The sequence below is a fragment of the Amia ocellicauda genome, chromosome 6, assembly GCF_036373705.1.
Source record: "Amia ocellicauda isolate fAmiCal2 chromosome 6, fAmiCal2.hap1, whole genome shotgun sequence".
Classification (NCBI taxonomy): Eukaryota; Metazoa; Chordata; class Actinopteri; order Amiiformes; family Amiidae; genus Amia; species Amia ocellicauda.
Genome location: NC_089855.1, coordinates 19,406,914 through 19,474,889, shown reverse-complemented (window position 1 = coordinate 19,474,889; position 67,976 = coordinate 19,406,914). Strand labels below are relative to the sequence as shown.

The following is a 67,976-nucleotide window of genomic DNA, read 5'->3' as shown; positions in this document are numbered from 1 at the left end:
TTGAGCGTGGCATGGTTGTTGGTGCCAGACGGGCCGGTCTGAGTATTTCATAATCTGCTCAGTTACTGGGATTTTCACGCACAACCATTTCTAGGGTTTACAAAGAATGGTGTGAAAAGGGAAAAACATCCAGTATGCGGCAGTCCTGTGGGCGAAAATGCCTTGTTGATGCTAGAGGTCAGAGGAGAATGGGCCGACTGATTCAAGCTGATAGAAGAGCAACTTTGACTGAAATAACCACTCGTTACAACCGAGGTATGCAGAAAAGCATTTGTGAAGCCGCAACACGTACAACCTTGAGGCGGATGGGCTACAACAGCAGAAGACCCCACCGGGTACCACTCATCTCCACTACAAATAGGAAAAAGAGGCTACAATTTGCACAAGCTCACCAAAATTGGACAGTTGAAGACTGGAAAAATGTTGCCTGGTCTGATGAGTCTCGATTTCTGTTGAGACATTCAGATGGTAGAGTCAGAATTTGGCGTAAACAGAATGAGAACATGGATCCATCATGCCTTGTTACCACTGTGCAGGCTGGTGGTGGTGGTGTAATGGTGTGGGGGATGTTTTCTTGGCACACTTTAGGCCCCTTAGTGCCAATTGGGTATCGTTTAAAGGCCACGGCCTACCTGAGCATTGTTTCTGACCATGTCCATCCCTTTATGACCACCATGTACCCATCCTCTGATGGCTACTTCCAGCAGGATAATGCACCATGTCACAAAGGTCGAATCATTTCAAATTGGTTTCTTGAACATGACAATGAGTTCACTGTACTAAACTGGCCCCCACAGTCACCAGATCTCAACCCAATAGAGCATCTTTGGGATGTGGTGGAACGGGAGCTTTGTGCCCTGGATGTGCATCCCACAAATCTCCATCAACTGCAAGATGCTATCCTATCAATATGGGCCAACATTTCTAAAGAATGCTTTCAGCACCTTGTTGAATCAATGCCACGTAGAATTAAGGCAGTTCTCAAGGCGGAAGGGGGTCAAACACAGTATTAGTATGGTGTTCCTAATAATCCTTTAGGTGAGTGTATATACATCACGGGGTGCAGGAGCTGGCTCATGCACCACACGTGGAACACAGGAGCAGTTTACACCTGTCGAATAGCGCAGCAACTACAGCTCTACCGTGTGAATAAATGAACTATGTACACAGCGGGGCACTGGAGAACTCAAGTGCCCTCCGCTGGAGGACAACAGCAGCGGTCCCCTGCTCTATGGTATAATACAGCAAGAGCGGGCCACAGACCTGCTGACCAATACACAGAGCGGGGTACAGGCCAAACGCATGCACCACCGCAACACAATTATAATGAATGAACTATATACAGGGCGGCCTCGTAAGGCAACATGCCTGTAGGCCGCACTACAAGCCCCAGCAACACATCGACAGGGCTGTCTATACATCCAGGAGCAGCTCGCGGGGGTGCTCGACTGGAAGGCATAGTCCGGTGGAAGGGAAAGACACGGTTCACTAGCTCCCTCAGGATGCACTTACAGGGGCAGACTGGGAGAGGAAAGGCAGGAGCCAGAGCCTGCAGGCTACTGGGGCTCGACTGCAGCCAACACCGGGTTCCCAATGGAAGGGATCGGTCCCGTCACATCCCACCTGTAGAACCGGTCAAATGTAACCGGCGAGGCCCAAGCTGCAGCCGCATAAATGTCTGCCAAGGGGGCACCTTGAAAAAGGGCCCACGATGTGGTAACACCTCGAGTCGAGTGGGCCACCAGGTGATCAGGCACCGGGGTCCTGGTAGACTTGTAGGCCATGGTAATGGTGTCCACAATCCAATGTGAGAGGCGCTGCTTTCAAAGCGCCTGGCCCTGTGTCCACGCTCCATAAGACACAAACAGTTGGTCTGAGCGCAAGATGTCCTTAGTGCATTCCAAATAGCACCTGAGGGCCCACACAGGGCAGAGCAGGTGAAGCCGACTCTCTTGCTCCGAAGCGAAGGGAGGAGGATGAAAAGCCATCAACTCAATAGGCCTGTTGACATGAAATGGAAACAGCACTTTCGGGAGGAATGCAGGGTTAGGCCGTAGCATGACCCTGGAGCCATCTCCCGCAAAACGGACACACGATGGATGTACGGACAGGGCGTGTAACTCGCTCACACGTTTTGCAGAGGTGATTGCCAGCAAAAACGCAGTCTTAAGTGACACCAGCTTCAACTCAGCTGAGTTCAGTGGCTCAAATGGGGCTTGGGAAAGTGCGTCCAGCACTACATCAAGGCACCATGCGGGCAGTGAAAGGGTTTGAGGAGGCTGTAGCCGTCGAGCTCCCTTTAGAAACTGCACAGCCAGAAAATGAGACCCAGGAGGCTCGCCATCAATCCAGACATGACGTGGAGATGGCCGCCAGATACACTTTGAGCGTGGACGGGGACTTGCCCTGGTCCAACAGCTCTTGTAGTAATTGCAATATTACCCCAAAGGGGCAATTAATTGGGTCTTGACCGCCGTCTTGGCACCAGGTGCTAAACGCCTGCCAGCGGTAGGAATACTGCGACCTCGTAGAGGGAGCTCTAGCCGACTGAAAAGTGGCAACTACCGCAATCAACTCCAGGCAATCAATCACTCCCGGTCAGGGGCCAGGCCCAGAGCTGGAGGAGGCCCGGATTGGGGTGCCAAAGCGTGCCCTGCACCTGGGACAACAAGGCTGCCAAGGCTCTCCGTGGAGGAGGGCGATCAGGTCCACAAACCAGAATCTGCGAGGCCACCGTGGGGCTATCAGCAGCACTGTTGCTCGTTCTCTCCTGACCTTCTTCAGGACCACCGGTAGAAGGGAGAATGGTGGGAACGCGTAAAGGAGACCTAGGGTTCCTGAGTGGTCTTGGACGGAGAACCATAGTGGGCAAAGAGGCAAAGAGATCCACGTCTGCCCTGCCGAACCGGCTCCACAGTTGTTGTACCACAAGCGGGTGGAGGCGCCATTCCGAGGCCGGGGGGGCCTCCCCGAGGGAGGAGGTCTGCCGCCGTGTTGGACAGGCCTGGGAGGTGAACTGGTCTGACGGAGCGGAACCGTGGCTGCGCCCACAGAAGCAGATGGCGTGCTAGACAGCACAGTCTGCACGACCAGAGACCTCCTTGCCTGTTGATATAGGCGACCACCGCTGTGTTGTCCATCCGGATCAGCACATGTCTGTTCCGCAGGACTGGCAGGAAATGAGACAGTCCAAGGAGTACTGCTTGTAACTCCAGGATTTGATATGGAGGGCCCGTGCGGGCTCCGTCCACCTGCCTCGGACTCCACGTCCATCGCAGACTGCTCCCCAACCCTGCTTGGAGGCGTCTGTCATCATGACTGCTTGGTGGTAAACTGGCCCCAGGTGCACACCGAGGGTCAAATTGTGGGGGCTCCGCCACCAACGGAGTGCCTTCCAGCATGCCGGAGTGACTGTGACTCGGCGTGCTCGATCGCGGCGAGGGTGCATCCTGAGAGACCTGAACCACCACTGCAACGGCCTCAACTGGAGGAGGCCGAGGGGGAGGGTCTGTGATGCAGCCGCTAGGAGGCCCAGCAGCCTCTGGCAAAGGGACACCCTGACACAAGATTTCAGTCAGAAGAGGGAGAGACACGTGTGTATTGAGGCAACTCTCTCTGGCGCCAGCGTGGCGAGCATGGCAACGGAATCGAGGCGCAGTCCGAGGAACTGTGCCTGCTGAGTTGACGTCCGGCGGCTCTTCTCTCGATGGACCCAAAGGCCCAATTCAGAGAGGTGGCCTAAAATCAGGTCCGTGTGTATCCGAAACTGATCCCTCAAATGAGAACAAACCAGCCAGTCGTCTAAATTATTGAGGAAGCGGACCCCCTAGCAACGCAAGGGGGCTAGCACGACGTCCATGCACTTGGAAAAAGTGTGTGGCACTAGCGACAGGCCGAAGGGGAGAACAGCAAACTCGAACGCTCGGCCCTTGAAGGCGAAGCGGAGAAACTTTGCCATGTTGCTCCGAGGGCTCCGCCAGCTGGGCCACATATAAGGCCAGCAGGCTTTCCGTATTTTGGAGGCGGGACGTTTGGGCTCCAGCCTCATACGCCCTTCGGAGCAGCGTCTCTGTGACTCGACACTGCCTGTTGGGGCAGCATGGGTCGCGTGGCTCCTCAGCCCGCTCCTGCCGTGCCCTGGGTCCTGGCATAAGCCTCCCCTCTTCTGGCTAAGGCGGGGGCTGTTGCTGGATGGTCCCAGGTAGCCCTCACCTCATCAAGGAGGTCAGGCAACAACAGGAGGGCCCGTGTGGCCTGCTGCACGCGCTGACCCCTCTCAAACCTGGGGCGCGACGGGGCAGGCTCAGAGGGCCAGGGGAGCTGAAGAGACTCCACACCCCTCTGGATGACTGCCCAGAACTCCCTGTCCTGTCCTGTGGAGGCAGGAGGGGCGTCCATAACGGAGGAGGCGGGGTGGGAGCGACAAGCTCCTCTTCCATGAGGACCCAGAGACAGACGGTCCTCCTCCCAGGTAGCAGGCACCGCAGGCACAGGGGGCACGGCTGTCTCCGATCCTGCAGTCCTGGAGGAGGAGGCGGTGGGGCTCGGGGAGAGGTGGAGTCCGGGGTCCGCGGGGCCGAGGGTAGTAGACCACCAGCCATAGCGGGATCTAAAACCAAGGCACGCATGCACGGACCGGGAGGGCTAGCAGTGCTCGTTCTCGGCGAACCGAGAGAGCAAGATCTCCTACAGCCGCAGCCGCGGGCTGTAGTGCGGGCGCAATCCGGCGTAGGAGCACCTCACTCGGGCGAGATCTCTTACGACACACCGGGCAGCCGGGCCGCAGATTTTACTGCCGCTGCTAGCGCTCCTGTTGTGGAGGAAAAAGCCCTGTGGACAAAAAAAACAACACAGCAAGCAGTCGGAATATATATAGCACTATATAAACACTATTATTTTTAAAAGGCTCTTCTTGTGACCTCCGATGCGCAGACGGGACAGAATCGGGATTAGCTATCAATAATAACTAAACACACACAAGACAGAGACGATGTGTAGCGAAAACGGTGGTGAACAACACTTTGAAGTGAGCCAGCCAGCCGAAATACGCAGTTTGAATGTTTATTACAAACACAGACGCAGAGAGCTTACGTTCCAGAGTCCAGCGAAGAGGCAAAAGAGGACGAACCTGCGTATGCAACCCCGGTTATCTGAAAAAGGAAGCACTGCCCAAGGGTTGCAAGGTTGCACGGGAGTCCTGACTCCCGGCAAAAGAGAACGAACCTGCGCTGACGTCACGTTTTATAGAACAGGAAGTGGGAAGGGACCTGTTCTGAGTGATGAGCGCAGGGGCCAATGGCAGCTTTGATAGAGTGATGTTTCGATCGGGTTCCCACGGAAGTGCGCAGAAACCCCTCCCCCTTGGGCAGTGCTTCCCACTTGAAAGATAACTGTGGTTAGTTCTCCAAGATGTTTGGGCCAACCTGCCTGCCAAGTTCCTTCAAAAACTGTGTGCAAGTGTACCTAGAAGAATTGATGCTGTTTTGAATGCAAAGGGTGGTCACACCAAATATGGATGTGATGTAGATTTTTCTTCTGTTCACTCACTTTGTATTTAGTTAATTGATAAATATAATCTATTAGCATGTCTATTTTTGAAAGCATTCTTACTTTACAGCATTTTTTCACAGCTGCCTAAAACTTTTGCACAGTACTGTGTGCATATATATGACAGTGTAGACGCGACACCACTGATCTTGATCAAATGTACCGATGCATTTCATCCGGATCAGAAATGGCACTGTAAAAGCACTCGTTACAATATTAATTGATATGGGTTTTGTTTTTTTTGTTTGTTTGTTTTAATTGGTTAGTTACTTCACAAGCACAACAGCTTTTACAGTGAGGGAAAAAAGTATTTGATCCCCTGCTGATTTTGTACGTTTGCCCACTGACAAAGAAATGATCAGTCTGTAATTTTAATGGTAGGTGTATTTTAACAGTGAGAGACAAACAACAACAAAATCCAGAAAAACGCATTTCAAAAAAGTTATAAATTGATTTGCATGTTAATGAGGGAAATAAGTATTTGATCCCCTATCAATCAGCAAGATTTCTGGCTCCCAGGTGTCTTTTATACAGGTAATGAGCTGAGATTAGGAGCACTCTCTTAAAGGGAGTGGTAACACACTATGCCGTGAAGGACTGAAATACTGCAGTGCCTGCAAGGTCCCCCTGCTCAAGAAAGCACATGTACAGGCCTGTCTGAAGTTTGCCAATGAACATCTGAATGATTCAGAGGAGAACTGGATGAAAGTGTTGTGGTCAGATGAGACCAAATTCGAGCTCTTTGGCATCAACTCAACTCGCTGTGTTTGGAGGAGGAGGAATGCTGCCTATGACCCCAAGAACACCATCCCCACCATCAAACATGGAGGTGGAAACATTATGCTTTGGGGGTGTTTTTCTGCTAAGGGGACAGGACAACTGCACCGCATCAAAGGGACGATGGACGGGGCCATGTACCGTCAAATCTTGGGTGAGAACCTCCTTCCCTCAGCCAGGGCATTGAAAATGGGTCGTGGATGGGTATTCCAGCATGACAATGACCCAAAACACACAGCCAAGGCAACAAAGGAGTGGCTCAAGAAGAAGCACATTAAGGTCCTGGAGTGGCCTAGCCAGTTTCCAGACCTTAATCCCATAGAAAATCTGTGGAGGGAGCTGAAGGTTCGAGTTGCCAAACGTCAGCCTTGAAACCTTAATGACTTGGAGAGGATCTGCAAAGAGGAGTGGGACAAAATCCCTCCTGAGATGTGTGCAAACCTGGTGGCCAACTACAAGAAACGTCTGACCTCTGTGATTGCCAACAAGGGTTTTGCCACCAAGTACTAAGTCGAAGGGGTCAAATACTTATTTCCCTCATTAACATGCAAATCAATGTATAACTTTTTTTAAATGTGTTTTTCTAGATTTTGTTGTTGTTATTCTGTCTCTCACTGTTAAAATACACCTACCATTAAAATTATAGACTGATCATTGCTTTGTCAGTGGGCAAATGTACAAAATCAGCAGGGGATCAAATACTTTTTTCCCCCACTGTATCTACTTGTTATCTTCCTTAACTTATTTATATTCAAATGGACCACTGAGACACACACTCTCAGAGAAGGGGTAATAAACATAAGATAAAATTCATCACTAAAACACCACCAGCAACATAATCCTTTTGTGACATAAACCATAAACAAGAATGCTTGCCATATTATTAGAAAAGAGTATCAGATAAATGCATCAAATATGAAATAATACTTTACCAAGAGTTCTGTGTTCTCCTTTCTGAGGTAGGATGCTTTGTAATACTCTGCAAATGTTTTATATTTAAAGTTGGAAGTAAATTATTAAAATAACTTCCAATAATATTAGTCTACTAACTAGCAGTAAAGGAGATGCTTAATCATTTTGTATTTTATTTCCCAGGCAGGATTTGTTTTATTATTTTTGTGACACAGTTATACAATGTAGGAAAGTATTTGAATCACCATTATAAAAAAGGAAATTCTAAGCAAGTGATCAAAAATGTGTTAGCCGAGTTTAAAAAATAATGTATAATGTACAGTGAGGGAAAAAAGTATTTCATCCCCTGCTGATTTTGTACATTTGCCCACTGACAAAGAAATGATCAGTCTATAATTTTAATGGTAGGTGTATTTTAACAGTGAGAGACAGAATGACAGCAAAAAAATCCAGAAAAACGCATTTCAAAAAAGTTATACATTGATTTGCATGTTAATGCGGGAAAAAAGTATTTGATCCCCTATCAATCAGCAAGATTTCTGGCTCCCAGGTGTCTTTTATACAGGTAACGAGCTGAGATTAGGAGCACTCTCTTAAAGGGAGTGCTCCTAATCTCAGCCCGTTACCTGTATAAAAGACACCTGTCCACAGAAGCAATCAAACAATCAGATTCCAAACTCTCCACCATGGCCAAGACCAAAGAGCTGTCCAAGGATGTCAGGGACAAGATTGTATACCTACACAAGGCTGGAATGGGCTACAAGACCATCGCCAAGCAGCTTGGTGAGAAGGTGACAACAGTTGGTGCGATTATTCGCAAATGGAAGAAACACAAAATAACTGTCAGTCTCCCTCGGTCTGGGTTTCCATGCAAGATCTCACCTTGTGGAGTTTCAATGATCATGAGAACGGTGAGGAATCAGCCCAGAACTACACGGGAGGATGTTGTTAATGATCTCAAGGCAGCTGGGACCATAGTCACCAAGAAAACAATTGGTAACACACTACGCCATGAAGGACTGAAATCCTGCAGCGCCCGCAAGGCCCCTCTGTTCAAGAAAGCACATGTACAGGCCCATCTGAAGTTTGCCAACATCTGAATGATTCGGAGGAAAACTGGGTGAAAGTGTTGTGGTCAGATGAGACCAAAATCGAGCTCTTTGGCATCAACTCAACTTGCCGTGTTTGGAGAAGGAGGAATGACCCCAAGAACACCATCCCCACCGTCAAACATGGAGGTGGAAACATTATGCTTTGGGGGACAAGACAACTGCACCACATCAAAGGGACGATGGACGGGGCCATGTACCGTCAAATCTTGGGTGAGAACCTCCTTCCCTCAGCCAGGGCATTGAAAATGGGTCGTGGATGGGTATTCCAGCATGACAATGACCCAAAACATACAGCCAAGGCAACAAAGGAGTGGCTCAAGAAGAAGCACATTAAGGTCCTGGAGTGGCCTAGCCAGTCTCCAGACCTTAATCCCATAGAAAATCTGTGGAGGGAGCTGAAGGTACGAGTTGCCAAACGTCGGCCTCGAAACCTTAATGACTTGGAGAGGATCTGCAAAGAGGAGTGGGACAAAATCCCTCCTGAGATGTGTGCAAACCTGGTGGCCAACTACAAGAAACGTCTGACCTCTGTGATTGCCAACAAGGGTTTTGCCACCAAGTACTAAGTCGAAGGGGTAAAATACTTATTTCCCTCATTAACATGCAAATCAATGTATAACTTTTTTGAAATGCATTTTTCTGGATTTTTTTGTTGTTATTCGGTCTCTCACTGTTAAAATACACCTACCATTAAAATTATAGACTGATCATTTCTTTGTCAGTGGGCAAACGTACAAAATCAGCAGGGGATCAAATACTTTTTTCCCCCACTGTATATAATCTTAATTTAGTGTACAAAGTCAGTTAAAATGAGTGATTAATATATAATTCCAGAAGCAAAGTGTATGTACAGAATGTTGTACAAACATTCAACAACACTATACGATGCACTATATGGTCAACTTGCAGTTTCTCAATGATGTCAACATTAAGTTAGACTGAAAGATAAAAATATGAAACCTCTTTTTAATGTCAAGTTGGAACACTATGTGCTCCAATGACAGCTTATATGGAAGTGGACCACAACATAGCACGTTTTTAAGATGGTATATAGATGATCAATAGGAGATGGAGAAGACTCTATGACATTACCACTGAACCTCATTGAACTCAAAGGCCCCTCCCCCTTGGTGTAGTTTTCTCAACTTGAAAGATAAACATATTTATACAAAACACAAGACATCATTGTCTGAATGGCCTTAGTTCAATAATTGGGGTCACCTTTTGTTTCACAGTATACTCACTGCTGTTGAATCCCGGATATGGAACTGACGAATTCTGGATTTCCATTCCTCTCAACTCATTTCACTAGTTTTCTAGTACTAAATGCATCCCACGTATTAAGGTCTTCGCCACTTTGGCGTGAAGTGTACGCAAGGTTTCGTTAAAACATTTTTTTTTGCACTCGTATTATACAAGACTGTAAGTCGCAAGTTGGTTTCCTACCAATGATCTGATCTCAAAGTTTCAGAGGTAAAATATATGAGTGAGGCAAAGAGGAGGAAGCTTACAGGCTACTTCAAAAGGTAGGCTAGGTCTGTGTTAGTCACTACTGAGTCACTACTTAACATGTACAGTAGGCTACCTGTTTGTTGCTACAGGGTGAGATTTGTGAAGCAAAAGCCTATGCTTTCGAAACGTTTTTATTCGTGAAAATTAATCACGAAATCTGGAACTTGTTCAAAGAACACTTTTCATTTGTTCTCAGGTTCGCCAGCTTACTAGCATGTTCTACGGCCTACACACCTGCTGTTCGAGTCCATTTCATATCATATGGTGTAGGGGTAGACTGTTTGGTGTGTTGCGGACCGGGTACCGTGGGCCGCTCTGTGCTAGAAAGTCCAGGACCACTTTTTAGTCCCAGTTCGCCCCTGTTTGGTGTATTCAAATGATTAAATCAATTCCAATTTTCTAGTACTAAATGCATCCCACGTATTAAGAGTAACAAACACTGTGCTGATATTAGAAATATTGGTTAGGAAAGGCATACATTTGTTTTTTTATTTAACGTTTGCTGCTTCTATTAACTTCTCAGTTAAACATTGAAGCAATAATTAATTAAATAAAACAAATTTTGAATGTTCAATATTATCAGCTCGTGTTGGGATGAAACTGGATAGTGTTTTTTTTCCTTTTAATTTACCAACATATCTAATGTAGCCATAACAAAACATTTTAGTTTACAGTAAACAACAAAGTTTAGAACGGAAGACACATATTTGTAGTATTTAGGTTAACAGAACAGAAAAAAAACCATTGCATTTACTTTAATTTCTATTTTGAATATCGAGCATTTATGTATGTACATTTTTAAAATTAAGTTAATGTTTCAGAAACATGTATTATTTGAATCAGTCAGATGGTCAAGCAGCTTTTCATATACAACAGGCCATACTAAACCCTATATGGACAGTCCGAGTAGACCGCAGGTTAACAGCATGCAGAAGGAACAGACAAATTATCCTTACTGGTACCCAGATATATTAATTTGTCACTAGGCCTTTCTTAAGCCAAACACATTTTTAGCCATGTGAATTCATTTTACCGAAGACCTATATCAGACCTGTAGCATCAGTATGACATTTCTGAAACATTCCTGGCATCAAGCATGAATCCTTAATAAAGTCATACATAAACCATAGTTGCATCAATATGTCTGTGTTTTCTTTCACTCCTGACCAGAGGAATTGGAATAGAAAACAGGCATCACAAAAGGTAAAGGTACACCACCGGCTCTGTCATTATTGATGGATATCCAATTAGTCAAGCCATTCTCCATCCACCATGACTTTCTCTAAGCCAAACCTTGGACTGACACTGACACACATATGACACACTCAGGGGTTAAATTGGGCCAGGGCCATCCAGGGCTGAGCCCTGGCACATAGGCTTACGACTTTCCTCATACATTTTCAACAATATAGGCTACATTTTTTTTACAACTTTCTCGTTCTTACTAATTCAAGCAATGATTCAAACTCATTGCTTTTGTAGCACATAATAAATGAGGTCTGCCCCTAAAGTTTACAAGATTACGTCAGAGCTTCAAAAAATCTTTGATAGCGTCATTCACAGGGCAATCGGAGTGATGGTTTATGCTCCCGCCACTTTGGCGTGAAGTGTACGCAAGGTTTCGTTAAATTATTATTTTTTTGCACTCGTATTATACAAGACTGTAAATCGCAAGTTGGTTTCCAACCAATGATCTTATCTCAAAGTTTCAGAGGTAAAATATATGAGTGAGGCAAAGAGGAGGAAGCTTACAGGCTACAAAGTCAGTTAAAATGAGTGATTAATATATAATTCCAGAAGCAAAGTGTATGTACAGAATGTTGTACAAACATTCAACAACACCATATGATGCACTATATGGTCAACTTGCAGTTTCTCAATGATGTCAACATTAAGTTAGACTGAAAGGTAAAAATATAAAACCTCTTTTTAATGTCATGTTAGAACACTATGTGCTCCAATGACAGCTTATATGGAAGTGGACCACAACATAGCACGTTTTTAAGATGGTATATAGATGATCAATAGGAGATGGAGAAGACTCTATGACATTACCACTGAACCTCATTGAACTCAAAGGCCCCTCCCCCTTGGTGTAGTTTTCTCAACTTGAAAGATAAACATATTTATACAAAACACAAGACATCATTGTCTGAATGGCCTTAGTTCAATAATTGGGGTCACCTTTTGTTTCACAGTATACTCACTGCTGTTGAATCCCGGATATGGAACTGACGAATTCTGGATTTCCATTCCTCTCAACTCATTTCACTAGTTTTCTAGTACTAAATGCATCCCACGTATTAAGGTCTTCGCCACTTTGGCGTGAAGTGTACGCAAGGTTTCGTTAAAACATTTTTTTTTGCACTCGTATTATACAAGACTGTAAGTCGCAAGTTGGTTTCCTACCAATGATCTGATCTCAAAGTTTCAGAGGTAAAATATATGAGTGAGGCAAAGAGGAGGAAGCTTACAGGCTACTTCAAAAGGTAGGCTAGGTCTGTGTTAGTCACTACTGAGTCACTACTTAACATGTACAGTAGGCTACCTGTTTGTTGCCACAGGGTGAGATTTGTGAAGCAAAAGCCTATGCTTTCGAAACGTTTTTATTCGTGAAAATTAATCACGAAATCTGGAACTTGTTCAAAGAACACTTTTCATTTGTTCTCAGGTTCGCCAGCTTACTAGCATGTTCTGCGGCCTACACGCCTGCTGTTCGAGTCCATTTCATATCATATGGTGTAGGGGTAGACTGTTTGGTGTGTTGTGGACCGGGTACCGTGGGCCACTCTGTGCTAGAAAGTCCAGGACCACTTTTTAGTCCCAGTCTGCCCCTGTATGGTGTATTCAAACGATTTAATTAATTCCAGTTTAATTTTCCTAATAAAAAGACTGTTCTACTCTTAGTATTTTGTATTTATATTCTCTCCTTTAGTGGTTACATCATTCCTATATTTGATACTGACACAAAGGAGAGGGCACAGAAATATTTTATTGTCATCAGATGTAGCTTTGCAAACTGCCAGCATCTAGAATGATTTTGATCAGCATTTTAGTGTTCAGAGCAGAGGGCTCTCTCAACTTATATTTTACATATTTGTCAATTGATAAGATTTTGTAGGCTTTGCATACACATGTGCACCCCTTGAAAGCCTGAAACCACAGAGCCCCCCCACATAACAAATCCCAATTTAACCCCTGGTAATGGGACTGGTGGTAGCAAGACCAAACACTTAAATTGCTATTTTGCACCAAGCACAAGTGGAAAATACGTTTTCTATCACTGCTTCTTTTGTAGAGGGTTTAGATTAACCCGTTCACGCAGGGCGGCCGACCTGTTTGTGTGTTTATATGTTCATATCGAGCTGTTGTGTCCTCGTAGTTTCTCCCTGACGATTGATCTATTGCTATTTGGGGTAGTGCAATCTTAAGGATCATTGTTTTTAATGTGTTTTTTAAATAAACTTCTAATAGATGCTTTTAGCACAGACTATTGTAAGCCTTATTTGATTCCTAAGGATCATCCTGTTTAGTGGTGGGGGCTGGTATTGTAGCTTTCTATTTATTATTGTTATTAATTAGCTGTATTTATATCGACTATTCATTGTTCATAGGGTTTTTCATGGTTATTCTAAGTTTATAGTTCTACTGTGTGATATTGGTGTGGTATGTGTTTATTTTGTGTTTTGGAGACCACCGCTACACCCCCAGTCCTTCACCTTTTACATGGTTGTGATTTTTAACAATAAAGAAGGTTTATGTATTTGTTTATTTTGGGTTTTATTTTGGTGAGAACACCAACCTGATCAAAAGTGTGTGTCACATAGATAACCTATTTTCTGTAGCCCTGAGGTGTTACACTTACACATCATACAGGCTGTAAAATGGTCTCATTCACACAGCCAGTGGGACAGAGGAAGGGACACACATCAGTGGGAACACAGTCCATCTGTAACTGTCCCCATGGCCACTATTTACTGGGGGCGTCCAAGAGCTCTTGCGCCACGGACAAGGGAGCAGAGGACACTATTTAGGCTGTCTGTGTGTGTAAAGCAAGTGAAGGTATAATGTAAGATGACAAGTTGCCTCTTCACTCTCCTTTCTGTCAAAACAATGTACCATAAATTCAAAGTGTATCTAAAACCATGAGAGGAGTGAACATACAATGCTCAAAAAAATTAAGCCAACACTTAAATCACATATCGGATCTCGATGAACAAAATATATTAAAGATCAAAATCTTGTACTGTACATTGTGTAATTCATTGAGAACAAAATGACGTAACAACGATCAATGGAAACCAAAATCACCAACCGATTGAGGGCTGGATTCAGACTCGCACCGAAAATCAAAGTAAACAATTGAAATCACAGGCTGTTCCAACTTGTGTGAATTACAATCACGGCAACTCATAATGTGACTCAGTAGTGTGTATAGCCCCCACATGCCTGTATGCACTCCCGACAATGTCTGGGCATGCTCCTGATGAGATGACGGATGGTGTCCTGGGGGATCTCCTCCCAGACCTGGATCAGGGCATTAGTGAGCTCCTGGACAGTCTGTGGCGCTACTTGGCGGCGTTGGATGCTCCAATACATAAAGGTTCTCAATTGGATTCAGGTGTGGGGAATGTGAGGGCCAGTCAATGGCATCAATGCCTTCGTCATCCAGGAACTGCCTACACACTCTGGCCAAATGAGGCCGGGCATTGTGCTGCACCAGGAGGAACCCAGGGCCCACTGCACCAGCATAAGGTCTGACGATGGGTCTGAGGATTTCATCCCGTTACCTAACAGCAGTCAGGGTACCGTTGGCTAGCACGTGGAGGTCTGTGCGACCCTCCAAGGATATGCCTCCCCAGACCATCACTGACCCACCACTAAACCAGTCATGCTGGATGATGTTGCAGGCAGCATAACATTCAACACGGCGTCTCCAGACTCTTTCACGACTGTCACATGTGCTCAGTGTGAACCTGCTCTCATCTGTGAAGAGAACGGGGCGCCAATGGCGGACCTGCCAATTCTGGTGCTCTCTGGCGAATGCCAATCGAGCTGCATGGTGCTGGGCTGTGAGCACAGGTCCCACTAGAGGATGTCGGGCCCTCATGCCACCCTCATAGAGTCTGTTTCTGACAGTTCGGTCAGAAACATGCACACTAGTAGCACGCTGGAGCTCATTTTGTAGGGCTCTGGCAGTGCTCCTCCTGTTCCTCCTCGCACAAAGGAGCAGATACCGGTCCTGCTGCTGGGTTGATGCCCTTATACAGCCCTGTCCAGCTCTCCTCGTGTAACAGCCCATCTCTTGGTATCTCCTCCACGCTCTTGAGACTGTACTGGGAGACACAGCAAACCTTCTTGCGACGGCAATAATACCAAAACCTAGCACTTAGGTTTGTACCAAAACTTAGCAAATTGAGGACCAAAAAATATTGGCTAAAATGGTTTAACAGAAGTAGAAGGAAATATTGTATAGCACATACAAAAGAGATAGAGACAAAACAAAATACAAAGAATATTTTGAACTGCAAAGAGATCTTAAGAAAGGGATCAGGAAAGCAAAGAGGGAAATAGAAAGAAACATGGCTCTTGGAGCTAAAACGAATACAAAGAGCTTTTGTTCAATACTACAACAGCAAGAGGTCAATAAAGGAGGAAGTGAAACAGATAAAGGGCAGAAATGGAAGTATCTTGGAAAACTAACAAGATGTGGCAAATGTTCTAAATGAGTATTTTACACAGGTTTTTACAAGAGAGAAAGCGGATAACATGCCACAGGTTAACAACCAGTACAGTCAACCCCTAAGAGAGATCAGGATAAATGAGGAGGAGGTATTAAACATGCCTTAGAATATTGATAGTTAGTTAAGTTTTATATTAAGTGCAGTAATTGTAACATGATCCCTGAGCAACTCCAATATTTGAAGGGGTCATGAATCAGTGGAAGTCACGTTCCGGCAGTTCTCCCTTTCTGCCCTTTTATAGTTTTTATAGTTTATAGCATGCACTTTCCTGAGCTGTACAAGTACATCAGTGATCAATAAAAGCTTAGTTTACCACAGTAGTTTTTGTCCTGTGATGCTTGATGTAAGATTAAATGGAGTATACTACAATGCCACAGGTTAACAACCAGTCCAGTCAAATCCTAAGAGATATCAGGGTAAATGAGGAGGAGGTACTAAAGGAGCTAGCAGAATTAAACAAACAAATCACCTGGGCCAGATAGTATATTTCCAACAGTACTTAAAGAAATGAGGGACATTATTTATAGGCCACTAACTAAACTATTCCAAATGACACTTAGAACAGGGAATGTGCCAACTGCCTGGAAGACAGCAAATGTCATACCAATCCACAAGAAAGGGGACAAAACTGAGCCAGGAAATTACAGACCAATCAGTCTCACCTGCATTACTTGTAAAATTTTGGAAAAAATGATTAGATGGAAAATAGAGTTGCATCTTAATGAAAACCATATTCTTGGAGATAGTCAACACGGGTTTAAATGAGGCAGATCATGTCTTACAAATGTATTGGAGTTTTTTGAACATTCAACTGCAGCTGTAGATCACATGAAAGCATATTATATGATATACAGCAGGAAACAGAGGGTGTTGATAAGAGGAGTTGCTTCTAACTGGAGTGAGGTTGTTAGTGGAGTTCCATCTCTCCTACTGAGAGACTGAGGGACCTGAACCTTTTCACCCTGGAACAGAGGACACTACGTGGGGACTTGATTCAAGTCTTCAAAATCAAGAAAGGCATCGACCACATCAAACCAGAGGAGCTTTTCCAGATCAGCAGGGACACACGCACCTGGGGACACAAATGGAAATTGGGCTTCAAGGCATTCAGGATGGAAAACAGGAGACACTTCTTCACACAGAGAGTATTCACAATCTGGAACAAACTCCCCAGCGATGTGGTTGAAGCTGAAAATTTGGGAACATTTAAAAATAGGCTGGATAGGATCCTTGGATCACTTGGTTAATAATGGACACCAAACGAGCACGATGGGTCGAATGGACTCCTCTCATTTGTAAACTTTCGTATATTCTTATGTTCTAAAATATTGGGGATCCTCTTGCTCCAAGGAACACTAAGAGGTGGTGTAGTTTAATTTTTGTCCTGTAAGGAAGTACTCTCACTGCCACATTATCAATATTGTAGGTACATTAATCCGGATGAATTAAGATGGCAGGCAGATGTTTATCAAAGCAAGTTAATGATTAATGTAATTTTTGCACAGTTCTTGTGCACTGCAGCTGCCTATGAGATTTGTTAAACAGTTTTACCGATTTGACTTTTGGTGGTTTGTTTTTAATTGCACCAATGAAGGCCTACCTACATTATTATGCACAGTATTATGTCACTGCATCGTACAGTTTAACTGATAATTGTAAATACAGTGTGATGAGCCAGTCGGCTCAGTCACTGATTTAATTGGCTCTTATTAACCTTAATTGGACTGAGCATTGTGACCAATCAGGGGATGTCATATCAGGAGCAGATGGAGATATAAGCAGTCCTCAGAAGATACACGGGAGAGACTTTTCTACTGCTAGCACTGTTTGGGGTTGGTCTGTGTGCAGAGAATATGGGGCTGCCTGTTCTAGACTAAACTCCGTGTGCCTTGTTTTGTGCCAAAATCCAGGGAGGGGGGAGCTGTCCAATTGAAGGGAAGTTCTCTGGCTCCATTTTAAATCTATATGTGTTTACATTGTTTGTGGGATTGTGTGTAACTAATTTAATGCTTTCTTTGTTTTAATATGGTTTTATGTTGGTCCTTGTCCATAATAAGAGCAGTTTTTAAGCAGTTTTAAATAACTTTTGAACTTTTGAATTAGACTTAAAAACATGCTGCTGTTAATCAATCTGTGTAATCGGGCCAAGTGATTGTTTGATTAAACAGTGCTGGATCCTATGGATGTTTTAGGAAAAATGGTGTCGAGCAAATCTCTTCTCCACATCCTCGATTGAACCACTGATTGATTGGAGCCCCACATTACAGCCACGATGACTTACTGGGGTAGACTTAAAAAACATGCTGGTGTTAATCAATCTGTGTAATAGGGTCAAGTGATTGATTGATTGAACAGTGCTGGATCCTATTAATGACATTATTCCAATTAACTGATATAAAACGGCAATTAACCTATTTTTGGTTTATTGTGAATCCTGGGTTTATATTGAAGAATTTGGATTGTTTTTTATGGTTGGAATTGCTGTGTTGGAATTGTGGTTATCTATATTAGTGTGTTTATTGTGTGGTTTATTTGATATTTATATTGTGGTTCTTTTTCACTTCCATTTGTGTGTATTTTAGTATTGTTATGAAGGTTATTTGCTGTTAGATCATAACAATTGTGTCAATGTATGAGGAATGATTTGGTTGAGAAATTAACTGAACTATTTAATGGATATGGACTATTTATGGATTGTCTAGTGAGACTGTGATTGTATTCTATTGCCTAAATTGCACATTGTGCACCCAGCTTTTATTTAATTGGTTATTAAGAAGACTTTTTGCATTTCCTCCTGGTATTTCACTATTCCCTTTTACATAACATCCCTGGAAGCTGGAGGTAATCTGACTGGACCATTCAAGTAAAACAAAGGTGGTGGCATCTACACACTACTCTGTCAAACCCATTTGGAACACAACCTTACTAGGACAGGGTTCGTTACAATATTCTCAGAGAAACATGGAGTTTTAATTACAATCTATAAATTGTTTTTATAAAGAGAACCTTAATTTGATGTGTTACAGAAACAAGACACTGTCACATTGAGTTCAGTGTGGTTGGGCTGTGAAAGTCCTAGCGGGACATTTTATTTAAAACTCTACAGATAACAAACTGAACATTCTTGTCTGCTCATGTTGTTAACGCAGTTCTTCTCCTAAAAAGTGGCTTTAATTCACTCTACAGGTCTGCAGTGAACACTAGTGTCCCCCCAAGAGGTAGTGGCCCCTATAGCAGACATATGACATGGTGGAGTCCAGCGACTTTGTCTTGGAAACCTGAAGGAAAATTATATTGATTGTATCTACTGCAGAACTGAACTTTTGTCGGGTATTATTTTGCGATGATTTGACGTCGGCCTCCCAAGTATGGATACTGGGCTAGAAAACCTTGGTGTCAGGGAGGGAATTTCTTTACATTATTTGCTTTTCAAAACCTAATTGATCAGTGACGCAACATTGACCTGTAAATCTTTACAGTGGACACCAGACAAATGATACTTGTCACGTAGTGACCGACTGTAAGTACAGTATGCATAGCACATCTTTTTACAACCATTAGCGCAAATTATTCATGACCTAAATGCCTTTTTTTCTATTCTGATTGGCCGTTGCGTGCGTGTGCGTGCGTGTGCGTGCGCGTGCGTGTGCGTGCGTGTTAGAAATACCCTTCCTGACTTTGCACTATTTACAAAGCCATTCTCCTTGTGTCCTGAATCAGGATATTCTGCACTGATGTCAGAGACCAGATGTCGAAGTTCATCCTCAGATCTGTCCATCATGTGTCAGTCTCCTCCGGATGCTCTGCACACTTACAGACGACACGCGTGATATCTCGGGAATGGTGAAGTCCTGTTCTAAGAGACTCCAGCTGTTCCTTGGAGATATTGAATGATGGCTGACTCCTCTCCTCATTGTCCTTAGTGTACAAGAATAATTGTGTACTCGGGCCCAATTTATAATCGTATGTAGGTTTAAAAATAAAGGCTTGTTTTGCCAACTCACGCTGACAACTTTTTATTTTTTTTGTAGACAGAGGAAGCCATGTGTGGCAGGGAGGGGGTTAACATAGGTGTTGCAAACCGACGCCTCGCTGGAGGTTTTTAGACCCTGACGCGTCACAACTGCTCCTTTTCACTTTCAATATCCTGAGAACGGTGGATGCTCCACTCTGGAGCCCCAGGGTTTTGCAGTTTGGTTTGAAACTGTTAAATATGATTATGGCTCATGTATTCCAATATAAAGCTACAATGTGATCGACTGAACCAAAACCTTTTACTATTTCCACGTCTTCATCCATCCTGGATCAGTGCTTAACTGGGTACAATTGGGTATTTAAAATTGGGGGACCAAACCCTATCCGCTATTCATGATAGAGTGATTCCTATTTAAACTGAAATATTATTAGATGCCTTGCTATAACACATAGACAACTAAGTATTTAAAACCTATATAATCACGTATGTGTTTGACTGTTCAGATGACAAAACTTAAAACGAATGACAGACTTGACAGAATGTAATATCGTGTTTATGGATAAGGAGGAAAGGAAAATGTACTTTGTAGGAACAACTTAATTGTAAAGAATGATTTATGACCAAAAATACTTCTCAGGGGAAAAGATACAGCGAGAGGAATGTATTAAGAACTGCACATGATTGTCTTGTATAATAGGCTTTAATTTAAGGGCTTGTAACATTCCAGCATTGAATACGTGTTTATATTGACTGAGATTGATCTGTTTCAATGATTTTAAAAACTGAATTTTAGCACAAAATAAAATGTCGCCGTGGATACAGGAGCCCTTACATGACACACTTAAAAATCCCAGCAGCGGTAAAGGACTAAAGGTCGTCTGTGGGTGGACTGTAGTAACTGTGGAGTTGAAGCCCTGAGTACGGGTGTCTACACATACACACACACACACACACACACACACACTCTACTCCTGCTACTTGTACTACTAATAGTATAGTAGAGAAGGATACCAGGTTGATAAAAGTATATTATTTTGCAGCCACACATGATGTGATGTGTTATTTGGAAAGAGTTGTAAGTGAATACACTGCATTGTGTAGCAGTCATTCTGTGGTGAGACAGTACAGCCACTTTTCACCTCTAGCATCTCACATACAGGGGCTCCTCACCACTCACAGGGGATACCTTCTTGAAGATCGAATGTGTTTCAAACACCATAATCCACTCTTATAATTCATTACAGCGATGAGGTCACAACAATAAATGTGAAGGAGACCTCAGCCCCCCACTCTCCCCACAGCAGCTCGGACAGAACTCAGGATGCTCAATTCAGACTGGGTTTAAAAAAGAAAGGCATTTATTCATTTTCCCCTTTTCAGCTCTCTCTCTGTGACTGTCTGTCTCTCTGTCTTTTTTTCTCTCTTGGGACGGTTTCTCTCTCTTACTCAGGGATGGTCTGTTCGTCTCTCTCTGTGGAATGGTCTGTCTGCCTCTCTCTCTCTCAGGGATGGTCTGTCTCTCTCTCCATGTGGGACGGTCTGTCTGCTTCTCTCTCTCAGGGATGGTCTGTCTCTGCCTCTCTCTCTCTGGGACAGTCAGTCTGTCTCTTTCTCTCTCTGGGACAGTCTGTGTCTCTCTCTCTGGGACGGTCTCTATTCTAATGTTTGATGTTCTGGTGTCCCTACCCAACACCACCTTACCACCAATCTTCCACATAATCAAAGTCGCTGAAGAGGTTCTTCTCCTCTTCAGTCAGTGCATTGCACTTGAGAGGCGGCGTGAGGATGGGGTCTGCTGATTGGCCCAGGACCTTGGGGTTCTTGAAGGGGGCCACAAGGGGAGGCGTCACCCTCCTCGCCTGCAACGCAGCCCAATCCAAACCCTGAAACGAGAGAGAGAGGAGAGGGAGGATGAGGAGGTGCCGCCTTCATGGGACAGAGCGGCCGTGAAGCGGTTGCCGGTGTCACGTACCTTGAAGAAGGAATGGCTCTTCAGCTGCTCCACGCCTCCCTCCCCGACCCCCAAGCGCCTCTCGGGGTTCTCCAGAAGCTGTGGATGATTCAAAACAACAAGGAGAGGCCAGTTATTTACGCCTTCATCATGGCTGGTCAGCAGGACAGCGGGGAACAAACAGAAGTCACACGGAAGAACAGCGCTGGCACAAACACCCCTGTGATGACGGACACAATGGAGTTAAGTGTTCAAAAGTACTGGAGCGAAATCCATGACAAGGCACACATGATGTGCCATCTGGAAGGAGCCATAGAACTTGACCAGGAATGGCTCGTCTTGCACCGTCTCCAGGACCCTCTTCTCACACCTGAGGCTGAGGAGAGATAACAGACAGACAGCGTGTGACTGTACGTTTAGAGAGAGCTGGGGTGCAAGAGATGCAGATGCGACAAAATGGTGGCTTCCTTGCAGAATGAGACGGTCCAAAACGTCAACGAAGACCTTGCTAACACGACGAGGCGTTACTATCGCCGCTCTGCTTACAAACCCAGAAACAAGTAAAGAATACCTGTGAATGTCTCCACGGGCCACGATCTCTGCTTTTTTCAAAGCCTTGATGGCCATCATGTGTCCCTTGTGCTGGTAATCGGCCAACACCACCTGTCAGAGCAAGACAGAGTCGAGATGAGCGACTTCCACCCTCAACTGGATAATCTACACTCACAGACAGCCTCTACAGATGTTTTAGGAAAAGTGGTGTCAAGCAAATCTCTCTTCTCCACATCCTCGATTGAACCACTGATCAATTGCAGCCCCACATTACAGCCACGATGACTCGGGTTACTGGGGTATACCTTGCCGAAGCCACCGCGCCCCAGAACGGCCACGCACTCGAAGTCTGTCAGTTGCTGCCCCCTGCACAAGAGAGAGAGGGGGACAAGAGTGAGTTAATCAAGAACTGTAAGCTCAGCCTTTGCATGGATACATGGCAAATATCCAGACAATCTTGTCGTATTATAAAGTGACACAATGGAGTTAAGTGTTCAAAAGTACTTCAGCTCTGTCGGTGGTGGACCTGTCACGGGTTCCAGATTGTCTACACGTTGGAGGTCTTTCATGGACTCACAAATGTCCACCTCTGCGCCCTGCAAATTGAGCACTTGCATGTTAAGAGCAACAACAACACAGGTGTGGCCCCACGACAGTTCTGTTCATCAGGGTTAGTACTGATGCATATTATTTTACAGTAAAATACATACATGTAGACATATGACAGTTATTGGCCAATCCTCTTAGCCAAATACACTGAGACGAATGAGCAAGTGTCAGCTTCCTGAAGGTCTAATCCTCTCTCAGTTTTCCTACATCTGCTGTCGCAAAACACACCTGCAGTGGAGAGCTGTGGCCGATCTCCTGGTAGCAGCTCCACTCCATGATGGAGTCGCTGTCTCCACTGGAGGAGTCGGTGAGGCTGGGGGTCTCGGACAGCCCCTCTTTAGCACTGTCCTCTATTTCAGCACCGTCCTCGGCCTGGGAGAGGCTCTTCTCCATGATGGAGTAGCTGTCTCCGCTGGAGGAGATGGTGTCTGGGGATCTCGGACAGACCCTCTTCAGCACCGTCCTCGGCCTGGGAGAGGCTCTTCTCCAGGAGGACTGGGGTGTCTCCACTGCAGGAGGCACTGAGGCTGGGGGGCTCGGACAGTCTGGGGGTCTCTGTGTTGGTCCTGGCTTCAGGCTGCTGGTTGCGTGATCTGTACCACCACCAGGCCACGAGCACCAGCGCTGCATGTAGCCCGAAGGGCAAGATTGAGCGAAATTTCATCTTCTCGAGTCTAGCAGCTACACCAATTGGGCAAAAGCAAAACGACATTAAAATAAAATATTCAAATCGTTTTTCCCTCAACAGGTTTCACAGAGGACACTTTGGTCAGAGTTTCAAATTCAGCTCTTACACCATTTAGACCAGTGACCCCAACCCTGGTCCGGGAGGAGCCCCTACCCTGCTAGATTCTGTTCCAGCCAGGCTCTCAATTACTTAATTGAACCTTAATTGATGTAACAATCTGCTTGGATTTGACTTTTTAATTGTGTGATAAAAGAGTTGGTTCTTATATATGTTATTTATACAGTCCTATACTTAACTTAAAACCCCTACTGTTTAAAATTATTAATAAGCTCTGGTTTAGGAAATGATTAGTTCAATTAAGGGTTCAATTAAGTAATTAAGAGCTAGGTTGGAACAAAACCCAGTAGGGTAGGGGCTCCTCCAGTACCAGGGTTGGGAACCCCTGATTTAGACACATTGATTTAGTTTTTGTACAGGATGGATGTGGGGGCTACTGGACAGGGGTGTGGATAAAAAATTAATTAAATAATTTAACACTTGACATGAAACAGATACCGCACTCTGACTGGCACTCAGAGACTTCCTGTTCCACCACTAAAACAATGCCATTGATATACAGAAAACAGGTATCAATAAAATGTATAACTTTAACCGCTCATTAGGATATTAACAGAGTACAAATGCCATACTGACTATATGTATAAAAGAGTAAAACACTTTATATGGTAGAAACAGTGTGCTCAATAGTGTGCTCAATACCTAGAACAACAAAAAGCCAATGAGCAAAACATCAAAAACACAATTGCAATCAACATCCCCTCATATACAGTGCCAACCACCTAAACACTCACATTCAATCATCCAAAACTGGCCAATAATAACACACTCCGACTCCGTCCTGCAGATATATTCAACCCCAATTCCGAAAAAGTTGGGACAGTATGAAAAATGCTAATAAAAACATAGAGGAGTGATTTGTAAATGTACTTTGACTTGTATTTAAACAAAAACGTATAAAGACAAGGTATTTCATGTTTTACTTAATCAACTGCATAGTTTTTTTAAGGTAAACGTTTATTTTGAAATTGATGCATGCAACATGTTCCAAAAAAGTTGGGACAGGCAATTTACGGCTAATAGCGATGTGACAAGTTGAAATAAGAAGGTGATGTGAAACAGGTGAGGCAATCGTGTAATCATAGTATATAAGAAGCCTCCAAAAAAAGGCCTAGTCCTTCAAGAGCAAGGATGGGTCGAGGCTCGCCAATCTGCCAACAGATGCGTCAGCGAATAATCCAACACTTTGAGAACAACATTCCCCAAAGACAAATCGGTAGGATTTTGGGCATTTCACCTTCTGCAGTGCACAATATTATTAAAAGATTCAGGAATCCGGTCAAATCTCGGTGCATAAAGGGCAAGGCCGAAAACCACTTCTGAATGTGCGTGATCTCCGATCCCTCAGACGTCACTGTCTTAAAAAACGTCATGAGTCTGTAATGGATATCCTGACATGGGCTCGGGAATACTTTGGTAAACCTTTGTCAGTCAACACCATTCGCCGCTGCATCCACAGATGCAAGTTAAGGCTTTACTATGCAAAGCAGAAGCCAGACATCAACACTGTCCAGAAGCACCGCCGACTTCTCTGGGCTCGGTCTCATCTGAGATGGACAGTAGCACAGTAGAATCGTGTTTTGTGGTCTGATGATTCAACATTTCAAATAGTTTTTGGACAAAACAGCCGTTGTGTTCTCCGGGCCAAAGAGGAAAAGGACCATCCAAGCTGTTATCAGCGTCAGATCCAAAAGCCAGCGTCTGTCATGGTAAGGGGGTGTGTTAGTGCCCATGGAATGGGTAACTTGCACATCTGTGAGGGCACCGTTAATGCAGAAAGATATGTACACATTTTGGAGCAACATATGCTGCCATCCAGACATCGTCTTTTCCAGGGACGTCCCTGCATTTTCCAGCAGGACATCGCCAAACCACATTCTGCCCGGATTACAAGCGCATGGTTACATAAGCAGAGAGTGCGGGTGCTAGCATGGCCTGCCTGCAGTCCTGACCTGTCTCCCATTGAGAATGTGTGGCACATTATGAAGCACAAAATAAGGCAACGAAGGCCCTGTACAGTTGTGCAGCTGAAGAAATGCATAATGGATGAATGGGGAGAAATTCCTCTTGCTAAACTTAACCAACTGGTGTCTTCAGTGCCCAAACGCTTAATAAGTGTTATTAAAAGAAAAGGTGATGTTACATAGTGGTAAACAGTCGACTGTCCCAACTTTTTTGGAGTGTGTTGCAGTCATCAGATTTGAAATGAGTGTATATTTTCAAAAATAAATTAAATTCACAAAGTAAAACATCAAATAATGTGTTAATTAGTACAGGGTGAATTGAATTTTCAAATGACTTTGTTTGTTTTTTTGCATTTATCTTACTGTCCCGTCTTTTTCGTAATTGGGGTGGTACAATAGACTAGTTGGTCTTGCACACAACTAAAGATATAAAAGGTAAAAACACAAATGCATAAAACACTGCTTTCACCTTTCCTACCTTGGTTTAAATGTGTAGATTAAGAATGTCTCCTGTTGTGTCTCTTCCATGCAGTTCTCTCTGTGCATCTGCTGATGTGAACGAAATCATACATGTTTAGGGCACCAATCTCAATGCATTCAAAGTTACTGTATCAAATCATGGGAAAATGTTTCACATGACAGATGCTGTAACAAAACTAAAGAAATATGCATGCGAGGACCCCGTGGTTGCTGAAATTTTATCCTGATCAAATGGCAGTGTAAATGCGACACCACTGATCCTGATCAAATGTACCGATTCATTTGATCCGGATCAGAAATGGCAGTGTAAAAGCGCCTATTGATATATTATAGTATTGCTGCATTTGTCATTACAAATGTATAATAGTATCATTTTGAGAATATTCAAATTTTTTGACTGTTAATGCTTGTTGTGAATTAAAATTCAGCAGTTCAACAGTTTTAAAAGCATGCCTGTTTGTTTCTATTCTGGCAGTTATATGGTATCTGTTTGTTGTGTTTGTTTGCTTACATTTTTTTCATTAATACAAATTCACTATGAATATTTTGATAACCTCAGAGGTGAAAATGATATATTCAACTTTGTTTAATTTGATTTGATTTGATTGAAAAGTAAATATACTGTGGATAAACAATGATAATAAAACGGTCATGAGCATCAAAGAAATTCAGATTTCACAAACCATTTAAGAAATTATTTCTAAATTGGGCAACAAATATGTTTAATTCTGATGTCTTCCGTTCCTCTGTAGAAGCTCTGACCTCACATGATTAATGTCTGTTGTAATTAGTCATATGTCCAGAAAATATGAGTACATTCAAAACAAAGAAGTGAGAGTGTTTACAGATAAATAAACCTGCCCTTGGTTTCTGCCTACAAAACAGTAGTGTAATGTATTTTCTTATCAGCAGAGATACATTTGGTATACAATTACTACATGAATATAATCATATAGTGTTTATTTAAGCCAATTTTTTCTTTCTTTCCTTCTTTGTTCTTTAACATATGAGAGTTCATGAAGGTTATAATGCAATGAAATAATGTATTTATTTATATAAAATAGTTATATAAATACCTGTATCTCCAGGCAAACTTAATCATATACATCATATCATTACATTAATTACTTGAGTATTTCAATGATTTCATGATCTTGTAACATTAACTGTATACAGGTTCACAAAGCCTGAAAATCAAGAGTCCAGTTCAGTTATTGATATTGGAATCTGAAAACCATACTCATGATCCTGTGAAGTTACATTTTATTAGAGTAGTTACAGACATGGGATCTCTGAATTAAGTCTAATGCTAATGGTAAAATACAATGTTTTAAAGAAAGTCTCAGTAGCTAACCACTTATGATAGATGGCAGGAATCAAGACAAAAACACTAGAATACTGAATTGGCAAACAGAGGACTGAATTATGAAAAATAATTTACTTTTGAATTCCCAAACCATTTGAAAAATATATTTAATAAGGAATTTTAATTTACACCGGATCACCAACAAAAACCAGTGTTGTAGTTTATATGGAGACCTGATAATCCACTGAAGACTCCTCCCTCGGTTCAAGGTCACAATGGCAAAAAGTTCATACGTCACACTCAAAGGAACCCAGTATATAAGTATTTAGACCTAAGCAGAGATAGCTAAGGGAGGTTGGATGTGGTTCCTGACATGTGTGGATTGAACACAACCAGGAGCAGAAAAGTATTTATATTGTAATTTTTTAAATATATATTTATTTATTTTTATCCTTGGAATTTGATAAAGAAGACTAGTACATAAACCTAACCATAATGGGATTTGGAGTAAGTATTTTTCAACTGCATTATTGTTGTTTTTTAAATTATTATTATTACTATTTAATTATTTGTACCACTGCCTAGCTGAGCATTAGTGGTGCCTAAAACATTAGTTATATTGATACCTGACACAAAATATGGATACCTGATACTTTGAGTAACACCTGCTAGAAAAACTGTGTGATATTTGATACCAGACACAATATTTGGGTGATAATCGATATTAAACTTGAGTGATACATTAAACCTGACAATAAATAGATGAATGATACGCATTGGGTGACATAAAATATGTGTGATAATCTGGAAACAAATGGCAACTGACAGCTGAACTCTAAACTTACTGGTTGAATGCAAAACAGTGATCCTTGACAATTGACACTGAGGAGTAACGATGTGCTAATAATGGACTGAATATGCAAAACATAAATGCGTTTCAATGAACTCGTGTGTACTGGACAATGTACATGTCTGAACTACACAGCTGGGAGGGAATATTGTTGATTGTTTTTGGTCGGTAATTACGTGCACATTTAAAAAAAAAAAAGAAGAAGAGTATCAAGATATGCCTTTTTACTGCACAGACACTAGTACTGAGTACAGTGTCACTGGAGGTCAGTGATGAAGTTATTTGCAGTGTACTGAATACTGTGATATGTCTGTGAAAGGCTGAGATATATGGTAATCATGGAGATTTTACTGGCAGAAATGCATTAATTTTAATGGACGTTTCTCCTGACTCTCAGAGTGTCCCACCAGAAATTGGTATTGTGGATGAAGTTGAAACACCTGGTCACAAATGTGGCTACCACAGGGTCATTACTAGAGGACACCACCACCATTATTGTCTTTGCAAGGAGCCAAGACTGTATGATCTCTCCAGAAAATGTTAGCAGACGGACATAGTTACAGGTTGTTTTCAGGGGCGGATCAAGCTACCCAAATTATAGAGGAATGGCAATGCACAGATTCCACTTTTATGGTTCTTGAAAATAGGATATCCTTCTGCTACTGCCAGAGATAATCAGAGATAATCAGAGATGGGCTCTTGAAAGTTATTTTGGGACTACAGAGGATAGGGATCATTTTAGGTTGGTTAGACTTCCAAGAGGAATGTGAGGAACCATCCTTTTACCTGTATTGCTTAGATAAAATACTGCAAAGGGTTCTTCTGAAAGGAGGAATCACTCTGGAAGAGATAATCAAAGCTAGAATGAAGCAAGTGGTTAAAAGTACCCTCAACCAAGGTCTATTCGCATTAAGACTGCAGATAACTCATAAGTTACATGAACCTCACTCTCTGTTTCAAACTGTTATGAAAAATAAAAGAGGAGGGTTAATTTTCTTCAGCATTTCCTGAAATACCTTAAAAAAATATTTTTGCATTAGTGTGCCCAGACCCTATGAAAAATTGAAAGGTATTAATTCTTGTTGGGACTAATGCCAGTCTTGTGAGACATTTTCTTAAAAGCTGCCAATAAAAGGCAGGAATTTTGTTTTTCAACACTTTAAGCATCCACTTATCACAGAGGCATACCAGAATTTACTAACAGTTGCAGGCAGCCTCTTCCTATCTCTAAGGAAGATAGTGAGCAAAAAGGAAATTGCCAAAGGCAGTAACACTGAGTCATAGCCCACCTTTCCAATGGAAGTGGAGCCATTTAAATTAACCATTTCCACTGTCAAAGAAACAGTTGTGAAATTACCACCCACATTGCTCAACTTTGGAAATTCTCCAGTAGTGAAAAAATGGAAGAAGCGTTGTGTGATCAATTGATGGAGATTCACTCTGTCTGTCCTAACTTGGGTATAAGTGACACCCTTGCCATGGAGTGTGAGCTTCGTTGTAAGCTTAGAGGTGAGGTACATAGTGGGGAGGACTCCTGTGGATTTTTTTTGCAGACAGTTATGTTCAGCTTTGCTTTGCGGACCTCTCACTCAAACTGTATGAGCTAACATCTCTTATATGGTAAGAGACACCCTTCTCACAGTGCATTAACATATAAAATAGTGGTTTGTGGTCAGATGTGCATGGTAATAATTAAGGTAGAAGCTGTACCTTCTAAGGATTTAGCATTATTTCCAATCAACAGCCATAAGATATTAACCATCCCTTTTGTCACTAACCCACCACTGCATGCCTGTCAAAATATTTTAGTTGTCCAAAAATGTACACTTGACGTAGACCAGTAGACCAGAATTATAATGTAGCATTTAAAGGATTAATGACTAAAATGACATCTGTGACAAAGAGTATCAAAAAAACTAGCAGGTTTTTTTTCAGTCCCTCTGTAGAATGATGCAACACCATGGACCACACAGGGGGTAGCTCCACTCTACTGGGGTGTTGACTGACTTAGAAGCAATGCGCTTCCCTTTATAACATCCATACTACATGAGAGGTCCAACCACCCCTGCCAGCAGCCACTTATCCCAGCACCGTCACCCTATGTGATATGCAACACAACCCACTCCTGTTGCATGATCTACATCTACAGCAAGACTAATCACCCTACAACACCATACATAGCACTACACAGGAGGTAAACCCCCTGACATGCTACATTATATATATATAAGCCCCTTCATCACTCATGGATTACATTTTTTTTTAAATGTCCGTCATACCAAGTAACGAGTAAGACATCATATAAACTTCAGAAGTTGTTCATGTAACCCTCCGCAACACTGCAACACTTTTTATCTATTTTTTTATTATCGTGTCACTGGCTAACTTTATTTTTTAATCTGTTTGTTTAATTATAATCCAGTGTTCATCCTCTAATTATTAATATGCTATGAATTACACATCGGATCTCTGTACATAGAGAGCATATAGCACGGGATCTGCAGTTGTTTGAATGCAAGGTAAAACCCAAGTACAAATTATTTCTTCCTCTTCCTAAACTCACCGGGAAGGAAGATTCTTCTTGTTTTAAAATAGAAAATTACGTTTATCCCTCACTCGTTATTCTCAGATCTCAGATTTACACTGCAGTAGCCTTCAAAGTACAGAAACATTTTCCAGTCATTGAAAATATTTTAGAAGCCACTCTTTTCTGTCACAACTGAAACTTTATTCAAGGATTGGATGCATCTTTAATGTTTTTCCTCCAATTCTTGAACTTGGCTTATTCAATTGCAGTGATGTTTAATTGGGATTATTTTGTGAATTTGTCTACTTGTTTTCTGGGTAGCTAGAGTTCATTTTGTCACTTGGTTATTCTAAATCAGACATATAATTAACTGTGAACTTCAGCCTTCCTGTTCTTTTCCAATTGAAATTTCATTATTTGTTTCTGCTGACCAGATGGGAAAATACAAGCTCATTTGCCTTTTGACTTCAAGGTTTGGTGGGGTAATAGTCCATGTAACAGGCCCGCCTCTTGTGTTTGACCCTGCTCTCCGGAATTGCAGTGAAATGAGACCATTTGTAAGATTAGTGAAATCTAGAGCAATTACTAGTGCTTGGGAATACACAATTCAATGTATTAAGCAAAAGGATTAATCTGTTTAACTTGCAGAAGTTCTACTAGCCTAGAAATAGTGTTCACTGGGTTACAGTAAAACAAAAAAATAACTTTTTTTTATAACAATGAAAAAACTTAACAGGTTGGATGCTTGTCAAAGTTTAGCTCAGTTAATTGATAGGCTTTATGTTACTATCCAGTAATGCTGCTGACATCCATGTTTTAAAAATGTAATCTTTTTTTTCAACATTTTAATATTCATAACTTTTAATACTTTCTGAAAAAATTATGTTTTCTTTAATATTTTATTCATCCTGACTAAGATATTTTCATTTATTTTTTATAATCTCTTTATTTTATTTTTTTCTTGCCATGTTTAAGGGGAATTGTGAGGATGTTACACAGCATAGAAATTACAGTACAATAGCTTACTCCAGTGTGGGCAACACATTTAGCAGTTGAGTGATTTTTAAATTAAACTAATTTTTATCAGAGATGTTAATAAATTGTTGGAGTATGCAGGGTTCACTTATGAACATCTTCATATTTTGCCTTTTTCTATACAAAACTGCTTTCAAAATTCACAAAAATCATATTGTTAAAGGTTTCACATTGAAGTATTTAATTATTGCATTATTTATAACATGCTTTTCACTGTTGCAGGAAGGAGGTGATCAGTATAAGTTGGCTGCGACATCGGAGCAGGGGGAGAAGAAGGGAAAGAAGGAAAAGAAGGGAACACATAACACAGATCAAGAAGACCTGAAGAAGGATGTTGATTTGGTAAGGCCCAGTCTGAAGTGCTTTGTGATCTATGCTAAGAATTTGGAAGATGTTTCTTCAGGTGAAAATTTGCTTTCTAACAGCTTTAGAAAAATGCTTACCATGTGAAATTAACATTCAAGCATATGTTTGAAAAATTTACAGTATTTGTCATTGAACCAACATGTATTTATTTTAATTTGGTAATGTTCAAGATTTCACTTTACATTTTAAATAACTGCATGATTTATTTATTGTGCAGGATGATCACAAGCTCACATTGGATGAACTTAATCAGAAGTATGGCACTGATCTCAGCCGGGTAAGCTTTTATCAATTCCTGGTCCAATTATTTTTGATAGTTCTGTCACCTTAATGGAGGAAAAAAAAACATCAGGGCTGTGACACCTAGCACCAGCTTATAAAATACATTGATTTAATTCTAAAAGGTTTATAACACAGGTCTTTACTTTCAGATTAAATATCTTTTTTGTTTTTGTTTGTTATAGAATCTTGTTATAATATGCACAAATACAGTTGGGTCCATGAATATTTGGACAGTGACACAATTGTCATAATTTCAAGCAGGAACTAAAGACAGCTGCAGTGCAGGCCTGGCAGAGCATCAACAGGGTAGAAACCCAGCATCTGGTGATGTCTATGGGTTCCAGACTTCAGGCAGTCATTGACTGCAAAGGATTGCAACCAAGTATTGAAACTCACAATTTAATTCATGATTATGTTAGTTTGTCCAAATACTTTTGAGCCCCTAAAATTGGGGGAACCACATATAAAAATGGGTTTAATTACTACACTGTTCACCCAATTTGGATGTAACAACTCTCAAATTAAAGATAAAAGTCTACACTTTCAAATCCATTGTGGTGGTGTACAGAGCCAAAATGATGACAATTGTGTCACTGTCCAAATATGTATGGACCCAACTGTAAATATACATTTTACTTGAGTATTTACCAAGGTGACTTTCCCAAGGACACCAGTTGAACTTTCATCTCTTCAGTGTATAGGCAGCCTTATCTTCATACAGTGAGCCCTGTTTCCTAGCAACAGCAAACACCTATCTTGTTGGGATTTTATTTAGCCAAGAAAGTGTTTATTGTAAATTCTTACTTTGTTCTTTCACCAAAACATCCATCTCTTTATTTCTCGGCTCAGTACCCTCCCACCAATATATGAGCTGTGGCAATTTGTATTGTTATTTTTGTCCTTCTGTAAAGCCATTATACTCCCTTTGAAGACCCCTGACATTTACTTCCCCTTAAAGCTGCTTTCAAAATCCAAAACATGTAGTACTGGTGTTTTTCCAATTTTGTATTTTCAGGGCTTAAGTGCTGCCCGTGCTGCTGAGATCCTAACACGAGATGGCCCCAATGCTCTCAGTCCTCCTCCCACCACCCCAGAATGGGTGAAGTTTTGCAAGCAGATGTTTGGAGGGTTCTGCATGCTTCTCTGGATTGGAGCACTGCTCTGTCTCGGTGCTTACATTATTCAGATTGCCACAGAGGAAGAACCTCCTAGTGACAATGTACGCATGTAGATAAAGCTTTAAAGAATAGCATCATTTGGTTCTGATAGCTGTTCATGAATATTAATTTTGTTTTGTATCTGTTTTCACAGTTATATTTGTGTGTGGTACTTGTTGTTGTTGTTGTCGTCACTGCCTGTTTCTCATACTACCAAGAAGCTAAGAGCTCCAGGATCATGGACTCCTTCAAGAACATGGTCCCTCAGGTATTGCTTTGCATATACAATGGAAGGTGTCATATCGTAAACATAACATGGACAGTCCAATGCATGGGGGTGGAGTAAATTAAGCAGAATTGTCACCCAGTTTTTATTTTTATATTTAGAACAGCAGATCATTTAAGTTGTTCTTTTGTTCTTTTTAGCAAGCTATGGTTATTCGAGAGGGAGAGAAGAAAAGCATAAATGCACAGGACGTTGTTGTCGGAGACCTGGTTGAAGTAAAGGGAGGAGACCGAATACCTGCTGATTTGAGAATCATCTCTGCTCAGGGCTGCAAGGTTGGTTTAGCTTGTGTGTCCAAGCCAAAGCAAGTGAGTGCCAAGAAGGCAGCTGTATTATCCAAAAAGTGGCAAAATTGACAAATATTTTGTTGCTATGCAGGTTGACAATTCCTCCCTCACTGGTGAGTCCGAGCCTCAATCCAGATCACCTGAATTTTCCAACGAAAACCCTATTGAGACCAAGAACATTGCCTTTTTTTCAACCAACTGTGTTGAAGGTAGGCTTTCAGTCAACTATTGTTTTTGATTTATGAAACTTCTTGGTGTATTTTGAGTAGGGCCTGATAGAATCTACAGGATTCTTTTTCCATATTTCCATAATTCAAATTCCTTTTAAATTACTTAAATTCTGTGGAAAATCTGTATCAATTAATACATTAGATTGAATGTTCTTCTATAAAGATATACAGATTTCAAGTGACATTTCAAGTTTTCTAATACTGTCTGCTACCAACTGTGGTCAGTTGAGTGCTGACAGAAGGTACAAATAATCACATCACATAATCACATGGAAATTATTGAGCATTTAGGTGGATATGTATTTTTTGTTGGCATCTTTGCAATGCTTCCTTTTTCCAGTCAATTTGACATTTTAGTTTGTGCCATGAGGCTCTTTTATTTTAAGCCTCAGACTGAGATCAAGAGTCTGGCTGATACATGAGTGCTGTACCTAAAATCAAATTGGAAATGCATTTGTCATAGAACTAAAATGCAACTGTCATACCAACAACCTCTATGAACCCGGATGTATTAAATATGCACTAACAAAATTTGGAAACTCAATAGAATCTGTACTGTTTCATGGATTAATTTTATTGTGAATATGATATTTTATTGTGTGATTATGATATTACTGTTGTTATTGTTGTTGTCTGATAGGTAGTAATACTTTCTTTTTGCAGAAATTCTACTTAAAAAATAATTGCACTTGTGGATTCCGTCATGCCCTTATTATGAGTAATGTTTCCAGTCACCAGTTAAACAAATGTAATGGTTTGTTATACTAAACATTCTTCTTGGAAATCTTTAATGGTTTTTACCTGGATATCTGTGTACTGTCTCAAAAAGCCAAATGTACCACAGTACAGTACATTTTATAAACCTATCCATTAACTCTTCACTATAAAAAATACTAGATCTTCTCCTCTTTGTGTCCACTTTTCTCAGGCACTGCTCGTGGCATTGTCATCAACACTGGTGACAGGACTGTGATTGGACGTATTGCTACTCTTGTATCTGGTCTGCAAGTCAGGCAAACTCCTATCTCTATTGAAATTGATCACTTCATCCGTATCATCAGTGCTGTGGCTGTCTTCTTGGGCCTTACCTTCTTCGTCCTGTCGCTCGTCCTTGGCTATACTTGGTTGGATGCTGTCATCTTCCTCATTGGGATCATTGTGGCCAATGTTCCTGAGGGTCTCCTGGCTACCGTCACTGTAAGAATTAATTAAATTAACAATTGGAAGGACATGGCTACAACTTACTCTTAGTTTTTAGTTATTAATATATAATTGATATGTCTGTTTTTTTCCTGCATTGAAGTATTATACCTAATCATATTCCCTGCCCTCTGCCTTGACAGGTGTGTCTGACTCTCACAGCAAAGCGTATGGCCCGTAAGAACTGCCTTGTGAAGAATCTGGAAGCTGTGGAGACTCTGGGGTCCACCTCCACCATTTGCTCTGACAAGACTGGAACCCTGACTCAGAACAGAATGACTGTGGCCCATATGTGGTTTGATAACCAGATTCATGAAGCTGACACCACTGAAAACCAGAGCGGTAAATGTAACCTGCCAATTGTATTGAACATTGTTATTTGCACATGCAGGATGTGCTGTATATTTTTTTATTTTTAATTTTTTTATGTCTTTTTGCAGGCACCTCCTTCAACAAAAGTTCCCCAACCTGGACTGCTCTTGCCCGTGTAGCTGGTATATGCAATCGTGCTGTGTTTCTGTCTTCACAAGATGACGTGCCAATTCTTAAGGTTCTAATGGTTTTCTATGTTTGAACTATGTGCATTTGTGCATCTTAAATGAAAAAATGCTTTGATTTGTTAAATGGTAATATAATTGGCTGTATTTAAATTCATAATTGTAGCATTTTATGCATTACATTTAAAAATGCAGGCAAAAATTATAATCTTAATGAAAATGTGAAATTTAATTTAAAGGTTCCAGCCACTGCAGCACAGAGGTGCTCTCTGCTGAGGGCCTGTGCTGCTGTGATCGGTCTGACTTCTAGATAATTGCAGCCTTTTAGTCAAGTATCATTGCTGATTTATTAAATGATGTATACTAAGAAGATTTTTTTCCAGTCCAATGTCTAATATTAATTATCTATTTACTTCCTTTTTTGTTTTAGTTTTTTCTTGAATGTGTGGAGTAGGCTGTGTATACACCGATCAGCCATAACATTATGACCGCCGACAGGTGACGTGAATAACACTGATAATCTCGTTATCATGGCACCTGTCAGTGGGTGGGATATATTAGGCAGCAAGTGAACATTTTGTCCTCAAAATTGATGTGTTAGAAGAAGGAAAAATGGGCAAGCGTAAGGATCTGAGTTCAAGGTGTTAACTTGGCCTCCAAATTCCCCAGTCTCAATCCAATCAAGCATCTGTGGGATGTGCTGGACAAACAAGTCCGATCCATGGAGGCCCCACCTCACAACTTACAGGACTTGAAGGATCTGCTGCTAACGTCTTGGTGCCAGATACCACAGCACACCTTCAGAGGTCTAGTGGAGTCCATGCCTCGACGGGTCAGGGCTGTTTTGGCGGCAAAAGGGGGACCTACACAATATTAGGCAGGTGGTCATAATGTTATGGCTGTATAACATTACTTACTACTTCAAAGTGTCATGACTGCAAGCTTTAAAGCAACACATTTTGAAAACTGTGAGAGGGTCTGAATATGGAACTATTTTTGTTTTCAGATGCATCCATTTCTTTATGTCTTCCGGTTATTACAAGCATATATCTTTCCATGCTTCATTCACAGTTTCTGTAATATGTTTGCATTTATTTACCAGTTTTCAAAACTATAAATGAGCACTGGTAGTACACATTGATGAAATACTTTTGTTTTTGTTCAGGCAAATAGGTAGATTTCCTTTCATCATTGTACCGTTTCTTCCAAAGCACTCCATCTCATTTTCACTCTTCTTATTATATATATATATATATATATATATATATATATATATATAATTTAATATGCAGAATGTTTTGGAAAATCAATGTCTCTCTATAACTTTTAAATAAGTAGAAGTTTTGTTTTTCTTTGCCCTGCACTATTTTTGGCTGACTGAAATGTTTGGCTGACTGATTGTTTGCCTTCAGGCAGTTACCACTCATACAGGAAGCCTGTTCCGTTATTGGTAACAACTTTCCTTAATATTGACAAAAGATAAAACTGTGACCATGCTTAAACATTGTGGTGTTTTTATATTAATTAAACCACTATGCTTAAAATAATTCTTGCAGAAACTGGGTCAATAACATTAAAGATCATTAAAAAATATTAAAAATGAATGTGTCCCCCTACATTCAATGTAATGAGATTTTGGATCAAAATATATTTTTAAACTCCACAGAGAGATGTTGTTGGTGATGCCTCGGAGTCTGCCTTGCTGAAGTGTATTGAGCTGTGCTGTGGATCTGTGAAAGAGTTGAGGGAGCAATACCCTACAGTGGCAGAAATCCCTTTCAACTCCTCCAATAAGTACCAGGTACAAGGATCCAATATGTATAAACATTTAGCAACACATTATTAATTCCTAGAACTTGATAACCAATGCAATGCTTTTGTATAATTTATGAAAAATGTATCTTAAATGTTTTTTCCGCTAGCTTTCTGTCCACAAGAATGCAAACCCATCTGAAAGCCGATATGTTCTGGTGATGAAGGGAGCCCCGGAGAGAATTCTTGATCGTTGCTCCACCATTCTGATTGAGGGCAAGGAACAGACTTTGGATGATGAGATGAAGGATGCTTTTAATAATGCATACCTTGACCTTGGTGGCCTAGGAGAGAGAGTGCTTGGTAATTGCACAGCTGTAATATTTAGGCTAAATGTCCTTCTGTTGTTATTATTAGATCTGTAAAGTTAAAGGAGAAATTGAAAACTTGTTCGTAAATTATTTTTTTCAAAATCATTGATCTGAGATTATGTTTTGGGTTTTCACAGTTGAAAAGCTTCTTTAAACCTAACAACTTAAAAACATTTTAGTTCTCTTTCCCCCTATAATTCATAATGCCAACCTGTAGTCTTATGTACAAAAAGAGGGTGTATTCTCCTCTAGCTTTGAATGAACACTGAACTCTGCAAATCTCATGGGTGAGAGATGCTAAGATCTGTGCTTTCTGAAGGCACTGGTTCCTCATTGTGCATTTAGTTATTTGCTTTTCTCTTGCTTTAGGTCTCTGCCACTATTTGCTCCCTGATGACCAGTTCACAGAAGGATTTAAGTTTGACACAGAGGAGGTGAACTTCCCAACTGAGAATCTCTGCTTTGTTGGCCTGATGTCCCTGATTGACCCCCCTCGTGCAGCTGTGCCTGATGCTGTCGGCAAGTGCAGGAGTGCTGGAATTAAGGTACAGCTATTGTCCTTCCTTATTGTACTTCTCAATGTACAGATAGGTAACAGGGACAAAATAAAGTTACAACATTATTAGTATTATTATTATGATCCCTGGTTATTTGTTTCAGGTTATCATGGTCACTGGTGACCACCCGATTACAGCCAAGGCTATTGCAAAGGGTGTGGGGATCATCTCTGAGGGCAATGAAACTGTTGAAGATATTGCAGACCGTCTGAAAATCCCTGTTAACGAAGTCAACCCCAGGTAGGATGCCAGTGGCCTTTGTTATGCTTTCCTTAGGGTTGATCAGTTTAATTACATAAAATTACAACTTTAAATTTAGTACCTAAAATGTAAAGTTCTTTAATATTAAGATATTGAGTAAAAGGTTAAGGATCTCTACTCTATGATTTGCATATGTGTTCGAGATTTGAATCTAAAGCTTAACTGCATGTTGTAATCCTATTACCGATGACCTCCTCTCTGGCTACTCTGCCTTCTGCAACACTAAATTAAGTCTAGAGTTGTATAACGCACAAAGCGTCCCTGACAAACATGTTGTATACAGTGGGGCTGTATTGGCTGAAACAAATTAAGTAAAGAATCTTAATGTATTAAGGCATATTGATTTATGCAAGGCAACCAAGGGCGATAAAGCAACAGTGTAGAGTAGATTGGAAATGTTGAATCTGAACTCTTGTGATGTCATCCAAGAGATGTTTGCTGAAAGTCTAGAGTTAGAGTTCTAAAATACGCATGCATCCTCAATGTACATCTTGTTTCAGAGATGCCAAGGCCTGTGTCGTTCATGGCAATGACCTGAAGGATATGAGCCCAGAACAGCTGTCAGATATCCTGAGACACCACACTGAGATTGTGTTTGCCAGAACTTCTCCCCAACAGAAGCTAATCATTGTGGAGGGCTGTCAGAATGAGGTACAGAACACTGCTGGTTTTTTTCTTATTAGTCATGGAATTTAACTGGAATGCAGAGTTTCTAATTCTGCTTGGCATTTTAGAATTAAAGCTATCTGAAGTTCTTCTCAAAAAGTGATCTGACTTTTTTCTGCATTGACAGCATTAATCTATATAAGAAGTGGAAGTTACCATTCAAAGCATGTTAATCAACACACTTCCTATTTGCAGGGTGCTTTTGTAGCTGTGACTGGCGATGGTGTAAATGACTCCCCTGCCCTGAAGAAAGCAGATATTGGTATTGCCATGGGTATTTCAGGCTCAGATGTGTCTAAACAGGCTGCTGACATGATCCTTCTGGATGACAACTTTGCTTCCATCGTGACTGGTGTAGAAGAAGGTAAAGCAAGTCTATATAGAGATCTTTGGAACATTTATTTTAAATAAATATCTGGAACTCTTTGTTGTCAATCCTCTTGCTTCTGTTTTCCACAGGCCGCCTGATCTTCGATAACCTGAAGAAGTCCATTGCCTACACCCTGACTAGTAAAATTCCAGAGATGACACCCTTTCTTGCTTTTGTTGTTGCCTCCATCCCTCTGCCCCTGGGAATAGTTGCTGTTCTTTGTGTTGACTTGGGTACTGACATGGTGAGCATGTGGCTTTATTATGATTTTTATTATTCTTCAAGGAATCTATCACCTCCCTATTTTGAAAATGTTTAAAAAATACTATTAAACTGTATGCATGATCCAGAATTATTTGTTCATAATGACCATTTGGGGGATTTAGTTTTGGTATTTCTTAATTTTTTTCTATTCTTTTCGCAAGCTTCCAGCTATCTCCCTGGCTTATGAACAAGCAGAGAGTGACATCATGAAGAGACAGCCCAGAAATGCCAAAACAGACAAATTGGTCAATGAAAGGCTGATCAGTATGGCTTATGGTCAAATCGGTAAGTTGCTTGACTGGGGGGATGAGGGGTCAGTATATTAATGATAAAGCACTTTTATTTTCCCGAATTGCAAATCTAAAACAAATTCCAGAATAACAAAGACATGTTTTTGTTGTCAGGTATGATTCAAGCCCTTGGAGCATTTTTCACCTATTTCGTTGTCCTGTCTGAGAATGGTTTCCTGCCACTCAAAGTACTTGGCCTCCGTGTTGACTGGGATGATAAATTTTTAAATGAGTTGGAGGACAGCTATGGACAACAGTGGGTCAGTATTCCGAACAATCTTTATTGGAAACCACAGATAATTTCATCTCAAATGATGAAGAAGGGGTGGCCTGGGAGGCAGAGTTTTGTAACCCTTTTTGTATCCTCTTGTGATTCTTTTAGACCTATGAGCAAAGAAAGGTTCTTGAATATACCTGTTACACAGCCTTCTTCATCAGCATTGTGGTTGAGCAGTGGGCTGACTTGATCATCTGTAAGACGAGGAGAAATTCAATCATCCACCAGGGAATGAAGTATGTATCTTGTAGCCCATTTTCAAGAAGAGTAATGAAGCAAAACATTGTGAATGCAATGAAAATCTCTCTAAAACCTGGTTTTAATCTTACATGCAGTTTTATGGTTTAATTTTATATGTACACCTGCATTTGCAAAGGAAGTGGGAATTCAATTGCCTACATGGGAATTGATGTGAGGATTTTTTTGGAAGCACTTGGCAGTATATTCTTTGTATTTTATTCACAGAAACAACGTCCTCATCTGTGCGATGTTTGAAGAAACTGCTCTGGCTTGCCTCCTGTCTTACTGCCCTGGAATGGAAGCTGCCCTCAAAATGTACCCTATCAAGTAAGTTAATGCTTAACATTATCAGTGAAGTGGTGAAAAAATACTCATAACAAAGCTGCAAAGAGGCCTCTGTGTGCTGTCACTCAGGCAAGATCTCCCTCTTGCCTGCTTTATCTTACACAGCAGACACCTGCCTTTCACTTATGTTGGTGAGTACTCACTGCTGAGTAGATTTTGCAGATTAAATGATGCTTGATTTTACTATTAGTTTGTCAAGAGCTTAAACGTCGAACGTACTTATATTCTTTTTATTAATAATAACTAAATGGTTATGGTGCGGGGCCAATAGCCTCTGATCCACCCGTAGTCCCTACAGCAACTCTTCAATTGGCAACACAACACCACGGGCACCTGGGTGCTCCAATTGGTCAAAATTGTCTATTCCCGGCAATTTCACAGCTGTCCCACCCCCCTTCCTGGGGTATGATGTGAACATTCATGAAGGACAGCCCACCGCGCGTGGCCCTACATGCAGAGATACATCCGCAAAGTGCGATAGCAAGCTGCACACCCTGTCTGTGCACTCGTCTGGCTTCAGCCAAATCCTGTTTATATAATGTATATAATGTTGTTCCCATAATATAAACCTTTGAGCTTCATTAAAATACAAATTAGTTTCTGTTTTGTGAGACAATTCAAATATGTTTCTCTCTTAGGCCAGGCTATTGGTTCTGCGCTTTCCCTTTTGCCATCCTTATCATTGTTTATGATGAAACCAGGAGATTTCTCCTCCGACGCTACCCAGGAGGTGAGAAACTAAAAAATGTTATACATTTTTGTTTGTACATCTAAACAAATATTTTCCCAGTTAGTAGATTTCTTGCATTCCCACTTAAGAGAAATAAGCAGTGATAAAATGTGAAGAATATCAGTATTCCTGTCTAATGTCGCATAATAATGCTATACCTCTAGATTTTATAGTATATTTTTTCAAGATCCCTCCTCCCCTTGCTTGGTTTTTGTTCTTGGGTTAACACTCGTTCATTTCTAATAATTTCTTCATCTTACTTTTCAGGTTGGGTGGAGAAAGAGACGTACTATTAAACCATCACTGTACATCACACCGTTGCATGCATGGTAGTCTTGCTGATCTGACATTTAACTTAACATCAGATGTGTTTTATGGAGAACATTCAAAACAATGGAGATGGCGAACCAAGACATTATGTGTCTTTGTTCTGGAGCAGGACAAATCAAATTTTATACCCATTTTTAACAGTGTAATAAAAAAAATAACCTTTCAGTCAAGTCTCATTTCTGGACTCGGTAACATATAATTTCAGCAATTTATTTTGTTGTCTTTTATTTGCCCATCAAAGCTATGATGAAAGGCCAGAATCCCAGGTTGTACATTGTTTTTTCTATTAGATTGTACCGTTATGTGTGATCATTCTTGGGATATGGGTGAAGTAGAGAAGTGTACAATCTATCATTTCCCTCCCTGCCTCTTCCCCAACACAGAAACACAAAGTTTACAAGGTTTACAAAACAGTTCTTCAACTGCCCATAATCTCATTATGAATTTTATAGCTATGTAATTTAATGAAGATTCTCTATTTTCTGTTAGTGATACTAATGCACTACTAGTAAAAATTAAAGCAATCTCCTTAAAATTTGTTTGATCATGTCTTGATATAATTTAACCCAGAATTACAAGTTTGTCTTTATATATACATATTGTATGCCCCTCTTTTAATAGTAGGCCTATAAATAAATTAATCGTCATTAATTAAGTGTAGGCTACTCTAGTAAGGAACAGACATGTGAAAGACAAATGTTAACACTGAAGGACTGAGACACAGAGATAGGCCTGTATTTGTCTTTGTGTATGGAAGATTTTTGGTTTATGCATTATATTATTTGTAGAGTGCCTTCTAGTAGATCAGAAGTTTGATATGTTCTCAGATCTAAAATCTAAAAAGTCTCAGTATCTGTGTTATATTTGGCAATTATGACATTGCGGTCAATAGTTATGTAGTCCTTCTGTAATACATTTTGATTACATTATGTGTTTGCATCAGCAAAGTCCTAACTAACAGTATGATACAAAAGCAAGAAATGTTTTTCTATAAAGCTCTATTTCGCTTACACTATTGACACTATAGAATATGTTCAATCATGGAAACCTCTCTTAATTATAAGTTAAATAGGCCTATATTATTTTAACAAGTTTAAACTGCCTATGGGGATTATCTGCATAATGACCACAAAGCTTATTACCTTAACGACTTTAGCATAGTGCCAAGCAGACACCATGAATTGTAGACAGTGTAGCATAAAATTGATAGAAAATTCAAATTTTAATAAGTATAGAAAGATCACAGTAAACTGTAATTCATATTAATTGAAAAGTTATTGGAAAATTGACATTAAAGTATGAAAGATGGTGATGAGATCAGAGATACCACACTTCTCTTGATGAAGAATCAGAGTTTCAGCTTATTGTATTTCATTAAAAATGCATTGTCTCATCAAAATTTCCCATTATAGACCCTGGTTGGGATTAAATCAAAACTTTGACCCACCCGCTAATCAAAAACTACAGAACTGTACTCAATTGCGGCTTCATTTTCAGTAAGATGCCACTTTCTTCTAATCAGAAATGTAACTGCTATGATGTACAACTTCGTAGTTTGAAATTAGCGGGTGGGTCCAAGTTTTGATTTAATCCAGCCCCCGTCTCCAAGCCACGTGTAACATTTTCACTTAACGAATCTATCTGCAACTTAACCTGTGTGGGTGATGAGGACAGTGAATACAGCTGGGAAATAAATGGACAAGACCAACTGCATATGAATGGAAAGACAATGACCTTTTCAGAAGTCACTGACCTTGATACAGTATACATCTGCAAAGTCAAAAACTCCAAGAGAGTTACCCCATTGTAGCAAAAAAATGCTTTCCCGCAGGACCAAAGACCAAATATTTGATTGTAAATCAGTAACCACAACTACTGTTGTGAATAACTGTGATCATCATGTGGATTTCAGTTAAATATGTAGTTGTATAATGATATATTGGAATAAAACCTTATTACAATGCATATTATGATTATTATGATGATGATTATTATTATTATTAGTAGTAGTAGTAGTAATATTTGTTCTCCAAAGATACTCAGCAGAAATTAATTTGCAGTGCAAACAATATACACTCACCTAAAGGATTATTAGGAACACCATACTAATACTGTGTTTGACCCCCTTTCGCCTTCAGAACTGCCTTAATTCTACGTGGCATTGATTCAACAAGGTGCTGAAAGCTTTCTTTAGAAATGTTGGCCCATATTGATAGGATAGCATCTTGCAGTTGATGGAGATTTGTGGGATGCACATCCAGGGCACGAAGCTCCCGTTCCACCACATCCCAAAGATGCTCTATTGGGTTGAGATCTGGTGACTTTGGGGGCCAGTTTAGTACAGTGAACTCATTGTCATGTTCAAGAAATCAATTTGAAATGATTCGACCTTTGTGACATGGTGCATTATCCTGCTGGAAGTAGCCATCAGAGGATGGGTACATGGTGGTCATAAAGGGATGGACATGGTCAGAAATAATGCTCAGGTAGGCCGTGGCATTTAAACGATGCCCAATTGGCACTAAGGGGCCTAAAGTGTGCCAAGAAAACATCCCACACACCATTACACCACCACCAGCAGCCTGCACAGTGGTAACAAGGCATGATGGATCCATGTTCTCATTCTGTTTACGCCAAATTCTGACTACCATCTGAATGTCTCAACAGAAATCGAGACTCATCAGACCAGGCAACATTTTTCCAGTCTTGAACTGTCCAATTTTGGTGAGCTTGTGCAAATTGTAGCCTCTTTTTCCTATTTGTAGTGGAGATGAATGGTACCCGGTGGGGTCTTCTGCTGTTGTAGCCCATCCGCCTCAAGGTTGTACGTGTTGTGGCTTCACAAATGCTTTGCTGAATACCTCGGTTGTAACGAGTGGTTATTTCAGTCAAAGTTGCTTTCTATCAGCTTGAATCAGTCGGCCCATTCTCCTCTGACCTCTAGCATCAACAAGGCATTTTCGCCCACAGGACTGCCGCATACTGGATGTTTTTCCCTTTTCACACCATTCTTTGTAAACCCTAGAAATGGTTGTGCGTGAAAATCCCAGTAACTGAGCAGATTGTGAAATACTCAGACCGGCCCGTCTGGCACCAACAACCATGCCACGCTCAAAATTGCTTAAATCACCTTTCTTTCCCATTCAGACATTCAGTTTGGAGTTCAGGAGATTGTCTTGACCAGGACCACACCCCTAAATGCATTGAAGCAACTGCCATGTGATTGGTTGGTTAGATAATTGCATTAATGAGAAATTGAACAGGTGTTCCTAATAATCCTTTAGGTGAGTGTAATGTAGCCTACAGAATTTACAACATATTAAGGGGTGCAGTGTTCTTTTAAAAGCAAGCATTAAGGAGAAGATCCAAAATGTAAAGAATAGGTGTTTTTATAATAGCACTGTGCTGATGATGAGAATGTATTAGATTGTAAAATAAATAGATGAGTTGTAAGATCTACCAGTTCATATAATTTGGAGTTCACAGAGCTTCTTGCTTCCCTGCTGTTTGTTTTTATTTTATTATGTATGTACTTTTGTATGTGAAGATATATTTGCCTTTATAGATGATAATTACCATGATTACTGGCCACTGTAATTAAAATGGTACCTATTCTATTTAGTTAAAAAAGGTCCATTGTAGGGTAATGCTACACAATGCAGGCCATTATAATGTCATGCATGAAGTGCTTTAATATTATTTATGTAATTTCAATCCTGCCTATCTGAGAGACATTTTGTACATCACAAAAGTTGCATTATGAATAGACATTATCATGGACATTATCATATTGTAATTCATATTTCAATAATGTGTGTTTTCGTGGGTGCAGTTGCACTAGTTATTTTCACATTTGTTCTCATCAAAAGTAGAACAGGTAGGAGCAGGGTTGGAACAGCTGGCTAGTAGCCTGACATTTTTACTAGCCCAAATTATTTTCACCAAAATTACATACTAGTGTATTTATTAACGAAAGGTTTACTTAAAAAATAATATATTCAGATCCTTCAAATTTATATTTGTCTGTACCATTGGTTTTTGGTATTGAACCATGTGCTCTACATGCAGAACACCACATAGCATTCTCATCATTTTGCAAAATTTGCAATTAAGTGAACTAACAAAACATTTAAAGTGCAAAATAATAGTCACAGCCTAGTCAGGGTTTAGTCTCAATGCTTTATGCTCTCCATTTGAAAGCTACACTTGCAAACCCTGAAAAAGGGAAATAATTTGTATCATTTGTGTTTGTTAATGTTTCCCCTCAAAAATATATTTGATCACAAAAAATAAATATATAAATAATGTATATAAAATTTATCAAATGGGGTCCAGTTATTTCACTAGTGGTATTTTTTTTTTTTTTTTGCTGAAATTGTAAGGGCATTTCTAAATTTTCTTTATGTTAATACTTTCTTTACTTTACTTTACTTTCAGGTATACTGAACCCAATCATTAATTGTGCAGTGCTTATGTCCTGCAACTCTTAGTGGTGCTACAACTGAACACCGTATCCTTGTGCTGTGTGCTGCAGCTGATTTAATAAAGTTAAACTACAGAAAACTAGTACAGTACAGAACTGAACAGCACAACCGGTTTACTAGGAACACAGTTAAAAACCAAAAAAGAGAACAAGTCAGTTATTCATCTCAGTATGTAAGAGGCAGTGGTGTGGGGGCATTGCCCACAAGAGTTTCTAACAAAACGATAAGACAGACTTTGCTCTCCTCCCCCTGTCAGGTACCTGTGAGCAGTGAGCAGGATTCTTAGTTCACTGGTGATCCAAGGCTTATTATTAATGTATTTTTGTATCATCTTGGTGGGATTACAGGAGTCCTCACAGAAGCTAATGTAAGAAGTAACTGTATCCATATATCGGTCAATGTCCATACATGCTCTTAAAAATGTCCCAATCCATGGAGTCAAGGCAGTATTGGCCCAATTCTGGCAGTGAGTCGGTCCGATGCCGGTTGCAAGAATCAGCCCAATGTCAAATTGTATTACAACCCAGGAATTGGCCTGGACCCGCCAGGCTTAATTGGTCCGATTCCAATCTTTTTTTTTTTCAGCAGTATGTTTACCAGGAAACCCACCAATAAAATTGTAAAAGTATAAAACTGCAAAAAAACATATATATTTTAACGATGTAAAAACTTCCATAAGTGAAATCAGGGAAATGCAAAGTTTTAAATAAAAAACTAAGCAATTTGTAAATCTACAATTGTAAAGACATGCAGCCTTGGAGACAGCTGCGCCTCCCGTGCCCGCTTCTCTGCCTGCATCTGCTGGCATGCCTGATGTGCCCATGGTGCACGCCGCTATGGCCACGCCCCTTCGTGCAAGCACGTGAATGACAGGAAAGAGTGGCGGAGCGACGGCCATGTGCTCCCTTCCCCTCTTCTGAGTCATAGTTAGCCCCCTCCCCACCACGCCTTCAGCGACGGAGGTCCGGCTCCTCGAACAGAGAGTGAGATGAGGCCACCCATGTAACAGCAGGATGGACAAAATCTGCGCTCTGCTGGTCACACAGGCAGCGCACGCGAACTCAAAGCAGAGCTCATGAAGGAGGAGCTAGTCTCACCCACCCCTAGGGGAGGCTTATACCAGGACCCAGGCTTGTTGGAATTCCCACAGGCCAACTCCACCATTGCCACGCTCGTCTCCCTACCTCCGCTGTCCACAGAGCCACATGACCCAACAGGCAGTGTCGCGCCACAGAGACGCTGCTCTTGAAGGGCAAACGAGGCAGGAGCCCAAGCGGCTCGCCTCAGAAATAACGAGAGCCTGCTGGCCCTGTATTTGGCCCAGCTGGCTGGGTCCTCGGGAAATGATGACGCATCACCAAGCCCGCCCCCAATCTCTGAGATAGCGGCAGCAGCCGACCAGCTGGTGGCAGTGATGTGTCAAGGGGCAAGGGTGACGGGGTGATCCCTGGCACCCATTGTGGGTCCCTGAGACCCGCATTATCCTGCTCCTGGATAGCCCAGGTGTGGCCCCAAGAGGCCTCTGTGGCTCCTGTATGGAGTTAGAGATAATGCCTGGTTCCTTATAGAAAGTGGCTGAGAGGGGAAACTGGTCCGATCAGCTAAGTACATGGATTATACATTGATTATGATGAGAAGAGATTTATGATGGAAGTCTGTCGTGGATATCATATTTCTTTTCAATGTCTATAGCAGACAGATATCACCATGTCCCCCGGGACCACCCCCGCCGCCCCCCCCCAACCAGTGGGCTATGGTGGCTCATATGCCAATCACAGTATACAGTAATAGAATGTCTGTTTCATAAAACTGTTTTTTTTTTTCTTGGAGGACTTAATTCACTACATTAACAATTATAATAATTATTATTATTGATGTAAGGGGGTTTCTGAAGGTATTGTTTTTAAGCAGCTTGGACTACAAAATCCTATATTCTCTGTACAAGAGGCTAGAAAAGTCACTGCTCCCCAGGTGGATGGACTCACAGTGAGTTCAGAAAAACTCAGTGAAATGATCAGCCTACACACAAAACAGATATCTACTCCTACATTGGAAAGGTCAGGCAATGTTTGAGCAATCTGTATGCAGAATGACAGTTTGCTCTCCTGAAATATGCTATTGAAGAAAATATTACTTAATCTTCCAAATAAACTGTATTCAGTGATGCATTTGATTTCATTATTTATTTAAATCCCTTTTAAAATGTGTTTATTTTTCCCTCTGATTAGGAAGAGCTGAATAGAAATAGATTCTCTCAGTGATTAGATAATAATAATAATAATAATAATAATAATAATAATAATAATAATAATCATATTATTATTATTATTATTATTATTATTATTATTATCAGAGAACTCCAATTCGATTCAGTTTGATATTCTTTTATACCTATGCATTATATTCTTTTGTTATCTTTCTAAGACATGGCTGGCTTATTTCGGATTTGGATTTAAATCAGGAACTGACAGCTACAAGATTCTTGTTGTTAGCATTCATGCATTGCATTCCATACACAGTCACTTTGCATACAAGCAGACACACTTTTCCATCTATCCCAAGCATCTGTCTTCTTCTTTTTATATTTTCTTCACACCAAAGAAGCTATAGAATTGATCCCAAGACCATGAAGATGAATACCATGAAGATGACCATATACAAATGTGATGAAGATGAAATAAGAAAATATTTCAATTAGCCATTTTGATTCATATAAACAACTTTTAAAACTTTAACATTTAAACCAGGGGTGTCAAACTCAAGGCCTATTTATACTTCTGCGTAGGTACGCGTATGCATCTCTGAGTAGCGATGCAGAGCAGGGGTTTCTGGGTAAGCGTAGGCCGCAGAGACTCGCAGAGACTCGCAGAGGAGCCGACACGCACTCCTCCGAAATCTCAACAGTGCGTCTCTGCGTCCTGTGCTTTCTGCGTGTCAAGCCAGCGCTGATTGGTTGAGCTGTGAGATTCTAAGAGCCGCGGCCAATCACACAATGCTGGTGCGACTGGTGTACGATGTCTGTCTGTAGTTGTTGCAGCAGGTCAGAGAAATGACGTGGTGACATACGAAAGTATTTAAAATGCATCTCCTCATCCACGAAATGCATTTGTCCACATAATGAGTATTTTGTCCCTCAAATTGCACATTTAGTATAATTCACATTTTGCAAATATAATTCACATTTTATCCCACAAAATGACCACGTACTTTGCTTTCCGTGGACAGAATGAACAATTAGCATTCATGATCAAACAGGTGACTGATCAAGGCATTGATCCAGAGACCCGGGATTGCAATGTGATCAGGATATAATTCCAAAGGAAAGTTAGAAACTTGCTGAGCCAATCAGACGAGAGCTATATCAGGTGCAAATCTAATACAATAAATAATGATATGATGTGTAGAAAATAGTGTGCTTCGTCAATCAACATGATTATAAATCTTTCACAATTACTAATTTGATTACAAAGCCTATATTGTTGGTTATATTTATTATATTCAGTAGGCTATAGCCTATCACATAAACTGCAAGTCTGGCAGTTGGAAAATAACGTATTTATAGCTCATACATTTTTAGGAGTTTAACAGCTGAAACGCCATATATGTATTTAATACAAATATTTAGTAACATATAAGATCGGATATGCAGTATAAATTCACATACGCAGAGATGTCCGCGCATGTACACAGAGACGCAGATGCAGAAGTATAAATCAGCTTTCAGTTTTACCACGGCCCATATGATAATTTCAAGTTTTATTTGAGGGCCACATAAATATTTGCTCGTAGTTTCAACAAAATTTGCAACAATTTAAATTTAAATTAGTTAGAATTATACTTAATCTTTAACAATTATGATTATTCAAAACACACATCTGACCTAACTGCTGCTCTAAGGGGGTTCATTTGTTGAGGAGACCTGACACCATTTTTGTGAGACTAGCTTGTCAATGTCCAGTGTAATGTCTTGTGCTGAAGCGATCTTCATTATGGAGTGTGGATGTCATTCAGTCGTGATGTCTGGGGGGATGTGTTGAGCTTCATCAGTGAAACAGCTGCTTGCACAGGTATGTGCTTCCACACATTGAGAGGACTTGTGCAGCGTGCAGGCAGGTCTGTGGTACCGTGACTGCAATAAGGGATAAAACTGCAGCGCCAATGCAATTGAACTTCGCCTTAAGTGTGTCATTCCATTCAAGCAATTCCATCTGGAGCATTGTTCACATCAACACCAAACGGGTTGAAGAAAAGCTGTAAACTGAATTGCTGTTTGTTAAAATCCGATAAGCAGCACTCAAATTCTTTACACAATACGTTTAGTTTTGCAGCGAATCCAGTGCTGGGAATAGTGACTTTTGTGAGAGTGTTAGAGATGGCTTGTTGTGAAATGGAAAAGGTTTCCTTGCTGCAGTTGCTTCTCTCATGAACGTAGTTTAAGCTGAAATGCTTTCACACTGTCATACATCTCTATTATGACCTGTTTACTGCCCTGTAGCTTCATGTTTAAGGTGTTAAGATGCTCAGTAACATCACATAGAAATGCAAGATTACACAGCGAGCTTTCATCCAAGAGCTCTGATATTTGTCTCCCTTTGTTTTGCGGAAAAAGTCTGAATTCTCAAAAAACTTTTTGAGAACTATGCCCCTACTCAGCCAGTGCACTTCTGTGTGATAAGGCAAATCGCCATATTCAACGTTGAGCTCCTCAAGGGATGCCTGGAATCGGTGGTGATTTAAACCTCTAGCTCTGATCAAATATAGTTTTTGTTGCCGTGTGCATTACATGCATACACACTGACCATTTTCCTCCCATAGCTTTTTTTGCATCCTAGCAAGCAGACCTGTTTTTTCACAGTGCTCATCTGTGCTCAGACCCATTAATTTCTCCAACAGCAACTTCATTCGGTTCACGCATCTCTCAATTTGCTGAAAGATGTAATTTGCTGTGGTGGTGCCGTGTATTGCTGCAACCACAGCATTTTGGCAATTATCTTGGGATACGATGTTAGCCTATGATTGGCTGTTAAAATCTCACGCCAATGACATTCGCAATGGCTGATGGGAATTGTAATTTTCACATGCAATTTCCTAATTCACAAGCTGTCGCGGGCCTAAATACTTAAAGATACACCACCTTTACAGGGGCCAGATTAAAATCATTGGGGGGGCATATTCTGCCCGTGGGCCTTGAGTTTGACACCCCTGATTTAAACATTTGTTACAGGTCGTTTTGAATGATAGCCCATCTTCATGTGTAAGTTAGGTCTTTAACTGCCAATGTCCAATAACTATTTTTAACTCAGTCTCTCACCTCTCTCGATAGATATGTTTATTTATTTTAAACAGTAAAAGCTTTAAATTACAAATTAAACCATGGTAACAGGGATTTATCCTAACATTTGCTTGGTACAACACAGTTTTTGAAATAGGTAAGCTTGTGTTGGCATTTACCTCAGCTCAGGTAGTGCAGTGGAAAAACACCCGACCCACACCAGACCAGCTCAACTAGGTTCTGGCTTGGTTCAGAGTCGGGTCAGATGTGGAAAAGGGGCATTAGAAGCAGAGTACCAATAGGGGCCATGCACACAATTGAAATTACATTGTTAATAAAGGCCACCTAGGCCATGTTTGACTGGAATAGATACTAATAGTCAGGTGTAAGAGCCATTAGGGGCCCTTCATTCATGCAATAAAAACATTGGGAGAAAGGGCCACACAGACCATGCTCAGCCGGAAATGTGAAGAATAAAAGGCATAAGAGCTATCAGGGACCATAATCATTCACATGATACAGATAGAACAATAATGAGTAGGACTGATTATGGGTTAATAAACATAAAAACATATATTTGATGGAAAACATGCTTTATGTGCAAATCATTAAAATAACAATACATTCAAAATCAAAATACATTAAATTCACTTCCAATAATGTCTCAGACATTATTGCAGTAGCAAGCTTTATATTTGTTGCTACCAAGATTATTAATATATGTCCCCTGGAGTGAAAGCAGGAGGCAAACCAAGCTGTTGTAACACTGACTAAAGGATGAGCAGAAATAGCATTAGCCAATATCTAATTGTCTCAACAAAAACAAATGTGCCTCCATGAATTTAAGCCTTTGTATATGAAGCTTGAATCCATTCCACTTACCTGAATTAATGGCTTTCTTTCTTTTTTGCTTTTGCTTGATATCTGAACACTGAATACCATCATTAATAATTTAAAAATCCCATGCTGCATATCAATAGGACAAATGGAATAAGCCATTCTGATTAAAACTTAATGTGGATCCAGTATATTTGCATTCACAACAGAGCAATAACCATGTAATAAAGAGCCAATTGGAACAAACTGTTTCAGTTAAATGTATATGGTGTTGCTTCCAGAAATAATTATTAAAGTGCTTTGAACATTTTTTTACAATTTTGTTGTACTACTGAAGGCATTGAAAAATAAATATAATATTATTTAGTTGAAAGCTTAACACAATGCTGCTGAGCCAAAATAACATAACCATTAGCTAAGTGCCAAAATATTAAAATCAGTCAGCTCCAAATGGATCACTCCCTGTTCAGTGCATAAACCGTTCAGCATTGTCTAAACCTCTCTTTCTATTTTGATTGGAATAAATTAAGCAATTTCATTAAATCTATTTTCTGATCATCACTGAAGGAGAAATTAGTGAGTTTCAACTCCTTTTCCATTGTCACTATGGACTGAAGAAATTGCAATTGAACAAAAATCCAAAGAAAGAGGTAGTGTATGATGGCTAAAATGAGCTCCAGTCCAGGATAGGGAGAAATTGCCTGGGACTGGTTGTACTAACAGGATCAAAAAACAGGATTGGATCCTATTAGTATAACTGTACCCTGGTATCCTGAGGTCTTGGAGGACAAACTTTGTGGATTTTTTCTGAAAACAGCTCTGTAACTGAACTGTAACAATGGGCCTTCACATTCTGCAGAGATTTTGCAGAATAATAACCCAATGTGAATCAGTTTAGAATCAGGTTGTTTACTTGATTCTTTATAAAAATGAAAATAAAGCTGCATTCTCACACACATCAAAACCAAGCCTGGGCTCAGGGGCCAGTTTGGAGATATTCCATAGTTAATATTGGTTAATAAAACCATGTACAACAAGGAGATGACAGTCCCAGTTCCAACAAGCCCCCCTTCAGAAACATGTTTCCTCCATTTGGATTCATTGATTATTTTGATCTTCTATTCAAAGTATGAGGTAGATAACTTTTTCACATTGGATGCTGTAATATTGATTATATGGTAGAGAGGTGTATCTATACTTAATCTCTTATAATAGTTTCATGTACAATAGCTTAAAATGTTCAGATTTAAACTCTGTAGTCTATCCTGTGTATGCTGCGTAGAGAGAAAGAAAGTGAATGTGAAAGCATATTTTAACTATTTCTTGCAATGACAAGTAAGTGGGATGTGCTTGGAAGATGTTGATGTATCAACCTTTCACATGTTTGAGAGCCCTGCTAGAACAGAGCAAACACTTGGGAATGTGAAGCATTTGGCCTTGAATGAATCTGCAAAGCATTGCCACAATACTAAGTGTATGTAATATCCAAACAAAAGCAACTGGGAAGAACTCTCACTACATCTTTCCTGTGCACTGTTTATATGTAGTGAGACAATATTCCTGACATATATCTCATCATTCCTAATGCAAGGCAGTAGATACTAAGTCATTGGGAACTTTCTTTCATTATCTCTTGTGATTTTTTCCCATGAAACATTTCACTGTGTTTCAATTTTATAATTATGATATAGATCAGTAACCTTTTGTATGGAAAAAGCTTTTACAAACAATGCATTGATAGGTCTGTGGCATATAAAAATGATGAAGCTGAATATTGTATTCTATCAGGAATGGCCTGATTAAGGAATGCCTTATCACATGGGAGGGCTGATCTGAGGTGGCTAGTTATAACACAATTTGCATAATATTACTGCACATTACTAGACATTGCAACACATCAAAGAGTTTAATAACGGGGTCACCTGGGAGTTAATTTGCACTGGTCAAATGCCATTTTCTAATATTTTCAAACATTTTATGTTTTTTTTTTCCAGATTTGTTTTTGTGGTTGTTGTTACAATATTAATGTATGTGTTGTTGTTTTGTTTGTTTGTTATAATTGGTTAGTTACTTCATAAGCACAGCAGTTATTCACTTGTTATCTTTCTTAAATTATTTATACTCAAATGGCCCACTGAGACACACACTCTCAGAGAAGGGGTAATTAAGATAAGATCAAATCCACAAAAAAGAGGTTTTAATATTCATCACAAAAACACCACCAGCAACATAATCTTTTTGTGGCATAAACTGTAAACAAGAATGCTTGTTTGCAGAGTGCTTGCAGTATACAGGCCCTTGTTTAATGTGAGTCAACTTGTGTCAATACTTTAGCAAGAGTCCTGTATTCTCCTTTCTGAGGTGGGATGCTTTGGAATACTCTTTCAAATGTTTCATAATTAAAGTTTGCTGCAAATGATTAAAATAACTTCCAATAATATTAGATTACTAACTAGCAGAAAACTACATGCTTGATCAGTTTATATTTTATCTTCCAGGTTGGATTCGTAAATGTAATTTAATGTACAAATTGAGTTAAATGGCTGACTTGTATATACAGAATGCTGTACAATCATTCAGAGACACTCTCATGTACTAATTGGACAGCTTACAGTTTTTCAATTATGTCAGCATTTCGACTGAAAGTTCAAAAACATAGAAACCCCTTCACAGTGTCAGGTTGGACTACTATGTGCTCCAGTGACAGCTTATATAACAGTGGACCACAGCACAGGTTGTGTTTAAGATATTACACAGATGAAGAGTATGAAAGACATCTGCTGACTGATTACCTGGGAGATGCTGTAGTTCTGTGTCATGGTACTTGTACCAATCATGCCAATAACAAGTGCAACTGACAGTAACATTGACATTTGTGATGACTGTTGACCTTCTATATTTGGCAGGGACAAGGAGTTTCCAAATAGGGGCACATTTCAATTGAAATTATTTTTCCCCCCCCATCTTCAAAGGCACTGCCCTGCTGTCTGCTTGCAAAACACTATCAATCCTTAGCTCTGTGTACATTTTGGCAACAGCAGAGGCTATGACATAGTGTCGAGACAAGCCATGATGATATGTTCTGGTGATGATATGTTCTGGCAGTTGTTGCTGTTACTTATAAAAGTACATACACAGGTACAGTTTCAGTAGTAAAACTAACTCCAATGAATCAGTTTACATCTAAGTGGATGCTTGGACCAACCATCCTTTTTAGCTGTGTATCTCTGAACCAACTGAATATCTGTAAATTAAATGTTCTGATTCCCTGAACTGGTTTATTTCTATATATCATCGTACTTATTTTTTCCCTTCTTTAATCAATGTATTTTTTTCCAGTAGAATATGCTGCCACATCCAGTTCCTATCTGCCTCTAATATTAGTATGTAAGTGATCTCCACCAGCTTGTTCTGGTGCTCATTTTCAGATAAGTCTATCAGAGCAGCTGATGACCAGTGTTAATGGCTTTCCAGGATATGCTTATCTCCTTACCTTAAGTGTTGGAGCATGATTAGGATTAGACTAATGTATAATTCAAACAGTTACACCATGAGTATAAATATAGATCCGTAATAGGTCTAAATTCCACAGAATGGTGGCATCATATTTATTTATTTGATTGACACAACTATAGATTTGGTGGAGAATATGTAGTATGGACTTTCCTTTTCTTCAAGTGGACTATTAAAATCTTGACTTTTGCACTAACAACTTATACATTAATAAAGGAGCATAAATGTGCTTTTTGTTCATTGCCTTACAAAGGAGGATTTTGTAATGCTTGTAATGTAATGTTTATTTTCTAAAACCTGATTTTCACTTTAGGATTTTGTGTTTTAGAGGGAAATACTTCCATCGAAGGACTTAAAGGAGGGTAACAGTGTTATGGCTTTAATACTAGTTGAGTGGGGTGCGGTGGTCACCAGAGATAAAAAGTTTAAACGTACCACTTTAGATAACAACATTAGTCAGCTGAGGATTTTGCTTCATAGCGAAAGAGAGAGAGACAATGAGATGTTTAATAGGGGTGATTAAGACAACATTTGTTTCACTCAAACATAAACTGAGAATGAATACAATAAGTCTTAATTCACAGCATATTTACACAAAAAACAAGACATCATTGTGAATGCCCCTGAATAGCCCTAGTTCAGTAATTTGAGTCACCTTTTGTTTCACCGTATACTCACTGCTGTTGAATCCCGGATATGGAACTGATGAATTCCGGATTTCCATTCAGCTCAACTCCTTTCACTAGTTTTCCGATACTAAATGCATCCAGCCTATTAAGGGTAACAAACATGATGCTGATGTAAGACATATCCTTTAGAAAATACATCAATTATTATTTATTTGTTACATTAAATTATTTATCAGTTAAACATTGATATAATAATGAATTATATTAATGATTAGATTCATTATCAGCTAGGGCTGTTTTTTTTTTTTTTCTCAAGTTATCTAATGTAGCCAAAACAAAACAAAATTGTTGATAATAAATCAACAAAGTTTAGAAAACCCCTATGAAGACAGTAGAATGCAGGTTAACAGCCACTCCATGACGAACAGATAAGTGATTCTTACTGGAACACAAACCTGTTAATTCATCTGATTGTAAAAATATAGATATATGCGTTTCCTAAGCTTAAAACATTTTAGTCACATGAATTAATTTTACACAAGACCCGTATCATTAGTATGACATTTCAAAAACAGTCCAGTATGAATCCTTAATAAAAACATACATAAACCATAGTTGCATAAATATGTCTGTGTTTTCTTTCACTCCTGACCAGAGGTAATGGAACAGGAAACAGGCATCACAAAAGGTAAAGGTACACCACCGGCTCTGTCATTATTGATGGATATCCAATTAGTCAAGCCATTCTCCATCCACCATGACTTTTCTTAAACTAAACCTTGGACTGACACTGACACACATATTTGTTATGTTTAAGAGTTAAGTTTAAAGTATCACACTGTATTGTGTTGATGTTGGAAATATTTGTCTACCTATGCCTATTATCAGGCAATTTAACTTCAAAATCTCAACAACACCTCAGATGAAGGGTACTTTTCTGGAGTCTAGACTAGGTAATTTGAGTCCTGACTGAGGGCTACCAATATTCTAAGCAAAGTGTACATCATTTAAGCAATAGAGCCCGTTGATGTGGGCTCTAAAGTTTGATTGAGTTATGAGTCCAGGGTGCTAACGAAAGTCAAGGTCATCTATCAAACATTACATCCCACATCAAAAGGTCTCTACTGTTATAAGAAAACTATTTATTTGTTTATTTTTTTAATTTAATAAACTTAAAAACCTATATTTACCTTGATATTCTGATATTCTTGATATTTTGTTCAATAACCTTTCATCATTTCATAATGCCCACTAGATCTGGAAGCTGATTGGTTGCTGGAACAGAATAATTTTCTAATTTCTGTTTAAGGTAAATACAAAAAAAAATTACTCTGCAGGGAAAATCATTTATTCTAAGTTTATGTTCTTATTTTGTTTGTGTTTTTACCTGAGAAAGGGGATACTCTTTTCTGGTTGTGAAGTGTCAAGTCTGCATTGCAAAAGCACCACATGTAACTCGGCAGAATGGATGAAAGAAAAAAGAAAAATGTTTTTCTAGATTTAAAAGATTATTCTGTAATTACTTATGGCTAGTTATCTGTTCACTGTTGGTAATATTGATATCTAATTTTCCAAAAATAATATATATATATTATTATATATAATATAACTAATTATATAACTAATATATATATATATATATAATATAAATTATATATATATAACTAATATAAATTATATATAATATAACTAATTATATATTAGTCAAGCCATGACTATCAGGCTTTAACTAATATGCTATAAATATATATATTTGCTGTCTAAGAGGAGGATAAACTGCAGCATACACAAATGAACAATTGAAAATCATAATACATATTTTAATATACACAAAAGGTGAAAGCAGGCAAACCATTTGTTCTATGATATTTTTATTTCCAAAATGTCATGGAACAAATGATTACTTTAAACATAATTGATGGATGCAAAATTACAAGTCGTCCATCCATTTTCAATAACCAGTTCATCCAGTCCAAGGTGACGGTGAGCCAGAGAAAGGTGCAAGCATCTTAAAACTGATTAAAATATAATTCATTTATTCAAATGTCTTTATTAATCAAACTTTCATGTAGATTCTCTTTTAAAATGTGACCCTTTAACTTATGTGTAGACAATACATACTTATACTGAAAATGTCTATTCTATTTTCACTTTCATAGCTACTGAGATTACATCTGATTTGGTATCATACACCTTTCATGTCAAAATTCACTATAAACATTTTGATAACCTCAGAGGTAAAAAATCTACATTCAGGTGACTATATCATAAGAAAATATCAACAAATAATAGCTTACATGGGTTGTTGTACAAAAGTGGCTGCATACTTACTTTTCAATTAAACTTTCAAGAGTAATATCCAGATTAGGGACAAACACCGACGATTATGATGTTAGGAGATTTAATTAATAGACCCCAAATGAAAATACATGAAGGGCAGGGGCCTGGCTTTTTCCATAGAAACACATTCAAATATTAAAATCTACATAATGAAAATACGCTAGTGGTATTTTCATTTATTTTGTACATTTCTTACAGAAAACTAGTAATACAAGAATACCAAAAAATGGTAACTCTTTAATAATATCTACGTATTTATAAGTGTAATGATACAAAATATTTGTTTATTTAATTTTATTAATATCTTAACATAAAAGTCAATATTTAATTTTTGTCTCCTTTGCTGCTGTATGCTTTCTTATCTTAGACATTTTAATTTTTTCCTTGTTTTTGATTCTTGAGCACATATTTCTCAAGATCCACGAGTGAACTGGAATTCTAAGGATAACAACAGCAACAATAAAAAAAAACAACAACAAGGCAAAAGACTACATTGAGCAACAAATATGTTCAACCCCCTGTAGATGGATTTGGGATTAGTAACTGATACATCCTTAACATGTGAGAACAATGCAACAATTTATATGAAATGGTTTAAGAATATACTGTATTAATCTATATTTAACATATTATTGTTAGTGTATAATTGGATTAATGAACTTTCAACATTTTGTAATCTGAAAATCATACTGTTGATCCTGGAAAGTTATTGGGCATTGTGTTAGAGTTAAAGATATGGGATTTCTGGATCAACTATGATCTGATTATGAAACACTTTGCTTTGCTTCTGTGACCTTAATCACTTTTTCAAGGTCATACCCTGCATGTGTACAATGTCAAGAAACTCTTGTCACCTACATTAAATATTGATGTTTAAAGTTGAACGATATTTCTCAACCTTGGAAAGAATCGAAAGATCATAGAAAGAATCGTATTTCATACCTACAACATCGTCTATTTGGTAATGCATATCTATCTATATATATCTATATCTATATCTATATATATATATATATATATATCGATTTTCAAATAAAATAAGATAAAACAAACTAATTTTAAAAGTATAGTTTTCACATGAAACTCTTAATAGCTAATCACTTTTCATAGATGGCAGTAATCAAGACAAAAACACCCAGACTACTAAATCAAAACTGAATTGAAATATACACTATTTGCTTTTGAATTCCCCAGTACCAAACCATTTGAACCCAGTATAATCCAATGAAGTGTGAAGACTCCTCCCTTTATTCAAAGTTACCATAACTAAAAGTGTAGACGTCATGATCGAGGGAACACAATATATAAATATTGAGAACAGAGTGAACAGAGCCAAGGGAGGTTGGATGTAGGTCCTGGTGAAATGACACATGTGGATTGAACACAGGAGCAGCAACATACTTAAATTCTAAATTAAAGTATATATATCCTCAGAATTTAATAAAGAAGACTAGAACACAAACCTAGCCAAGATGGGACTTAGCGTAAGTGTTTTTTCAATATCATTATTATTATTATTATTATTATTATTATTATTATTATTATTATTATTATTATTATTATTATGCAATTAGTTTTATCACTGCCTAGTGCCTAGAGTAGATCTAATTCATGCATGTGGTTCTTGCCAAAAAACATTTATCACTTTGAAAGCTTCACTAACTACTTTCAGTGGTGCAAAGGCAATGGACTAACTGCGATTGGACTAACTGCGATTCTAGTCATGCAAAGAGCACAGGCAATGGACTACCAAGCATTGGAAAAATGTGATATTGTCAGATTAATCATCCTTCACTATGTTCTCAATGAATGGACAAGTGCCCGTGTGGCACCAACTTCAGAAACTGTATAGCCATGAGTGCTTGGTTCCAACAACAGTGAAGGGTTCTGGTGGTTCCATAATGTTGTTGGGCGCATTTTCCTGGCATGGTATGTTGCACTCATTCCCGTAGAAGCCAAAGTCGATACTAATCACTACTTAATGGTACTGAGTGAACATCTTCACCCTATGTTGTAGCATTTATTTCCTGCCAGGAGCGGTGTCTTCCAGGATGACAATGCCCCCATCCACAGAGCGTGTGTGGTCGTGCAATGGTTTGATGAACATGACTCTGATGTTATCCATATGTCATAACCTTCTCAGTCACCAGATCTGAACCCAATCAAGCATGTATGGGATATTTTGGAACGATGCTTGAGACAGCATTTTCTACCTCCATCAACCAGGCGTGAGGTGATTGACTTGCTTGTGGAAGAAGGATGCCAAATCCCTCCTGCAGATTTCCAGACGCTAGTAGTGTCTATGCCAGGCTTTACTGGCCGCATGTTGTGGATCAGTACCATATTAAGTGACTTTACATTGGTGTTTCATTTTTCAGTCCACTATTGGTATATTACAATTTCTTAAAATGGATATCCTACTAGGAGAAGAGCACTAGACACCTTGGCTGTTTGTGGGTTCTTGCTGATAGATTGCTGTTGAATTGGTTCTTCCAACTAATGGGCAGTTACTGAGCAGTTACTATTTGTTTTGTCCGTGAAACATAATAATAATAATAATAATAATAATAATAATAATAATAATAAGGAATTGTTCTACAACCAAAGGCAAGATGTGTGGTGGTAATTAATTAGGGTGAAGCTGTGGATGTTGTTTGTAAAGACCAAAACCTGCTTTTCCACTCCCATGCTGTGCATTGTTAAATCTCCAAAGTGCCTAATATAAGCTAAACTAGGCAAAGAAGTTTCCTTCTGAGGATGTAACATTCTTTCCATTCTACAGATATACACTCACCTAAAGGATTATTAGGAACACCTGTTCAATTTCTCATTAATGCAATTGTCTAACCAACCAATCACATGGCAGTTGCTTCAATGCATTTAGGGGTGTGGTCCTGGTCAAGACAATCTCCTGAACTTCAAACTGAATGTCTGAATGGGAAAGAAAGGTGATTTAAGCAATTTTGAGCGTGGCATGGTTGTTGGTGCCAGACGGGCCGGTCTGAGTATTTCACAATCTGCTCAGTTACTGGGATTTTCACGCACAACCATTTCTAGGGTTTACAAAGAATGGTGTGAAAAGGGAAAAACATCCAGTATGCGGCAGTCCTGTGGGCGAAAATGCCTTGTTGATGCTAGAGGTCAGAGGAGAATGGGCTGACTGATTCAAGCTGATAGAAGAGCAACTTTGACTGAAATAACCACTCGTTACAACCGAGGTATGCAGCAAAGCATTTGTGAAGCCACAACACGTACAACCTTGAGGCGGATGGGCTACAACAGCAGAAGACCCCACCGGGTACCACTCATCTCCACTACAAATAGGAAAAAGAGGCTACAATTTGCACAAGCTCACCAAAATTGGACAGTTGAAGACTGGAAAAATGTTGCCTGGTCTGATGAGTCTCGATTTCTGTTGAGACATTCAGATGGTAGAGTCAGAATTTGGCGTAAACAGAATGAGAACATGGATCCATCATGCCTTGTTACCACTGTGCAGGCTGGTGGTGGTGGTGTAATGGTGTGGGGGATGTTTTCTTGGCACACTTTAGGCCCCTTAGTGCCAATTGGGCATCGTTTAAATGCCACGGCCTACCTGAGCATTGTTTCTGACCATGTCCATCCCTTTATGACCACCATGTACCCATCCTCTGATGGCTACTTCCAGCAGGATAATGCACCATGTCACAAAGGTCGAATCATTTCAAATTGGTTTCTTGAACATGACAATGAGTTCACTGTACTAAACTGGCCCCCACAGTCACCAGATCTCAACCCAATAGAGCATCTTTGGGATGTGGTGGAACGGGAGCTTCGTGCCCTGGATGTGCATCCCACAAATCTCCATCAACTGCAAGATGCTATCCTATCAATATGGGCCAACATTTCTAAAGAAAGCTTTCAGCACCTTGTTGAATCAATGCCACGTAGAATTAAGGCAGTTCTGAAGGCGAAAGGGGGTCAAACACAGTATTAGTATGGTGTTCCTAATAATCCTTTAGGTGAGTGTATATATATATATATATATCCCCTTCATCTCTCGTGTATGACACCTTTATCATACTAAGTAAGGAGAGACATCTAATAAGTTGCATTTGTGTTCTTCCACAACTATGTCAAGTGTAAGCGAACCCTATTTTGGATGTCAAAGGATGAATTATTTAACCGTTTTTATCCTATGAATTCTATAAACTGCATTAGTCATTCCTTCTTTAACAAGTTCTATAGAGATATAGAAATTGAGTATTATTTGGGGATTATTTTAGGGATGGGGTTTGATTACTAGGCCCCTACATTTTCTGTGACTATTTATTTTGAATTGTAATTCAGCTGCTATGCCCTAGATGTCCCCACAGGCTCCCAATTTATAGTAATTGAATACACAGTTAAAAAATCCACAAATTGCACAATTTATACTAATTATGATTAGTATAAATTGTAATTGAATGAACTGAAGATGTAAAAGAAACAGATAGACCTAAACATGCAGTCAAAAACATTGTCATATAAAGGATTTCATGATCCATCCCAATTAACTAAAACCTTAATTGAACTAATGATTTGCTTTATTTGACTTTTAAAATTTAAATTAGTAAACGTTGGAGAATTTGGGTAAGTAATATACTTTTGTATTCAACCTTATGTCTTCAATGCTTTAAAATTCTTAATAAGCTTTGATTAAACCAATTATTAGTTAAATTAAGGAATTGAAATACCATAAACCAGCTGTCCTACAGGGTCTAACTGATACCTCCATACCGAAAACAATATATTTAATTTGCTATTTGTTAATTTGTTAATTTGTGAATTACTCTTCGGTGGCACGGTGTTGGGAAATCTTTAAACGCAATTGAAGTTAAATTGAATAATTTGCCTGGATTTGTGTCTGGATTCCAATGACATGATCAAGGCATACAATGACACTCTTTGAGGTTTGCTACCAAATTCAATACATTTTAATTGTAATGCTCACATAATAGCCCTTGCCAGCAATATCTTATCAAATTATTTTCTGGTTGCACCCATTAAAAATATGTATACATTACCCAAGACCATCTGAATCAATTCAACAAGAATTCTACTTTACCCATGGCCACCTGAGCCATGCATAATATAATGGCGAACTTGGTGCTCTGCAACTGAATAGCATTTAGAGATATCTCTAAATAATTTAAATATATATTTAAATATATCTTGAAATGCAATTGAAGATATCTCTAAATTATAACTTGGCTTGCCATACTAGCATAGAACTATTGAATGTCTGCAGTAAAATCGAAATTGAACTTTGGTTTTAATGATAATGAAAAACTTTGACAAACCTTGACATACTTGGCAAAGTTTATAAAAACATTGTTTAACTCATTTGATTACCATGTTCCATACCAATCGACAGTCTTTTATATTTTTTTAATAGTATCCACGAAAACTGCACCCTCCCTCCTTTTGTAATTAGTTTTTCTCTTGTATGTTTTAATTTGAATAGAATATTGTAAACTGTAATGCTTTCAGGAAATATACTTACTTCTTCATAATGACTAGCAAGATGTCTAGAGATTTTATTTTTCTTTACCCTGTTTAAGGGGAAGGGAAATAGTGAGGATGTTACACAGTATACAAATTGCAGACTTAAGTGCAGAACAATACTTTACTCTCGTGTGGGCAAAACTTTTAGATGTGTTGTGTTATGTGATTTTTAAATGAAGCTGATTTTATCAGAGTTGTTTATAAACTGCTGGGGATAGGCTGTGTTAACAAATAGGCATATTCATATGTTGTCAATTTTTTGACAGTTTTTAAAATGGGCAAAAATCACATTGTTAAAGGTTTTGCATTAACATGTTATGTAATGGAACTCTTGCTTCTTCGGTGTGAGCTGCTAGAGAATAGTTTTCTATAGGTTTAAAGACCATAACAGGCTTTTTACTGTTGCAGCAAGGACGAGACAAGTATGAGTTGGCTGCGACATCGGAGCAGGGGAAGAAGGAAAAGAAGGCAAAGAATGAAAGAGATATGGATGAACTGAAGAAGGATGTTGATTTCGTAAGAACCAGTTTGAAGTGCTTTGTGACCTAAGAATTTGCAATATGTTTCTTCTGGTGAAAATATGCCTTCTATCTGCTTAAAAAAATGTAATATTTACAGTACAAAGATGTCATTGAAGCAACACATTTTAATTTTGTTAAGGATTTCACTTTACATTTTAAATAACCACATTCTAGATGTTTTTCATCTTGCCAATATTATCTCTCTTGTGCAGGATGATCACAAGCTCACATTGACTGAAATTAATCGCAAGTATGGAACTGATCTCAGCCAGGTAAAATTTATCAATTCCTGGTCCAATTACCTTATTGACAGTTATGTCACCTTAATGGGTGAGGGGGGGCACCAGTTACGTACTGCGGGACACAGGAACAGGGGGACCCAGTTGAGGTGCGTGGTAGAGGTGGTCAGACAGGTGTGGGTTGGATACTGGCAGGACAGGGCAAGCAAAGGTAAGGCATAGATGTGGTCGTGGTCACAGGCAAGGGTCAGGCAATCAGGCTAGAATAACAGACAGAATAACAAGGAAAGTCCAAGGTTGTGAAGGATATATCAAGGTTCGGGAAGACTGCTTGGAATTGTAGGTGAACTCACCAAACTTCACAATGACCAAGTGTGTATATGTGGAGCAGAGGGAAGCAAGAAACCAAGTTGGGAGGTGCAGGGAGAATGGGAGCAGAGGGTGATTGAACAAGTGCACATGGTGCTCAGGGTTGCTGATTGATTGATTGAAGGGAGCTGGGAGACGTGACGGGTAAGGAAGGGTGATGGTGATATCTAGTGGGGATATGTGGAGGTGCATTTAGACAGGGATTGTGACAGCACCAATTGCTCACACATCAGTTGCAGTCTTATCTTCATGAATTGAAAATTGAAATTTCCCTCCAACAGGAAGACCTTTATTCTCTTTGGGAATGTATTTAGTCAAGAAAATATTTATTATAATTTGTCCTTTCAACAAAATACCCATCTCTTTTTCTCAGCTCATTACACTCCCACCAATACCTGAGCATAATTAGTATGGTTGTTTTTGCCAACTGTAATGTCATTCTTCTGCCTTTGAAGACCCCTGACATTTACTTCCCCTTTAAGCTGCTTCCAAAACCTAATGCTGTGCTTTTAAAAGCAGCAAGAGGTTTGAGGCTTTCATTAATTAATTTATCATTTGGAGACTAGCAAGAGTCTATTCAATATCTTATTTTACAATTGCTTTGTATTTCAAAGCTATGGAGTTTTATACCCTTCATGTTGTAACTATTATGGAGTACACACTGGATCAATCCTGCTTGAATCTTGAGGAAACATGTGTGGAATTTTCTAATATATTTCCAATATAAAAATCTCAGAAGTCTTATTTAGTTTAACTTAAAAATCTGTATTTACTGAGCCATGAGAGATATTGCTGAACTATCCTGTTATATGGGGCATCACAGTGACTTATTAAACTTCTGTACAGCCCAGTGTTTCCAGATTGCTAAATATCAATGTAAATCATGTAGTTCTGGTGTTTTTCCAATTTTGTTTTATCAGGGCTTAACTTCTATCCGTGCTGCTGAGATCTTATTACGAGATGGCCCCAATGCTCTCACTCCTCCAGCCACTACTCCAGAATGGATTAAGTTTTGCAAGCAATTGTTTGGTGGTTTTTCAATACTGCTCTGGACTGGAGCCATTCTCTGTTTCTTGGCTTATGGAATTCAGTCTGCCACAGAGGATGAACCTGTAAATGATAATGTAAGCATGTACTCCCAGCTTTAAAGAATAGCACACTTTGATTTTGATAACAGTTCATATATATTTATGTATTGTTATCATTATTTTCACAGTTATATTTGGGTATTGTACTTACTGCTGTCGTCATCATCACTGCCTGTTTCTCATACTACCAAGAAGCTAAGAGCTGCAGGATCATGGACTCCTTCAAGAACATGGTCCCTCAGGTAATGCTTTGCATATACAATGGAAGGTGTCATATCGTAAACATAACTTATTTCAAAAGAAGGGATGTTACTTCTGGGCTGGATGGCTGGAAGAAGTAGAATTGGGTGTCGTCAGAGGAAAAATCTCAAGCTAAATGCAATTTTATTGTCTTTATATTTTTATAACAGCAGGTCATTTACGGTGCTCTTTTGTTCTTTTTAGCAAGCCCTGGTTATCCGAGATGGTGGGAAGAAAAGCATCAATGTAGCGGAGGTTGTGGTTGGAGACCTGGTTGAAGTACTGGGAGGAGACCGAATACCTGCTGATTTGAGAATCATCTCTGCTCAGAGCTGCAAGGTTGGTTTAGCTTGTATGTCTGAGCCAAAGTCAGTGAGTGCCAAGAAGACAGCTGTGTTTCCCAAAAGTTCCACAATTGACAAAGAAATATATTGTTGCTATGCAGGTTGACAATTCTTCCCTCACTGGTGAGTCAGAGCCTCAGACCAGATCACCTGAATT

At 39.8% G+C, this 67,976-nt stretch overlaps 2 protein-coding genes across 2 annotated transcripts in view; both read left to right on the top strand.

Annotated features, from left to right (window-relative positions):
• The first annotated feature begins 27,589 nt into the window (after positions 1-27,589).
• Positions 27,590-42,582, top strand: LOC136751172 (sodium/potassium-transporting ATPase subunit alpha-1). Its single transcript, XM_066706548.1, has 23 exons — positions 27,590-27,754; positions 31,882-32,001; positions 32,243-32,302; positions 33,323-33,526; positions 33,619-33,732; positions 33,891-34,025; positions 34,129-34,246; positions 35,196-35,464; positions 35,611-35,809; positions 35,908-36,017; positions 37,631-37,765; positions 37,887-38,079; positions 38,457-38,632; positions 38,748-38,884; positions 39,406-39,556; positions 39,767-39,935; positions 40,031-40,185; positions 40,367-40,490; positions 40,610-40,755; positions 40,878-41,008; positions 41,238-41,339; positions 41,996-42,087; positions 42,355-42,582. Exons 1-23 carry the CDS (start codon positions 27,743-27,745, stop codon positions 42,381-42,383), a joined length of 3,081 nt encoding a protein of 1,026 aa, XP_066562645.1. The 5' UTR covers positions 27,590-27,742; the 3' UTR covers positions 42,384-42,582.
• A 24,787-nt stretch (positions 42,583-67,369) lies between these two features.
• Positions 67,370-67,976, top strand: part of LOC136751845 (sodium/potassium-transporting ATPase subunit alpha-1-like) — a gene marked incomplete at its 5' end in the record, with an annotated part of 2,217 nt that continues 1,610 nt past the window's right edge. The window contains 3 exons of the mRNA XM_066707603.1: positions 67,370-67,477; positions 67,680-67,814; positions 67,921-67,976. The exon at positions 67,921-67,976 is cut by the window's right edge and continues 62 nt beyond it. Of these exons, the coding sequence (XP_066563700.1) occupies positions 67,370-67,477; positions 67,680-67,814; positions 67,921-67,976 (299 nt within the window). The remainder of the gene's footprint in view (positions 67,478-67,679; positions 67,815-67,920) is intronic.

Coding starts and splice junctions, on each gene's coding strand:
- LOC136751172 (XM_066706548.1), top strand. Junction 33,733..33,890: donor TCAAGAACATGGTCCCTCAG/GTATTGCTTTGC, acceptor TGTTCTTTTTAG/CAAGCTATGGTTATTCGAGA. Junction 41,009..41,237: donor ATCATCCACCAGGGAATGAA/GTATGTATCTTG, acceptor TTTTATTCACAG/AAACAACGTCCTCATCTGTG.